Source organism: Salvia hispanica, chromosome 4 (assembly GCF_023119035.1).
Source record: "Salvia hispanica cultivar TCC Black 2014 chromosome 4, UniMelb_Shisp_WGS_1.0, whole genome shotgun sequence".
In the NCBI taxonomy this organism is placed as follows: domain Eukaryota; kingdom Viridiplantae; phylum Streptophyta; class Magnoliopsida; order Lamiales; family Lamiaceae; genus Salvia; species Salvia hispanica.
In genome coordinates, this window is record NC_062968.1 from 44979353 (window position 1) to 45050537 (window position 71185).

The 71185-nt window shown below is 35.1% G+C and overlaps 7 protein-coding genes across 14 annotated transcripts in view; 5 read left to right on the forward strand and 2 right to left on the reverse strand.

Moving 5' to 3' along the window:
- Nucleotides 1-6998: 6998 nt before the first annotated feature.
- LOC125185654 lies at nt 6999-11480 on the forward strand. The gene is made up of 4 exons (XM_048082215.1): nt 6999-7633; nt 7712-7827; nt 9744-9987; nt 10073-11480. Exons 1-4 carry the CDS (start codon nt 7298-7300, stop codon nt 11336-11338), a joined length of 1962 nt encoding a protein of 653 aa, XP_047938172.1. The 5' UTR covers nt 6999-7297; the 3' UTR covers nt 11339-11480.
- A 10858-nt stretch (nt 11481-22338) lies between these two features.
- LOC125222439 (coronatine-insensitive protein 1-like) lies at nt 22339-26310 on the forward strand. 3 transcript variants are annotated; one of them, XM_048125058.1, is made up of 4 exons: nt 22339-23004; nt 24017-24524; nt 25221-25402; nt 25493-26310. In XM_048125058.1, the coding sequence occupies exons 1-4, from the start codon at nt 22511-22513 to the stop codon at nt 26019-26021; spliced, it is 1713 nt and encodes a 570-aa protein (XP_047981015.1). In that variant the 5' UTR covers nt 22339-22510; the 3' UTR covers nt 26022-26310. The 3 variants fall into 3 exon arrangements, with proteins under 3 accessions (XP_047981015.1, XP_047981016.1, XP_047981014.1); XM_048125059.1 differs by having other exon boundaries at nt 24017-24337; nt 24434-24524; nt 25221-26310; XM_048125057.1 differs by having other exon boundaries at nt 25221-26310.
- A 2303-nt stretch (nt 26311-28613) lies between these two features.
- On the forward strand, nt 28614-30239 carry LOC125218568 (transcription factor DIVARICATA-like). Its single transcript, XM_048120253.1, has 2 exons — nt 28614-29319; nt 29794-30239. Exons 1-2 carry the CDS (start codon nt 28937-28939, stop codon nt 30152-30154), a joined length of 744 nt encoding a protein of 247 aa, XP_047976210.1. The 5' UTR covers nt 28614-28936; the 3' UTR covers nt 30155-30239.
- A 7387-nt stretch (nt 30240-37626) lies between these two features.
- Nucleotides 37627-41252, forward strand: LOC125219570 (uncharacterized protein At2g39920). Of its 5 annotated transcripts, none has more exons than XM_048121586.1 (5): nt 37627-37813; nt 38402-38553; nt 38839-39286; nt 39601-39801; nt 40887-41061. In XM_048121586.1, exons 2-5 carry the CDS (start codon nt 38484-38486, stop codon nt 40915-40917), a joined length of 750 nt encoding a protein of 249 aa, XP_047977543.1. In that variant the 5' UTR covers nt 37627-37813; nt 38402-38483; the 3' UTR covers nt 40918-41061. The 5 variants fall into 5 exon arrangements, with proteins under 5 accessions (XP_047977543.1, XP_047977542.1, XP_047977539.1 ...); XM_048121585.1 differs by having other exon boundaries at nt 37632-37813; nt 38839-39262; nt 40895-41252; XM_048121582.1 differs by having other exon boundaries at nt 37633-37813; nt 40895-41252.
- A 397-nt stretch (nt 41253-41649) lies between these two features.
- On the forward strand, nt 41650-43786 carry LOC125219572 (LIM domain-containing protein WLIM2b-like). The gene is made up of 6 exons (XM_048121588.1): nt 41650-41775; nt 41879-42076; nt 42678-42777; nt 42857-42891; nt 42992-43081; nt 43268-43786. The coding sequence occupies exons 2-6, from the start codon at nt 41942-41944 to the stop codon at nt 43475-43477; spliced, it is 570 nt and encodes a 189-aa protein (XP_047977545.1). The 5' UTR covers nt 41650-41775; nt 41879-41941; the 3' UTR covers nt 43478-43786.
- Nucleotides 43787-45267: 1481 nt separating this feature from the next.
- LOC125219571 (probable sugar phosphate/phosphate translocator At3g11320) lies at nt 45268-47856 on the reverse strand. The gene is made up of 4 exons (XM_048121587.1): nt 47108-47856; nt 46725-46828; nt 46410-46638; nt 45268-45756 (listed from the first exon to the last, which is right to left on the reverse strand). The coding sequence occupies exons 1-4, from the start codon at nt 47546-47548 to the stop codon at nt 45610-45612; spliced, it is 921 nt and encodes a 306-aa protein (XP_047977544.1). The 5' UTR covers nt 47549-47856; the 3' UTR covers nt 45268-45609.
- Nucleotides 47857-69784: 21928 nt separating this feature from the next.
- The window catches only part of LOC125218466 (proline transporter 2-like), a 2900-nt gene continuing 1499 nt past the window's right edge, over nt 69785-71185 (reverse strand). For both annotated transcript variants that reach the window (XM_048120137.1, XM_048120136.1), the window contains 4 exons: nt 71045-71185; nt 70772-70896; nt 70407-70622; nt 69785-70332 (listed from right to left, as the gene is read on the reverse strand). The exon at nt 71045-71185 is cut by the window's right edge and continues 49 nt beyond it. In XM_048120137.1, coding sequence (XP_047976094.1) covers nt 69955-70332; nt 70407-70622; nt 70772-70896; nt 71045-71185 — 860 coding nt within the window. In that variant the 3' untranslated portion in view covers nt 69785-69954. The remainder of the gene's footprint in view (nt 70333-70406; nt 70623-70771; nt 70897-71044) is intronic.

Consider the following 71185-nt stretch of genomic DNA (forward strand, 5'->3'; position numbering starts at 1 on the left):
TGAGAATGATTTCCTTGGTGCCCTGCTCCCTCACAAAACAAAAGGTAGGATGAAATTCAAAAATTACTCCATTGTCTTTAGCAAATTGGGAGACACTAAGAAGATTTCTAGATATTTGGGGAACATGAAGCAAATTATTAATAAAAAGAGATTTGGATAAAGGGTTAGAGTTTGACTTGAAAATAGAATTACCAACATGTTTAATCTTAATGCATTTACCATCACCAAGATGAAGAAGTTTACCTCCATTGTACTCAGAGGCTGAGTTGAGATTTCCAAAATCATTAGAGATATGATTAGTTGCCCCAGAATCCGGGTACCAAGATGTGGATGAGGAGGCATCAACATTATATTCTGATGGAGCATACTGAGGTGGAGCAGTGTGTTGAACAACATTCTGGTTCCTGGCTTGGACAACATTAGCAGTAGGATTCATCTGATTGAACCATCCTTGGCCTTGCAAACTTGGATTTCTCATTTGAGGAGGAGTTGGCACAAGTTTTGCTCAAAACGATGCCAACATTTGTCAGCACCATGGCCTGGCTTTTGGCATAGTTGGCAGATGATTTTGCCACCAGATCTTCCTCCTCTACCACCTGATCTGCCACCTCTTCCCCTGAAGTTGAAGGATCTGCCTCCATCTCCTCTATAGTTGTTTGAGTTGGTCCTCTGATTTCCAGCTTGTGCAAGATTAGCAGTTGGGATGGAGCCTTCTGTGTTGATTGAGCTAGTCTTCACAGCTGAATCTAGCCTTGTCTCAAAGCTCGTCAAAAGTGCATAAACTTCTCGCACAGTTAGTTCTTCTAACTTTGAAGTGATTGTGACTACAACCTAGTTGTAGTCAGCTCCCAATCCAGCAAGAATGTGCAAGATTTGATCTCCTTCGGAAACTTTGCAGCATGCTGCTCCCAACAAATCACAACAACTTTTTACTTTGTTCAAGTATGCTCTCAATGAGAGTGATTCCTTTCTTATGGATTGAAGCTGCAGCCGATACTGCATCACTTTGGCCTTTGATTGATGGGCAAAACTCGTTTCTATGGCCTCCCATATCTCCTGGCTAGTGCTTAGTCCCACAACCAAAATCATGATACTTTCTGAAAGTGAAGATTGGATCCAGTAAGCTAACCTCTGGTCCTGTATATTCCAGTTTAAATAATCTAGATTCACTCTTTCTTGAGTGGAGTTTGTTGAGGTAATGACTCGTGGTGGAGGGATCTGCTCTCCTGTCAGGAACCCTTCAAGGCCATACCCTCTCACAGCTGACAAAACATGATGTTTCCATATGAGATAGTTATCCTTAGTGAGCTTGATAGAGACTGATGTATTTTGTGGGAAAGTTTGATTTGCAAATAGGCTATAATTTGGTGAAGCAGAGAATTCATTATCATGCTCACTTGAGCTATGGGATTCAGCCATTGATATGAAGAAGCAGAAGCAAAGATAAGAAAAAGGGGGCCTAGGATCAGAGCCTAGGCTCTGATACCATGATAAGAATGGCCAAAAAACAGAATTTGCAACAAGATGTAAAAGAAGACATTGCAACTTGAGGAAGAAAAGAGTTTTTGCATTAATCTTTCATTGAAAATCAATGCGGCTGTTACAACTTTGTCTCTATATATACTATGCTAGAGAACAACCTAGAACATTAGTCAAACCCTAAATCTCTAACAAAACAAGCTGTAAAATCTGAACTACAAGACAATGTTCATTAAGAGAAATAAGGTGTGGTCCATCCTTTTTCAGGTGCTGAGATAAAGCCTGTACCTGGACCAATCAGCCGATTCCACCAAGCAGCACTTCCTTCCATGTAGGAGCAGCTAGCATTGACTCCAACGTGGCACAACTAGATATTATCTTTGACATTGGATATGTAGCATCACAAATCCTCTTAGCTGGCTTCTCTTTAGGAACTTCAGTTTGGATCACCATGTTAACAGTGAGGACAATAGATGTACGGTTTAAATTTACCCATCTTGCCTTCATTGGCTTTGTTGATTTGTCAGTTTTATTTTGTCCGTCTGCAATTCAATCTTTAGATGGACTTTGTTTCTGATGAAATATTGCTCTCCCCTTACTATAGTACAAAAAAGGCGAGAATAAAACGTAGGTAGTTAGATTTTAGGCGATTACTGTAAGCCAATCAACGAACAACAACAACCAATAAAACAACAAAACTTAAAAGTAAAGAACAAGCGAGTTACGTCGTTCGGTGTAAAACCTACATCCATAAAGAAGATGATCCACTCTTTATTCAATATGTCAAGATACAATACAAGAACTAGAATCATGAAACAGTCTTAGCAATCTATCTTGAATTATGAGCTCACGGAAAACACTGCTATGAATCTCAAAAATGATGACTCCCTCACAAAGAAATTGTTTCACTCTTTTCTCTAGGTAGTTTGTTCAGTTATGTGATACACATTGTGATACACGTGTGTGTGACAAATTTTGATGGAATGAAATTTGATGTATTTTTGTGTTTTTGAAATGGTTTTCATGCAATTTGGTGGAATATGGAGTAGATATTTTTTTGTGCATCGCCCACAATTTTTGAACTTTAGAGTATATGGTATGAAAATTTGCCCACATTTTCAATACAAGCCCTCTTTATAAAATTCATAAAAGACTAATTGTAACAAACAATGATTTTGTTTGTTTGTTCGTACTTTTATTTGCCCCATTTTCAATACAATTATTAAAATTCATAAAAGACAAATTGTAACAAATAATGAATATTGTTTGTTCGTACTTTTACGTGGATCTTAATTATCCTTTCATCAGACATTATGAGTCTCATTTGAATTCGCCACGGATTTTAAAAAATGAATAAAAGTGAGTTGAAATATTTAGTGGAATGTGACACCTACTTTTGTTATAATTTTATTTTATAATAAAATTTGAGTGGTGGAATGTGGGGCTCCCTATAATTTATAATAAAAGGGAACTCGGATTCCTATTGGCAGAGGAAGAGAGGTTTATAGAGAAATTGGATAATAGAATTAATTTTAAATATACATTAAAAAATTATTTTTATATTAATATTAATTATTGGTGTTAGGCTTAATTAATATTAGATTAGACAATTTTTTCCAGAAAATTAACTGTGATTGATCCAAAAATACGAGAGGAAGGAATGAGTCTCCGGCTGATTAAAAAGAGAAATAACAAATCAGAATTTTTTCTGTTGGATTCGAGTCCAACTTAAGCCCAACTTTTAGTCCAATTGGGTCCAAAAAATTAAACCCATAAATTTATGCGAAATGATAATAGTATATCGGGTCCATGAGCATTTCTTTTTCTTCTTCTTTTTTTTTAATGGAATCTACAGTTAGGGTATCAAACACTACTATCCCAATTTTAGATATATTCATAGTTCAACATACTCCCTTCGTCCCTGAAATTTTTCTTATTAATCCGTCCTTAAAGAGTATAAAGTTTCTAATTTAGGAATAGTTAAAAAACACATTATTTTATTTACAACTTATATCATTACAATGTGCTACTAATGATGTGTAGCTCACTCTCCACTAACACTACATACACTACTTTTTATTTCTCACTTTCTTATTTTACTGATTATATATTAAAATCCGTGTTAAACTAAATTTTATTATTTTTTTTGTAATGGAGGGAATAGTTGTTTCTTACCTTCTTTATTTATTTTGTTCCTTGGGCATAGGCAGCTCGCTTACTATTCCATAAATTTAAATAAATGGTGTGTGAATAGGGTTTCGGGTCTCTTTTAGGGGTGGCTCGGTACGGTAGAATGTCATACCTTATACCGTACTGAAAGTTACAGTATGAAAAACACCGTACCGATATCATATCGTATTTTTGGTATACCGTACTTTTGCGGTATACCGAACTGCGGTACGACATACCATTATACTTGTTATAACGGAAAAAAAATTTATAATATCCAAAATATTCAAAAAAATAATTTTAGCGTTCAACTACTTCAAAAAGTCCAAAACAACTAAACTTCATCACGATCAAATATTGTTCATACAGTCATTCTTTCTAAATTTTAGAATAAAACACTTGTTATCCATTGAATCTTGTGATCTAACGGTTAGGGTTAATAATATAACTTAGCTAATAATGTACTCCCTTCGTTTCGCCATAGTTAAGGCGAAACTTTTCGGCACGGAGTTTTAGAATAGAATATTGAGTGTGTTAAATAAATAGATAAAAAAGTAAGAGAGAGAAAAAAGTAGAGAGAATAAAGTAAGAGAGAGTAAAATAAGAAAGAGAAAAAGGTTACCATATATAGAAATGACTCAACTATGAAGAAACTTCTCGAAATGGAAAAATGACTCAACTATGAAGAAACGGATGGAGTACTACTATACTATTTTAGTAAACTAATGTAGTAGCATTTTAGTGTAATAATGTAGCTTGACTAATAATGTTAGTTAATCACAACCATCCAATCCAAGGATTCAAGGGTTGTGATATGTTTGATGTTTAACACTAAGAGACAATAGGACCCTAATACACCCCTATAATCAATCGGTATACCGAAACGTCGGTATATATCGACTATTCAGTATGCCGTGGTGTATAGCGGTATAGTAAATCTAATACTGTTACCGTACCGAATCTTTTGTTATGGTATATGGTACCGTACCCAAAACTACGCTATACCGAAAAATCGATATTTCGTTATTTTTTCAATACGGTAAGTTTGGTATTCCGGTATTTCGACATAATTCCCCACCCTAGTCTTGTTTTCGAATATAACCAAATCATTGCAAATGAATGAATTAGTGTGTACTCCCTCCGTTCCACAAAAGATGTCATACTTTCTTTTTTAGTTTGTCCTACAAAAGATGTTACATTTCTTTTTTTAGAAAAAGTTCTCCCTCACATGAATATAAAAATTATATTTTCTCTCTCTATTTAACACATAAAAACAAAACCTCCTAAAATCTCGTGCCGTTCCACAAATGTGACATCTTTTATGGAACGGAGGGAGTACAATTTTTATATTTATTCATATTTCACCTTCACGAAGAAATTCGTGGGAGATTTTGCCTATGCGGCTATCGGTATATAGGGACCATTTTTCTTCAAAATTATTCCGAATATTTTCATCTTTAGAGCATCCACTATAGGTGGACAACTTTTTTTTTTGTCCATAGCCACTTTTTATTTGTCCACAGCCACAAAAAAAAAGTGTCCGCAGCAATAGTGGACACTTTTTGGTGGACAAATTTCACTTTATTTTATTTGTTGTATATTTTAATTCAATTACAATTAAAATTATCGGACTAAAAATAATTAGAAAACGAGATAATAATAAAATTAAAAAGTGCGATGAGACCAAATATTCGTTGTATTAATGGATATCGGAAAATTACACAACGAACATTTTATAAAAAAAACATATAAAAACAAATAAAAACACCGCCACCATCTACTCGGTGGCGGAGTCGGAATCCTCTGCCTCTTCTTCGTCGCCCACTCCCCCCGGCGCCGCCGCCCCCGGCGCCCCCGGCGCCCCTGGACCAGTCAGCCCCAGATCCTCTCTGATCCTACACATGAGCTCATAGTATATCGCCTTGGTGATCGGGTCGGTGGCCGACTCGTAGAAACGGCAGTTATCTTGCAGTTGTTTCATCAACTGCACATTCAAGTTCCTATTCAAGACCACATGGGCCCCATGGTCCATGGACTGAGCTCCAGAAGGCGCCTGCGCGCTGCGCGATCCAGACCCGGGCGCCGAGTAGCGGGAGGAACCTGCAGACATTCGGGCGCTGCGGATACTGGCCTTCTGCCCCGGAGGGCGTGAACGCCTAGTGTGTGTATCAGAGAGCTCCTCCGTTTGGGCGTCGTTGAGGTCGATTGAATGTCCGCCGCTGCTGCTGCTGTAGTTCCCGACTCTGTTGCGTCTATTGCGCTTCGCCCCGTGACCTTCAGTCTCCTCTGCACAGATGGACTTGAATTTCGGGCAGTTCTCGAGAACGAGAAACTCCTCCCACTGGGTGAACTTAGGCTTATATAGCGCGTTGTATTGGGACACAGACGAGTCTTCACGTCGGCTTCGTTGCGGCCACTCTCAGCGTTGATAAGGTTGTTGCCGTAGATGCCCGCGAACTTCCTGGTGGGTGTCAGAATCCTCCCAAACTTTTTTCGGATCTGTTCCGCGTCACGCGGTTTGGCGCCTCTCGGCTTGAACTAATTGTAGGTCAACAAAACGCGCTTCCAAAAGCCAATTTCGGTCTGATCGGTGCCAACACAGGGGTCTGATGTGACGGCATCCCATGCCCTCGCCACAGCAATCGACTCGTCTTTGGTGTAGTGCCCGCCCCGACTTGTTACCGCCGACTCGCTACCGCCGCTGCCATCCCCATCGCCGTCGCCGCCGGCGCCGCCCCCCCCACCGCCGTTGCCGCCGCCCCGCCCACCACCGCCGTCGCCGGAAGATCTCGTCGGCGGGGTCTCCGGTAGGCCCGGACTCATCAGCCCCATCATCTGCTCCAGTGTGAACCTATCGAAATCAGACAAAGGAGTCTGGGTGTGCTGGAAAGAGTGAGAAGGGGTATCCGGCCGCGGATGGTTGGGCAAGTCCATAGTGGGTCGATAATCTCCAAATGCCGAACGACCTAAATTCCTCTAATGAGAAGATTGACCCCGATATTGGATTTGTTGCCATGGCGGGGATGTCGGTGACCACGACTGGAATGGAGGGGGACTGGGACTCGATCCCGGGGGGTGGGACTCGATCCCCACAGCTGAGATGGCTGGGAAGAAGGATAGTATCCGTATCCCGATTCATCCATGCCGGGTGAATCTTCGTCTCTCCCGTGCATTTGGTATAAAATTTAGGGTTGTGAAATTGGGGGTGGAGTGAAAATGGGTGTGGAGTGAAAAATAAATTGGTGGGGTATTTAAATAAGCCAAAAAAAAATAATTACAAATTCGAATTAAAAAAAAAAAATTCACAGCCGGCGACCGCCGCGGCGGTTTTGCCGCGCAATAGATAGGCGCGGCGGCCGCCGCGCTTCTCTCTCCTCTGGCCCGTCCTCGCCGCAATCGCAGCGAATGCTCGTCCGCCCCAACAAATTCGTCCGTCCCGGGGCGGACGCCTCCTCCGCTATAGCCCGCCGCGGCGTAGCCGTGAACGGGGCGGCCGGCGCGCCGCTCCTATAGTGGATGCTCTTAATAAGCTATCACACAATCATACATTAGACGATTTAATTGCTTAAGCCGGAGAATACGGTTAGGGTTTCCGTAATCTGATTTTAACCAAATTGAGTGATAATTTGTTACCATAACTGCCAGAGATATGGTTAAAACTCCGCCGGCGGCGGATCCCCGTATGGATGCGGCGGCGGATCAAAACTCCGATATCGAGGACTCCGTCGACGTATCTCCGATTGAGACTCCGGCCACTGCTAGTCCGTCATTCTCGCGGAGGTTAACGGATATATTTCTGGAGGACGGTGATGATGATCTGTTGCTACAGAGGACCGATATCGGTGATGGATTTATGCAGTGGCTTGGGGCTTTGAACATGCAGGTGATGGGGGCTTGTCGTGCGGATGAGAGGTTGAAGCCTTTGTTGAAACTTAAAATCTCCGGCGGTGAGGCTGAGGATCGCCTATTAGCGCAACTCTGTGAGGTGTGTGTATTTCGGAGTCCTTTTCTCTGTTCTCCAATATTTTTCAACTGATCTAGTAACCAATAGCTCTTGAAGCAGCATTTCGAGCCATCAGAAGTTGGTCTGCTTGCAAGGTGCTTGTGTGTTCCTCTCGTTTCTATCCGCGTCGGGAAAATTAACAAGCAAGGAGCCCTATTATGCCCTACATCTGTGAGGTAGTTTCTTATATTGCTCTATTGACGTGTTTTTTTTTGCTTATGTTTGTGAATTATTGTAGCACCCGATCTTATTTGGTTGTGTGGCGGTTTCCCCATCTTTGTTATTGGTTTCAATTTAAGTTTGAACGATACATTCCTACTGAGAGTGCTTAATTAGTTTTAGGAGGGAGGGGGTTATGGAGTAAAAATGTTCATGAAAGAAAGAAAATACAGAATTTGTTAGTTATAAGATTATGATCTGCTCTATTGTGATCATTTTTTTTGTCCACTCTATCTAGTCTGTGGTAATTTTAAGATTATGTTTATGCTCATCTTTGATTGACTATACTGCTGATCTAGTTTTGGTTTTCTGAACTTGTCTATGTTGTTTTCATTTGATGCTTTCTTATCACAATAAATTGCTGTTCTAGTTAATTATATTTTGGACATAGTTCACTCTTTACATGCTAAGAGGCTGGAGGGGGTAGTATGTTGTATTTTCATGTCTGGTTCTTGCATTTGTTTAGGTTTTGTATTTGTCTTGTACTTTAATTGCAGACATCTCTTAATCGTCTCTAGACGGAACTGCATGCTGGATCATCTTACATGCTTGCACCTTGATATGACTATTCATAAGTATGAGGTGCGTTTGTTGAATATGTTTATCATATTGGGAATAGTTTATTGTAGTGGGTTGTCTATGTGATTACTCTATGTGATGTTTGTTGACCTTTGATGTTTTATTTAACTGATTTAGCTGCCTCAGTATTATGCTGCAATAGTTATTATGCCTATTAACTTTTTGAGAAGCTTTTAGTCCATACACCTTTCACCAAAAACTTTTGCTTATTATGTAACTGATTTTTCTCTATTGAGATTATGCTCTTTATAACATATGTTGTCTCTGTTCTGAAATGACTAGTTATCTCAGGAAACTATATTTTGTTCAATAATTGTGATAATTGTTTATTTTTCCAAGTGAAAATACCATGACATGGCAGAGTGTACTGACTTCCAAAGTGTTATTTTGTTGTTGCTCACTTGCTCATCATATTAGTTTATTTGGTGATGTTTCTATTTACGTTCTGATCTGTGTTTTGAGCTTGCCTTTGATACCTATCATCTCAACTTGACCATTCTATTTTATTTCATTGGTTTTTGCTCTGGTGATATATATCGCCATCCTTCTATTATTTCAAAGTTATGTTATGTGAATGTCCGGAAGGGATCACTTGCACATGCATTCTTGTAATATGTACACAAACATATTCTCTTCCATCACTCCTGTATTTTCACTTTATGAGTATGTTCTAGAATAAATGTAAAAGTTTTTGGTGTATTATATTTGGAGACTGAAATTCGAGAATATGCTTAATCTACTAAGAAGCTCTTATAATGATTTGAATTATTTAGAACTATCATTATTGCATTTGCTTTTAGCTATAATTATGAATATGGATTTCAGGAATAGAAATACTAGTGCTTGCTGGTTGCTATACATATTATAGCTGTTTGGCCATGATGACATTTGTGACATTAATAGATAGTAATGCTTTATCACCATTATCATATTATTAATTACCTTTACTATGTCTTGCTAGAAATGATTTGTTTTGTCATCTGGATCTTAAATGTTGTTGTGGCTTTGGACCATCTTATGTTAATATGTAGAGCTGAAGATATTTTTACTGGACAAAATTTGACTGTGTAGCTAATAGCCTACTTATGTGGACAAAAAATTGGGATGAAAATGTATAGTTAATCTATATTATCTAGAGAACATTTGAATTTAAAAAATTACTGAGGTTTTCTTTAATCGAATCGCTGCTTGATTTTTTTAATGCTATAAAATAATCTTGGCTAATTATCATTGCTTTTATCTCTTATTTTTTTGGTCACTCTTTTCTGAGCCTTCCATTTGTCTACTTGGACAGAGGAAATTTGTGTCTCACACTACTACCTGCTTCTAACCTTCGGGTCTCATTTAATGGGGATGATGGTTCTATGGAGATACTGGCAACATTAAGCTCAGGGGCTCATTGCACTGGCTTAGAGATGGAAGAGATTTCTGCAGACAACTCCAGAAGATCTTTCTTACTCAGGACAGTAGATGATATGTTTTTTTACTTTTGGTGCTCCGAGAAATCTCAGTTTCTAGGGAATGAAATGCTCAGAAAGGTATGATTAGTTAAACAATATACGCCGAGCTTGTCTATGTGCAGTTGAAATTGTAGTTCACGCTTCTCGTTTCTTGTTTATATAGATGAAGGATTTGCTTGTAAGAAAACCTTCCTTGGCTGAATTAACTGGAATAAGTGATGAACGTCTCAACTCCTTTGCAACTCAGCTCAGAACTTATCTTGGTGGATCAGTAGCGAGTAATTCACAATATAGTGGTGTTCTTCCATCTAGCTGTCCTTCAGATGATGATTCATTATATTCTGCTGAGCTTCATTTTCCTCAGTCTTCAGTTACTTATGAGAAAAGCTCAGAATCCGAGCAGTACGGCCTTCGAGGGTCAGTGACAGACCTGAACCATCTTAATGGTCTCTATCCCAACTCTGATTCATCTGAAATGAGCCTGCCAAATAAATTGTCCTCTAATTACGTTACTGCTAGAGAAAAAATGATACTAGTTGGGGATAACAGTGCTTTCCCCAACAGCTTGTCTCTTGCAGCGACAATCAATGCCGAACTATCAAATTCTATCGGCTTGGCCAAAGGAAAGCTTCCTGAAGCAAATTCAGTTCACCCATTTTCTGCTCTAAATGCCGTGGATGCATTTAATAAACCTTTGGATCTCCCTCTCTGTGGCTCGAAAGTGCAGGTTCATTCGTCACGCTCATCTCATTTGTCTCCTCACTACTGCTGGTGTCCTCCCGCAGCTTCAACTCTGCACTACACTCTCAGGACCTCTCAAATGTCAACCGAATCTCTTCATTTGCCTCCACTCTCTTCTCTACTGACCTCTAAATCATCTCTAAGCTTGTCTGAAGTTCCAGCTATGGATTTTCCTAGCTTTCAGCCTGAGCCATTTATAACTAGCCTAGCAACCTCACACCAGATCCCAACATTTACACCTTTGATGTGTGATCCAATCATCCACATTCCCATCTATTCATCCGGCCCAGGATACTTAGTAAGTTCTGGCCCGGCCTTTACAAATCATGTGGATCCTCTCATCTCAAGTTCTGAATCTACTGCCGAACAAAGTTCTAGGGAAACACTTCGCATGCTCATTAATAGCACCAACAGCCAACCCAACTCAAAGCGGATGGAGATGCTGCCGCCTATGTTGAGCAGCAGCAACGTCAAGCCAAACATACTCAGTATTGGAGGAAGCAGGGGGTTTTCTCCTGTAACAAGAGGCGTACATGCTGTCTCAGATGGTCCAACGAATAATACAAGCTTCATGTTTCTAACGGAGAAATCAAAGGGAGGTGGTTTTCACAAAGTGTGTTCCAGCAGAGATGATTCAGTTGATAAGGAGAAGCCACATGAAGCTGGGGATTGGGAAATGAATAGCTAGACTGCCCAGAGTGAGTATTTTTCAGGTGGTTAATACTGTTTTTGTCAACAAATGTTTTTAGGCTAGAGAAATAGTTGTATAATGTAGCAGTAGTGTAATCCTCAACTTTTGTGAAATGAAGCATATTTGTTTCTTTGCTCTAGTTTTTTGTTTCTTGCGCTGATTTCTTCTGGTGGGGTAGTTATTTTTCAATCATCATTTATTTTTCTTCTTGATTCTATTGATTGAAGACTTTTATAATGACTGGGTACTATGTCTAGTTGAAGTAGTGTATAGGTGTGTTGAGTTATTATATTAGTAAGGTGTTTGTTGGTGGTGTGTGGCCATGGTGATTCCACAACCAAATAAGTTGAGTAAATGCAAGTGGTTGGTGCCTCCAAGTGTGAGATGATGTGATGGTATTGTTAGAGGCCACAGAAACATAGGTGGACATGAGGTCCCATCTCATGTCTAGCTCTCTACCACTATGACACTAAAATACAACATCCATGTACATAGTTACTAGGCCAGGCCCTGGGCCTAGGTACATAATTTTAAATTCCATTTTATTGTCTTTTAATCTACCTGGATGGGAGGATCTATACAAATTTATAAATTTAAAATAAAATTATTACTCTCTATTTCACCAGAGCAAATAGGACCACATTTAACATCTAGTTTTTGGTAGGCTGGAAAGATTTCCTTTCTTCTTTATCCCTTCAAATGTTAATCTTGGTCAAATCTAATAAATTTGGGGCGCCTACACGAACCACTAACAACAAATATGTGAAGCTCAATTGTTACAATTGATTAAAGTTAAAGCACTACAAGATCTCTCAACAAAAGGATCTTTTGTTAAACAGTGAACTATATAAATATTACTACCTGATTTTTTTATTCTCGCACAAAAATTGATACCTACTCTCTATTTTATACACATCATTTTTAGTACCTTATAACAAAAATAATCCTAGATATCAAACATGTGATTTTGAGGCATAGAGGGTATCTTTAGAAATTTCTACTCCCTCCATCCACAAAGATTGTCCAATTTTTCCATTTCTATTTGTCCCACAAAATTTGTCTCATTTCACTTTTTACCATTTTTTATAGTGGATCACATATTCCACTAACTCATTTCTACTCACATTTTATTATAAAACTAATATATAAAAGTAGGACCCACATTCCACTAATTTTTTCTAACTCACTTTTCATTACATTTATTAAAATGCATGTCCGGTCAAAGTGAGACAGTCTTTGTGGGACAGAGAGAGTATTAAATAGTACTCCTTACGTCCCATAGTAGATGTCACACTTTCCTTTTTAGTTTGTCACACAAAAGATGTCACATTTCCTTTTCTAGAACAAGTTCTATCTCACATTAATATAAATATACTATTTTCTCTCTACACCTAACACACAAAACAACATCTCGTAAAATCTCGTGTCATTACCCAAATATGTCATCTATTATGGGATGGAGGGAGTACAAAAAATGTGATTACTTTTTAGTTTCTATTTCATCTTCTTTCTTTTTTCTTCATTTTCTTCTTTTTTTAGTATTTTATACATACACCTAATTGACATTCATAATATAAATTAAAGATAAAATATCTAACTAAATCAATTGTTTAAACTAATTAAATCAATTGAATATTTTTAACTTAATTGTTTTATATTATTTTAGGACTAAAACACCTAACTAAATATATTCAATCGTTTTATATTTTTCTAAATATAATTTATAATTATAAATTTTATTAAGATTATATTGATCAGTTATTAATAAGATAAAATAATACTCCTATTAATAATAATTATTATTAGTAGGGGAGTGATCAATTGCTAACTAATTAGCAATCCCAAACTAAGACTAAATTTTAGCCATTAGATTAGAGCATCTCCAAGGGGAGAGGTAAATGAAGGGGTATAGTCATATAACTACCATATTTACCTTTTCTTCATGAAAAATCATTCTCCAAGGGGAAAGGTATTTGAGAAGGTATTATACCTTTTCCCATTTTGAAGAGGTATCTTTACCTCTCCATCAATGAAGAGGTAAAATCATATAACCACCATATTTACCTTCTTTTCATAAAAAATCATTCTCCAAGGGGGTAGGTATTTGAGAAGGTATTACACTTTATGTTTTTTAATGCATCTTGTACTAATATTTTATTTTTTTTAAAATGATATACCTTTCTATATACCTTTTATCCTTGGAGTTGATTGCTTTTTAGAAAGGTATATTGCACAGAGAAGGTATAAGCATGATATACCCTTTTCATTTACCTTCTTCCCTTGGAGTTGCTCTTAGAAGATCTAGTGGTTGAAATAATGTCACATGGATTATATTTTTAATTAAGAAAATTAATAAATAAAATTAGAGGGTATTAATGTCAATTCTCTCACATTAAAATCATCTTAAAACTTTAAATCTACGTAACTCTCTCGATTTAAATTATTTTATTGCAAAAAATATATCAAATTAAAGATAATTTTATAAGGATTCCAATGAGATCTCAATTGCATATGTTCCAACGACGTTCGAATGATGAAATTTGATACTCCCTCCGTCCCAAGATAAGTGACCTACTTCTTTTGGGCACGGGATTTAAGGAATGATATTTAAATAAGTTAAAGTGGAGAGAGTAAAGTATGAGAGATGGAAAAGTAGAGGAGAGAAGAGAGAATAAAGTAGGTGGAGATTAAAGTAAGAGAGATGACTTTTTGCTAAAAGTGGAAATAGGTCACTTATAGTGGGACACCCCAAAAAGGAATACAAGTCACTTATCTTGGGACGGAGGGAGTATTTTTTATTTTAGTTTTCGTAAATGTTGATAACCAGATTTTTATCAACAAATACATCAAAAAATCTCAATAAAACCATGTAAAAATCTCAATAAATATGTGTTGATATTTTGTTGTACTAGCGTTGATATTCTTATTTCATATTGTTGATATTTGTAATACACTATGTTGATATAAAAACACATTCACGAAAATCATCATATGATAACATAATGACGATATTACCCTTTTGTTGATATTTTGTCTACTATTTATTGAGATTCGTAAGATTTAATCTCATTCACTTATTTTAAAATCTAAGGATGGAGATTTAGTCTTAATTTTGGATTAGGGTGCTATAAGCATTAAAATAAGACCCATTATTAGTATTTAATATTATATGATTTATATTTTAAATAAGTGTATTATTATTTATCAATTACGAGTTATTAATATTATAATAATATAATAATAATTAAATATAGTTAAAACTATAACTATAATGAAGTATGAATCATAATTTGAATTATATTAAAAAATAAATTAATACTAATTTATAATAACATAATAATTATATTATTAATAATAATAGTATAGAAGAGACAAATAGAGAAGTTATATATATACATCATTTTAGGTCATCTTTCGTGTATGCCCAAAAATGTCCTTCATGGCAAAATTGTGAAAATGTGATTTTTAGGATGTGTTTTGGGGTAAAAATTAGCATCAGGTACTCAAAATGTGATTTTTAGGTACCAAAAACGATATAAAATAAAAATCATGTACTATTTTTGTGCGAAAGTGAAAGATTAGGTACTATTTATATAGTTCACTTATTGTTTAATTTTACGAGTATATATAGTGATATAGATATAAATTGTTCACATTATGATAAAAATTACTATAAAATTTACATGTTTGAAAATTTTGTAGTAAAATTTATACAATTTCAAAAATTGAAAGAGCTATCATTGTAAAATAGGTCCATGTATTTTTTAATTAATTCTCGAAATTAATAAACTTTTAGCAATAGTTTAGTAAACTATAAAAAGAAGCATATTTTAGTTGTATGTGGTATTTCTTGATAATAATATTATGATTGATGTATGTCCAAAATCCCACACGGCCACACCACTACAATTAGCTTCAGTTCCCCATTTTCGATAAAACAAAAATTGAAAGGTCCTCCAAAAACAGTTGACATTGCAGGAAACACAGTGATCTTTTGTTGATTTTATACTCTATATAGTATATATATTCCTATGCTAGATTAATGGAGTACTCCTTATTCATTTTGTAGTATGAAATACGTTTAGCATACATTCCGCGGACTATTTTAAAAGATAAAAGGGACGTTCACATAATAACATCCATCGCTTAAAACTAACAACATTATTATTATTATTATTATTATTATTATTATTATTATTATTATTGTTATTATTATTATTATTATTATTATTATTATTATTATTAGAATGAACTAACAAAATAGTCTTTGGACTATGTGTTTATCTTGCTATTAGTTCTTGAACTTTCAAAATATTCCCATACAACTCTGGACTAAGAGTTTATCTCGAAAATAGTCATTTTCACTATTTCGTGACGAAAATACCCTTTTGGGGGGGTTTGGGCAATTTGGTCTTTTTACATTTAAAATGTGATATTATTTCAGTGATGTACTAAATCTGATATTATTTCAAAATTATCGTTCTTCTTCCCTTTTGTCATCCTTCACTTTGTTTCTTTATTTCAATATTAGATTTAATTTTATAAAATTAAATTTTAAATTTTGATTTTTAAATATCAATAATTTTTTTAATTATTAAAATTACTATTAAATAATAAATTAATAGTTTTAATCAATATTTGATAGTGTCTAATATTTAATCAATAAGGTACGACGACACCTTAGTTTTAATCAATATTTAATAGTTTTAATCATAAATAGATCATATAACACAATTTATTCTGAAGTAAATATGCATCTAATGTAATACTAATATAGTTTTCGTTTATTAATTTGAAAACAATAAAAATTAACTACAAGATTTCAACAAAAATTCTCAAGCAATTATTACAACCGAACGAATGCTAAATAGAATAGCTCTTATTTTTCCATCACGATTAATATGTACTTCTTCAATTCAGCTGAATATTATATTAAATAACAAAAATTAATAGTTTTAATCAATATTTATAGCGTCCATGAATTAATAGTTTTAATTAAAAAAAATTATTGATATTTAAAAATTGAAATTTAAAATTTAATTTTATAAAATTAAATCTAATATTGAAATAAAGAAACAAAGTGGAGGATGACAAAAGGGAAGAAGAATGATAATTTTGAAATAATATCAGATTTAAAATGTAAAAAGACCAAATTGCCCAAATCCCTCATAACCCCCCAAAAGGGTATTTTCGTCACGAAACAGTGAAAATGGACCATTTAGATAAACGCTTAGTTCAGGGTTGTTTGGGGATATTTTAAAAGTTCAGGGACTAATGGCGAGATAAACGCAAAGTTGATAAGGAATACTACTAAAGGATATTGAGCCATCATATCATGAAGTTTCGAGTTTGTTATTTTACACCGATGAAAAATTCCGGCAAATAGTATCATGATACGGATTTTTTTTTCGTAATTTCTCGACAACTTCGAGATTTTCAACTTCTTCAATATTTGAGGAGAGGTTTTCTTGAAGCACACCTTCCAAAATTGTTCTTCAATCTATTAATGTAGCCGAAAATTTTTCATTGGTAAAAAATAACAAACTCAAGTAAAGTTCTTAATATTATTTGTCAAATTAAAAGTTCACGAGAAAGACCAAACTTTTAAAAAGTTTTATAATATTGGGGGTCAATATCCCTACTAGTACCGAACGAGAATTGTAATTTGTATGGGACTATTTGTGCTGCTTTAAATATTTGGAATCCTTGATGTTCAATAATTTGTAGACCAGATGTGATGATATGATTATAGATTTATAGTAAAATTTTAGTTTTGGATTTCAAATTTATTTCCTACACTACTTATATTTTTGGTTTAGGAGATTGAATTTGTTATCCAATTCAGTGCACTTGATATCTTTGAATAATGTATGTTTTGTTTCTAGCAAACTTTATCATGTGTTTGAATTGTGTGACGACATGTCTACCCCTAATTTTATCATAAATTATTAGTTCCCATTTTGTTCTAATTTTTTATGTTTTATTGGAAGTAATTAATAAATAGATAAACCAAAGACGTTCTAGTAGGAATTTAATAGTGTGACGACATGTAACCCTAATTTTATCATAAATTATTAGTTCCCATTTTGTTCTAATTTTTTATGTTTAATTTTATTGAAAGTAATTAATAAATACAAACCAACCCAATAAGATTATAGGGGAGTGATCAATTGCTAACTTATCATTTAATTGCTAACAACAACTAATTTAAGGCCATAGGATTTTAGAAAACGTGTGGTCTACAATTTGCCACGTGTAATTTTTGATTTTATTAATAAAATAAAAAAAGATTAAAAAAAAACGCCAAATTAGGGTTTTAGATGAAAATGTCAATATAGTGTTTCAGAAATATCAACACAATGCTTTGAGAATGTCAACACGATGTTTTAAGAATGTTAACCCATTGCTTATATTGACATTCTACATGTATTATATTGACATATTTTATACAAGTATGTTGACATTTCTGCTTTACGAAAAAATTGAAAAATTTTTGAATTTTTTTTCAAATCTTGACGTCGGAACATATGCATATATGATATCGTTGGAATCCTTATAAAATTATCTTTAATTTGATATATGTTATATGAATTTAAAGTTTTGGGATTTCTTTTAAAAGTTAGTTATAACTAAACATGTAGTTAATTGACATTAATACTCCTATTGATATTTTATGGAATTAATCCTATGGCTTTATTGACGTTTTTTGTTGATCGTATTGATATTTCTTGGTTGATGATCTAGGCCGTTAATTTGAATATCTAATGGCTATTATTTAGTTGTAGTTAGCAATTAGGTATTGAGTTAGCAATATAACACTCCCCTAAGATTATATCGATGAAATGAAAGAATAATACATTTATATAGTTGTATTAAGAGGAGTGATGAATTGCTAACTCATCATTTAATTGCTAACTACAACTAATTTAAGGTCACATGATTTTAAAAAACGTGTGGTCTACAATTTGTCACGTGTAATTTTCGTTTTTATTAATTAAATCGAAAAAAATTAAAAAAAAAACGCCAAATTAGGGTTTTGGATGAAAATGTCAATATAGTGTTTCGAAAATATCAACACAATGCTTTGAGAATGTCAACACAAATTTAGGATTGACATTGTATATGCTTTATATTGACATATTATCTTAGATGTATTGACATTAGCCTGTGTACGAAAAATACGAAAATTCTAGATTTTTTTTTTTCAAATTTTGACGTCGGAACATATGCATGTAGTATATCGTTGGAATCCTTATAAAATTATCTTTAATTTGATATATGTTATATGAATTTAAAGTTTTGAGATTTCTTTTAAAAGTTAGTTATAACTAACGTGACATTAATATCCCAATTGATTTTTATTGGAATTAATCCTATAGCTTTATTGACGTTTTTTATTAATCGTATTGACATTTTGTGGTTAATGATCTAGACCTTTAATTTGAATATCTAATGGCTATTATTGAGTTGTAGTTAACAATTAAACATTGCGTTAGCAATATAACACTCCCCGTTGTATTAATTTATATGTTAGCTTAGTTCGAGCGTGTATATAAGTTAGTCGTGACAGGTTGAAAGTTGTTTGCTCATTAATGATTCTAATTAACTGAACCCACCTCATTATTTATCTATTTCTGTAACTTTTATCATAGCTGTACGCAACCAAACAAACATTATGTTGCGCAATGTTTCGTTAAATTAATACTATGAATATTAGGTATCCATCTATATATGTAATTCAATAATCAATACACATTAATTGAACGTCAATTATCTACAGGAAATTAATAGATATTTTTTGTTACTTTATTGTTTCTTCAATAGTATATCACGAAATATTGAATAGAAGATTAGAAGTATAATAAATGTTACAAACATATTGAGATTGCAGATTATATTTTGAATACAAAGTTCGATACATTAATTACTGATTACAACTTACCATTGTATCTAATGACATTTATAGATAGCGTTCTTACCAAAGTTCTTGGAAAGTATAAATACATTTACATAATGATTGATTAATGACAAGGGGAATTTGGAGTTGCTATGACATATCCCACTAAGCCTTGCTTAGTGCGATAGTACTCCTCCGTCCCTAAAAATTTATCATTTATTTTTATTTTTGTCCGTCCTAAAAATTTGTCATCTTTCCTTTTTACCATTTTTAGCAAGGGACCTCATATTCTATTAACTCATTTTCACTCACATTTATTATAAATAATATATAAAAATATGACTCACATGTCGCTAACTTTTTCAACTCACTTTTTATTACGTTTCTTAAAACTCGTATCAGGTCAAATGATGACAAATTATCAGGGAAGAAATGTGCAATCATTATTTAAAGTTTACATCTTCAAAATATAATATAAATACACAACACAACACAACTTGTGTTGTATCTTAGACAAGATTGAAAGGCATACTCCATGAAGATAAAATCAAACCGAGAGTCTATTTCAAATCAAATTTTCAAGAATGATAACATATATATAGGTGAGAAGAATATCAAAAATGCTGATTTGAGATAAAAGTTTGTCTAATTAGAAAAATTGCAACAAAAGTTGGATGATTAACTCTTCTTTGATTCATGTGATTAAAGGAACGGTATCTTGAAGGTGAATTGAAAATTTATTGGATTTTATTTTAAGATAATTGTAATTGAAATTTTATTTATCGGATTATATTGGTTGGATGATTAACTTTTCTTAGATTCATCCGATTAACTTTTTGTTGACTTATAACCAATCCCATATTTCCTCCGTCTCTTAAATTTTGTCACACTTTGACCGGACATGAGCTTTAAGACATTAGCTTTGTCACACTATCAAAAATGATAAAAAAGTGAAATGTGATAAATTTTGTGGGACGGACAAAAATGAAAAAAATGTGACAAAATTTATTTTTTAATTTTAATCATTTCGTGATAGTTAAAATTGAAACTAATATGTGAAAACAAAATGTTGTGATTTAACAACAAAACGACTTTATTTTTAATTAAAGTATGCTAATATATTCAAATCTAATGTAGTTTTGTTATTATACTCCTTCCTACTTCCGTCACATAAAAATAAGGGTATTTTCTATTTTGGAATGTCGCATAAAACTTCTATTTTTGGTAACTTCTTTCTCTCGAATAAGGTGTGTCATATTCTTCACTAACAATACCATACTTACTTTTTCTTTTTCTCTCTGTTACTTTATCAATTGTGCATTAATTCACGTTCCAAATGTTCATTGCATTGCAGCAAAAAGGCGATTCTGTTGCCTTGGTGGCCCCCACACTCTGGTCAGACATCACGTGAGAGCAGTGGCGGAGCCAGGAATTTTGCGGTGGGGGGTCCAAGAAGAAGAAAAGTTTTAGCGCTCACTGTTAATAAATATGGGATCTCTCGATGATTTTGTTATCGAAATTAGTCGTAGGAAGACCCTTTTATGTTATGCCTTATTTCATCATTTAGAATTAGATCATCGAAATTAGTCGTAAGAAGACCCTTTTATATTTTGCCTTTTTTCATCATTTAGAATTAGAATATCTTAAAAATAAAGGAATGTTTTCAGATATTTAGTACAAAGAAATAAATGCATATCAAGAAAATTTAATCTAATCAAGAATATTGATATAATAACTTTGTGATGATCTTAAAAAAAAAATTACCTACTAATAAAATTAAGTTTTTTATAAGTAAAGCAATTGTTTAAGTGTACATATTAAATTTTTTTGATAAAACCATTAATTATATTACAATACTAATAAAAAAAAGTAGATAAAAATGTATATTACAATATTGACAAGTTATTGAACAAATAATATCCTTTCAAACTAATACTCTTCAAAAGTCATGAATTAAACACATCTCTAAAAAATTAATTGACAGTAAAAGTTATTGAATAAATATAGCACATCTCTAAGATATAAAACTGGGCGAAATTTAAAACTGGAAGGCGTGCTAGCTGAGAATCGAACCCAGTACCTCCACCTCAACTATAGTCTGTAGCTAGCTTCACTTTCCAACTACGCTAACAAGTAATATTAGTAATGCCTTTGAATATATATAATATACTTAAAACTCGAATGGCTGGGGGGCCCAAGGGCCCCCCATGCCCCAGCGTGGCTCCGCCACTGCGTGAGAGGGTTCAATAAGGGTACGCAGTAACCCTTTAAGGGGGAGACCTTAACCAACTGGCTGCTAGAACCCCATCTCCCAAGGCCTTACACTTGTGTCTGAGAGATGAAAGTCACTGCACGACAGCAGTGAGATTTGAATCCAGACTCATTGTAGCAAGATCTGCCACTCTGTTGCCAACTGCACTGCCCCTGCGCTGTTCCAAATGTTAATATTTTTATGAGACGAATGGAGCATCATATTTTGATTGTGGAAATTATGAGGCCTTTTCATATTTTTTAAAAAAAAGTTGTAATTTTATATTTCAAGTTTAAAATAATAAGATTGATTATAAGTCGATCAAAAGTTAGGATACAAATGAAAATTATACCGTCAAATTTTTTAGAATAGAGATGGTCGGTGCATGCGATGCATTGTGCTAAAAAAATGTGAAAAATTAGTACTAGTACCTTTTATTTTTTAAGAAGTTAGATGGTCGGTGCATTTGATGCGTTTTGCTGAAAAAAAAAATGAAATCGAGGTCGAATTGTGAGTCTTTTATACACTAGTTATTTGTATTTGAATCGTGGTCTATAGAAATTGGGATGAAATTTCATTTAAGGCTCGTTTGAAAATATTAGTATTTGTACAGAGATCGAAACAGAAAATTTGTACGGCGAATTTGATATACTTGATTTGATTAATTAATTAACAGTAATAAAACGAGATTAACGATACTATTCAGTATTCACTAAACACTTGAGTGCAATTATCTTAAACATAGTTTACATAATAATTAAAAAAGAATATAGTCTGTAAAGTAAAGAGGCATATACCACAAGAAGCCAGGCGTACGTAATGATTGAATTAATTTTATTATCATCATTCATTTTCATCCCCACCAATACAATAGAACCCCTACTCCCTCCCTCTCTCTCTCTCTATTCATTTCTCTCCGATCAATCTCGATTCACTATCTCTTAACTCACTATTCCTTTATTGTTTCTCTATTTACTACTACACTACTTAATACGCTCAATACTAATTAATTCCGAGAAGAATGGATGACGCCAGATCGAAGAAACCTAACGGTTTCTGCAGCAGCGGCGCCTACGACACGGTCTGGGAGTGCGTCATCCCCTACGTGCACGACCCGCGCGACCGGGACGCGGTGTCGCTCGTCTGCAAGCGATGGTACGAGATCGACGCCATCACGCGCAAGCACGTCACCATGGCGCTCTGCTACACCGCCACGCCGCACCGCCTCTCGCGCCGCTTTCCGCATCTCGAGTCGCTCAAGCTCAAGGGCAAGCCTCGCGCCGCTATGTTCAACCTCATTCCTGAGGATTGGGGCGGATTCGTCACGCCCTGGGTCCACCAAATCCTCACCTCCTACGGAAGGATGAAGGTGCTGCACTTCCGTCGGATGATTGTCAAGGATTCAGATCTCGACCTTCTCGCCACCTCTCATGGCAAGGTTTTGGAAGTTTTGCGGTTAGATAAGTGCTCCGGTTTCTCTACCGATGGACTTCTGCGTATAGCCAGATTCTGCAGGTGCTAATTTTTTTATTTGATTTCACTTTTATGATTTCATCTCTATTTGGTAATTTCTGTTATTGATATGGTTGCATATTTCATTAAGTATTTTTCAGTTGATCTATTTTTTGGAAGATATGTCAACAGTTACATCATTAATTTTTCAAATTTCTGTTGCTGGATCTGAGTGATTTGCACTCTTATTAGTAGGTGGCGTAAACATGTGGTTTGCCGATGCATATGTTTGACTTTTCATTTTCGATCAGATTTGGTGACGATTTGGAGTTCTCATGTCCAAATCAAAATCATTTTAAAATCTTGTTTTTGCAGCAAATAATAGTTCTAATTGTGAGCTCGCTGATTATGATGACACAGACATTGTGTCAACTCTATTTCATTCCAACTTTTCATCGTTACATCCAGTAATACTGTTTGTGCGCACCTCATGCTTAAATATGATATGACTAGACGAATATCGCAGGAGATATTAACTTTTTTTTTAAAACTTATGTGATCAAATCAATTCAAATGATTTTGAGGATCTGTTATTAAGTTATTAACTAATGCACGCTTTCTCAAAATATGGCATCTTAACATATGATAGAGTTATTTGTGTACATGCTTGATTTATTGGGTCTTAGAATGTGGTAGATCAATGAAAACAATAGTGGTTGCACCATTTTATGTGTGGTTCTATAGAGTGGAGCTTAGAAAAAATTCAAGCTCTTGTCTGTCCTGACAATTGTTTGTTGATTTCACTCAGAAGTCTTGTTTAGTAGAACTGTATGGTCAAGGAAGAATTGTTTATTATGTGTTTGCATTTCTATACTTAATGGATGATGTTTCTCTGTAAGCCCCAACATAATTAAGAAAGGAAAGAGAACAAATATAGAAACATCTGATAACAAATTAGATGCCTTAGCTAATATTACCAGATGATTTCCGATTACATTTTGGTCTGTGGATTGTATAACTGTGAGAAATATGAAACTCTATTTGTTCAATCTAAAACGTTTTTTCTTTGTTATAGGAATTTGAGAAACTTGCTTTTGGAAGAAAGCTCAATAATTGAGAATGATGGAGAATGGCTGAATGAGCTTGCAATGAACAATACAGTTCTTGAAAGTTTGAATTTCTATATGACTGATCTCATGAAAGTTAGACCTAGAGACCTTGAACAGATAGCAAGAAGATGCCCGAAGTTGGCCTCAATGAAAATTAGCGATTGTGATGTCTCAGACCTTATAGGTTTTTTCCGAGCAGCAGCTTCATTGGAAGAATTCTGTGGGGGATCTTTTAGTGAGCCCCCTGGACAGGTTGGTGAAGGTGTTTTTAATGAGCAACTGGAAAGGTATGCCAACGTTGTATTCCCTAGTCGGCTGTGCCGCTTGGGTCTTACTTACCTGGGGAAAGCAGAATTGCCAATTGTATATCATGTTGCTTCCAGACTTAAAAAATTGGATCTCCTTTATGCTTTGCTGGATACTGAAGGCCATTATCAGTTGCTGCAGAGATGCCCTAACCTGGAAGTTCTTGAGGTAGATTTAGAAGTCTTGCATTTGTCATTTGAGATATGCCTTATGACTAATAAAATTTGCTGGAGTATGAATTTTTTGTTAAACTACAGTGCCTATAAGTAGTTTTATTAAATAAATCTAATCTTAGATATTTACCTTTCCGGCCAGTAAACTTTCTGAGAACTTATGCATCTCTGTTCTGGTAAGTAGGTTCTTTATGCGTTTAAAACAAATAATTGAGATGAAGCTTGTGTTGAGCTCTGCTGCCTCACGAGTATAGGATTAATCGATGTCTGAATAGTATTTGACTAACAATATGAGGAACATATGAATTAATGGGAAAAATAAATTGAGTAGAGAAAGAGTTTGTCTTGTATGAGTAGAGAAATAAATTATGTATGGTAAAAAAATCCATGGCTTCTTTGTCTTGCATTGTAAGGTAACATTTTCAGCTCCACTCTGGACAGCTTATGATGCTGGTTCATGGTTCTTCTGTTATTTGGATATGGAGTTGGGTTGATTTTGAATTTTCATGGAAGACAACTTATAGCATCTCTATGTGAATTTCTTGATTTTGTTATTTTTTGCTGAACCTGGATAGTGGTCTTTCGACCTTCATGCACCTTTTGTAAACTTTGAATTTGAAGTACAGTTCAAAGTGTCAATATGCTATTCCCTAATGCTTATGGAACTGACTTTGATGACAATATGGAACAGACAAGAAACGTCATCGGAGATAGAGGAATGGAAATTCTGGGTGAGTTCTGCAAGAAAATGAAAAGACTGAGGATAGAGCGTGGAGCTGATGAGCAAGACATGGAAGATGTCGAAGGTGTGGTCTCCCAGAGAGGACTCATGGCTCTGGCGCAAGGATGTCTCGAATTGGAGTACTTGGCCGTGTATGTGTCAGATATCACAAATGCATCACTGGAGTGCATGGGAACGTACTCAAAAAACCTATGTGACTTTCGGTTGGTTTTATTGGACAGAGAGGAACGAATTACAGACCTCCCTCTTGACAATGGAGTTCGGTCACTATTAATGGGGTGCCACAAACTGAGGAGGTTTGCATTGTATCTACGGCCTGGTGGGCTGAGCGACGTGGGTCTGAGCTACATAGGGCAGTACAGCCGCAACGTGAGATGGATGCTTCTGGGTTACGTAGGACAGTCGGATGAAGGTCTGTTGGAGTTCTCAAAGGGGTGCCCGAGCCTGCAGAAGCTGGAGATGAGAGGCTGTTGCTTCAGCGAGCGTGCACTGGCAATGGCGGCCCTGCAGCTGACGTCTCTAAGGTACTTGTGGGTGCAGGGATATCGAGCATCTGCAAATGGCCGAGACCTGCTGGCAATGGTGAGGCCGAACTGGAACATCGAGCTGATACCATCGAGACAAGTCGTAGTGCAGGACACGGAAGGAGGGCCGATAGTGGCAGAGCATCCAGCGCACATACTCGCTTATTGGTCCCTCGCCGGGCCGAGAACAGATTTCCCCTCAACAGTGAGGCCCCTAGCACCTTGAATCATACTTGCTTGTTACGTATGCTTGCATATACACTTTTGTTTATTTGTTTAGTTGCATTGTTCATAAATCACGTCTTCTTCGTCCACGCCCACTCCCACTGTTGTGTGAACTTAATTTAGAATATTTAACTAATAAATTTTGCCTTGTAGAAGCAACTTCAATAATCTGATTTTCTGTAGCGCAAAAACAGGATGTTGTTGTAGGCTGTAAATACTTAATTGTTTGATTTCTTCTTTAATATTTACACAAGTAGTAATGTACTTTAACATTTACTACTACTTGCTTTTCTTGTTTTCTCTTTAAGGGGTTTTCTTCTTTGTATTGTCCCCTTGTTTTTGGAATTGCTTTAATATTTTTGCTTGTATATTTTGTGATCTGTCCGGACAAAAGAAGATGTGGGAGTGTTAAAAAAAGGTGATTGGAATTTGATATTGGAAGTGTGTAATGTGATTAATTTCGGTAAAAAGTTTAAAACTTATGAATGCATAATATTAGTGGTGACTAACTAAAATCAGTGACATAGTGAAAATCATCTTAGTAAATATGCCACTTATATCACTATAATACATCATTTTTTTGGTTCAATAGTTCTTACCGCATGCTCATCGTTGAGATATAATTTCTGAAAATAAAATAAAATAAAATAAAAATCAGAGACATATTGAAAACTATCTCAGTAAATAACATTTATCACTATTAATTGCAAATTATCTGTTGAACTTTTCACAACCAATAACACCCTAACTAATTTTCTCTCATAATTCACTAAATTCATTCTACTATGCGTCCTTCATTACCAGAATTATTAATTACGTACAAAAGAAGTACACATTTGTGAGAATTGCAAGCGATTAGTTTAAATAAGTGCATAATTCTTGATTCAGGTGTGCATGACAAATCGTGTCCCTAAGTCTATTATTTAGTTATGCATTAGAGAATGTGTAATTAAACGCACATTTGTTACGCATTCTCAGAACGCGACGTGTAACACCCATCAGCAGAATTTAAAAAAGTAACCCATTTAGGAACACAATTTTTCAAACACGAATAATTAGAAAGAAAAACATGAAACTAAAATATTTGGATTAAAGGGACATTTATGCAAAAAATAATACTCCTTTTCTTCACGATCAAAGGGACATTTTGGATTAATTAATTATCACACTTCCCATCTTCACGATCAAAATAAAGGGACACAACTCTACACACCTTTATTTTGTACTATTCTATAGTAGGCAAATAAATGTCTAAATAGTTTCCAATTAACTTCTTAACTGTTACTTAAATATAGTGGCTGATGATTCTTCCTTTTCAAAAAGAAATGTACATGATTGAGATTTGACTCCAACTTTCTTATGCACCAAAGAGTAGAAAAGCCCACCACCAAAACAAATATAAATAAAATAACTTAATAATTACCAATTTTCTTTGCTTTATGTGGCTTCTTTCCACTCGAAAATGTGCCATGTTTCTACAAATTCACGAAAATGCTTCTTTTTTTTATCATTATGTTTTCAATATTGCCATTGCCAGTCAAATCAATATTCTGTGGAGCAATACATCTTGTCCTATATAGGAGTGTTTTCATTTTTACCACTCTAACTAAATCAATAGAGAAGAATTATATTGACTCAAGAAAAAATAGAAATGTTTTATCGTTAAAAGATTTAATTTTTGTTATATTGAGTCAAGAAAAAAATAGAAATATTATAGAAATATATGCAGTCAGCTCACACAAAACTCCTTTATAATAAATACATAAATTAATAATTTTAATTAAATTAATATATTGTTATTAATAAATTTAAAGTTTAAATTTAATTTTATAAATTAAATCTAATATTAAAATAATAAAAAAACAAAATGAAGGATGTCAACGAGAAGAAGATAATTTTAAAATAATATCAGATTTATTACATCATTGAAATAATATCATATTGAAACAGTTAAAAATGTGAATGAGATGAAATCATCCAACAGTCCAAAAGGGCAATTTCTGGTGAAAAAGTGGCAAAAAGACCGATTTTGAAATAAACCTTAGTTCATGGACTATTATAGGTATATTTTAAGTCCATTAACTATTGGTGAGATAAACCTATAGTTCAGGGACCATTTTTATAATCGACTCTATATAATAATAATAATAATAATAATAATAATAATAATAATAATAATAATAATAATAATAATAATAATGAAAACAACCATAATCGTTACGAAACTACGATCTAGAACAATCTAAGATGGAATATTAAATCACAGATCAAGTGTATGATCACTTTGTAAAAGTAGTGGCTGAGATCAAACAGTGGGTCAATATACCAAAATGATTATCAAGTAATTTTTCTTTCCTAAACCATATCCAAACAAAAAAATATAATAGTATGAAAGTAGTAATAGTAATATAAAAATGGTTAAAAAGTAGCATGACAATATTACAAAATCTCCTTTATTAACTTGGTGTATATGTCTGTGTGTGTTTGCTGACACAAAAAAGTTGGTTTTAATGGGTAATCCAAAAAACTTGACAGCAGCCACACCAAACAAGACCCATCACTACTATAATATAAACCATAACCTATGTTACCATAACAAAACCAACCATTTTTATTTCCTTTTAATCCTACATTAATACAATCCCATTTTAAAGCATCTCACCACACACACATGTTTTCATGTCTCCTTTCCTCTTTCTAATTCTCCTCTCTTTTGGATTCATTCATTCACACCCTTATTTCTTCATCAACTCATGCATGATTTGATTTGATTTAATTTGATTAAATTAAATCCATATTTCAAAGATTCCAAAATAAAAAAGTAGCTAGATTCCCAGTAAAATGATTCTAGTTTGTTTGCTTTAAGTTTAAGAGATCAGTCTAATATTTGTGAAGGAAGTTACTAAAGTGGAGGTGATGGAGACCTTGTGTCCTAGTTCAGCGGTGTGGAATTCGAGTTGGGTGCAGAGCAGTGGCGGCAGCGCGTGGACGAAAGAGGAGAACAAGCGGTTCGAGAGCGCTCTGGCGATATTCGACGACAAGACTCCCAACAGGTGGTTTAAGGTTGCAGAGATGATACCTGGGAAATCTGTTTATGATGTAATAAATCAGTACAGAGAGTTGGTTGCAGATGTTACTGATATCGAGGCTGGTTTGGTCCCAATCCCAGGCTACTTGGCTTCTTCTTTTACATTGGAATTAGCCGATGATCATCTCTTTAGGAAGAGGCCTAGGAACACTACCACTACTTGTGATCAAGAGCGAAAAAAGGGGGTCCCATGGACTGAAGAAGAGCACAGGTACTATAATGTTAATTTTTATCTGATTTTCCCGTCAATCAAGATTATTCTGGCTAGACTTCATGCTGCCATAGAGAAAAACCTGACATACTCATAATTAATTGAGTTATGATTTAGCCTCCCAAGAAAGATTATATATGGCATGTTTTTCTCCGTGTATACATCATGTCTAGCCAGAATCTCGATTGACGGGAAAATCAGATCAAATAAAAATTCAGTAATCAACATACATACATCATTGAGTTGAAAGTTCAATAATTTATTAATAGTAGTATAGTAAAATTAAAAGGGAAAACCTAGCATACTCGGTCTAGAAAGAGTATTTCAGGTTTTTCTCCGCATCAAAATTACAACAAATCAATAATTCAGTGATTATTTATCACCATACACAATATCATTGAGTAACTTCACATAATTTGATGAAAATTCAATAGTTTAAAGAATATTGAAGTTGTGTGATTGAGAAAATTGTAGGAGGTTTCTACTGGGGCTGGAGAAGCATGGGAAAGGGGATTGGAGAAACATATCAAGAAACTTCGTGGTGTCGAAAACGCCAACGCAAGTAGCGAGCCACGCGCAGAAGTACTACCTGCGGCAGCTCTCGGGCGGGAAGGACAAGAGGCGGCCGAGCATCCACGACATCACAACAGTGCACCTCATCGCCGAGAAGCAGCCGCTGCAGAAATCTAGCCATGATCTTATTTCCAACACCACCGATGGCATAGTGATGGATTGGAACACCAAAAATGAGGATTCTTTCACTACTCATTGCATCTTCAACATTGGTGCCTCTACCCCTTCCTTCTATATCAAATCGCCTAGATTTTATGGTTGAAAAAAATTGAAAATGAGATGTAATGTTACATGTTAATGTACCTATCCGAAAATGACCATCTCAATTATTCCATGTTGATGTTTCAGTCTCATTTTAATTATCATATTATTACCTTGCTTCTTACCTCGATAAATTTACCATGCCACTAATTTTTTTTGTCTTTTTTTTTCCTCGCACAATAACCAAATCAGTTTAATTAAATTTAACTAATGAATTTTGATATCTTGATGTTGTGGATTATCACTTTATTAATGCAAGTTGGCATTTTGGGTTGGCCTTTAATTTCCGCCAAAGATGTAGGTTGGCCTTTCGATCTAAATAGTAATAATAAAAATTAAAGCATACAATTTGGCCAATATTGCTTTAAGATTGATCACATCACAGATTGTCTAGTCTGAGTGTGAATTCCACTAAATTGAAGCATCTTTTGCTTTATTAATCGTCATAAAAATTATGGATCCACATAATATCAATATTGTGGTTGTACAATTTTTAATTTTTTTTTTTATTTTTTCACATATATTGCTTCTTGTTGATTGGAAAGCTTGTATTTTTTGTAGGGATATTGCAATCTCTTTTCATATTTATTGGTCAATGGTGGCATATTCCACATGGTGTGCAGCTGCTTTCTAAAGTCTCAATACATATCATTGTTCTCTAGATTCTTATATTTCTCTCTTTTCCAAAGCTAAATACTATATATAGTAGGATTTGATATGATATAATGCTCTTGAATAATACTACTACTATGTACTAGTAATTATTATTCTCATAATGTCCACACGGAGGGGTGTCTTGTTACTTTACCAGGAGTACTAAATATTAAATATTTATTACAGTAATTAGTATTGTATGCTTGAACTTGTAGAAATCATGATATTATAAATGAATCAAGTCAATATATACATCAAAATTATAAAATTAAACTCATTATAGATCCGAGATTTCTGTGACTTAAATTTTCAAAAGTTTACTATATGCCGTAATCTTCATGAAAATTTAAAAAGTTTAAAATATGTAGTAATCTTCACTAACTTTTTCAACTTACTTTTCTTCACATTTATTAAAACTCGTGTCGAATTAAACATGGACAATATTTTGCAGACGGAGGGAGTAATTTTTATGTATCTGTAAACCTATGGTACATTGCTATATATACTGCCCTCGGTTAATGTCTATAACGACATAAGTTCGATGTATATAATGCCCAAAAAATTGTAATCGGTAAATGTATTTTCAAATTAGAAAAATATGTACTTTCAAATTGTATATGTATATTAAATACAATTTTCAGTAGGGTTATTTTAAGCCCAAATGCTATATTCACGTGTATATAATGAGCATGGATAACTTAGATCTATATCATCTATTTTTAATCTAATGAGTCACACTTGACCTTAGTATTGATATAAAAATGCAAGCAAAAGCTCCTAGATTCATGGAGATATAGAACAGCATATAAGTTATCATGCTTGCATATCCATTATTTGAGTCTCCAACAATTATTCCAATAATTACATATCCAATTTGACCTATGGACGAATATGCAAGTTTTTTTATTTAAAAGTGATTTTTTATATTAAATTTTGATTTTTTTTTTTAAAAATGCCACGGGCTAAGCCGGTGGCCAATTGCAGTCTGCCACGTCAGCCTGCTCAGCCGTACAGACGTGCTCTTATTTAAGAACACCGCTCTGCCGCTGGCATGGACGGACAACGTGCAGCAGTGAGCAGCGGTCGCCTTGCCAGCGGCACGGATGGCGTCCGTCGGCAAGGACGACCGCTGCGGATGCTCTAACAGTGACCAAACTGGGACGCATAATTTGAAAATCTAGTAGATGAGGGAATGCCACGTGTCAACCGCGGATTCTTTTCTCACAAATCTAAAATACGTCAAAATATTAAATTTGTCATAACTTTTTTGATTTAGATTTGTTTAACAATCTACATAGACATTATGCACTTTTTATTAGCATTAACAATTATTGCAAGGACACATATATCTAGCATAGCTAAAGATTACTAGATAAGAATAAAATTGCAAATTGACTACCACGTACTCTGTCTCATATACTAATTGGAGAAACATTAGTTTGTGATTTTTATTTACTAGAATTAAACAATTAAACAGATTAAAGTAACGAAAAATAAGTAAACATTTGCTGAAAATCAAAGAAGACACGAGAATTCCAGGGATATGATTTAACTACTTCAGTTTATTCAAAACACAATTAAGATATCCAAACAACAATTATAGGGTTAATAGGGCGAGTCACTTAATCCATTTTGATTTAAGAGGTTTTTATACTCTTCATCTTTAATTTAGTTGGATTTATTTAACGGATTTAGAATTTAATTAACTTTTCTTGTGTTAATTAAATTTATTTATTTGTTTTAATATTTATTTTGAAATTAATTCAATTCCAATATTGACACAAGAATCATTTGGAAAATGAAAAGTTTATTAATACTGCCCGCTATCAACTTATAAGTTTTTCATCTTCTAATAATTTTTTAGCTGATAATGCAACTGAGTTAATTTTAAAATAAATAAGAGAAAGAATAAATAAATAATTTAAATTTTAAATCCATTAGATAAAGATCCAATCAAATAAAAATATAGAAACTTCTTAAATCAAAATGTTTTAGTATAAGGACCTATATGAATAAAAAATTATAAATGAATATAATGCAACAAATTCAGTTAGGCATAGTTTGGTAGCTCTGGCAATGATAGATTAGATTAATTAATCTATATTATTGATCATTTGGTAGCATAAACTATTTATGTTTAAGCCTTTGATTAAAAATGGGCCCGATACAATAATCTCCCATATTATAGACTATATTATCTGATCATTATGGTCGGATTATTTTATCTGGATCAATTTTAATATTAAAAAAATATTTCTTTTTATTATTTCTCTACAACCGTTCCATCTAAAAAAAACTACACATCTCAACTGCATGTCTTGTCTTTCGCCCCATATCACTACCACCTGCGGAACCTTCAGCCATGCCTAACCAACAAAGAACAGATATATTAATACAAGTTCGGGAATGAAATTACAAAAGCTACAAATTTTGTATACCTCCTGCAATTTTTGTTGAACTGTTATTAAGCAAATGGGGGAGTTCTATTTATACAAAATTTGGAGGAAATCGATGGAGTGGAGAGAGTGGGATTAAAATGGGTGAGAAGTGGAGTGATGGAATGAATAATGGAGAGTTGAGAGAGTGGAGTAATGGAGAAGAAGCTGCCGTAACAATGGATGTTATCTTTTTCTATAATTAACCTTAATTTATAAAATTAATTAAATAATAATATTGTCATTATCTATTTTATCTATTATTTTAGAAACTCTATCAAACAACATAAAAAATAAAATTGATATTTCTTAATGTCTACCAAACGTGTAGAATAGATTAGTAATCACATTTATTAAGATAATTTATATGGATATAATTTAACTTAGGATTATTTTATAAAGCTACCAAACTATGCCTTAGTATAAGAACCTAATAAACCAAAATTTAATAGAAAGATCTAATAAAATAATATATATGACCTCTCAATGTGTTCCACCTTATAGATATATTGGATAGTGCTACATATGAGTTATGATCAATTTTAATCACACTATCAGGTATGCTCATATATATTATCCCTTAATGTGTGGCTGAAGTATTTATGATAACAATAATTTTAAGAGATCGGGAATATGCATCATCCTTTTGTTTGCATCCTGCAATTTGATTTAGATGTCTATCTTTTGTCTCGATAATGAAATGTATTTTGTATATTTTGATGAAATGTGATATTGGGCCATGTATATTGATTAATCGCAATATGCTTGAATTTCAATTCCAAATAATATTGCACGGGTAAATATTAACTGTTCCACGTTAATTTTAATTCCAATTGTTAGTACATAGTATCATTACATTTTTATTGTTTAATCCATTGGTTTTTAATTTGCTTTGTTTTCACGTATGTGTTTCGTTTTAGTGAAATTTATTTCTTCTTTTTTTTGGTAAAAAAAAAATTATTCTAAATAAGCATCCCATTTCATATTTTTATGGTGAAATGATGTCAACGTTTTCATTTTTACCCTTTATTAGTTTGAAAGGGATCACCTCATACAAAGCATACAACATTTTATAATACACTACTAAATATTTGACAAGTGAATCCCATTTTATGGTAAAAAAGTTATTTCTAAAAATTTTCCTTCACTTTCTCATTACTACAGTAAATCAAAATAGTTTTGTTATTTCATGCAATTTTGCTTATTATATGTAATCATATTACGTAACTGTTGTTAAAAATATTTAATAAGTCAAATTTTATTTACTTCAAATTTATATAAAAAGATTAAATTTTTATGTATTCTAAAAAATTTAAAAAAAATTATTTTTAATTTCTTTTTCTAATTTTATTGAGATTGTTTAATTTTTAATATCTGTAAAAGATGTCGATCTTATATAAAAATGTACTTAACTAGAATTTGACCAAATTTCATATTTTATATAGCTATTATCAATAAACAAAATAATATACAAAATATAGTACTCCATAAAAATAATTGCAAAATTTTAATTTAATTAAAAAAAAGTTTGACATAATTAGTTGATTCTATTATAATGAGACCGGGTTTTAAAAAATAATAGTCAACTAATTATGCCAACTTTTTTAACTTAATAAAATTTTATAATTATTTTTATAGAATATATATAATAAAAAAAAATTGTATTTATATTGAGATAATAACTACATAAAACATAAAATTTGGTCAAAGCTTTAGTTTATCTTATATAAGAGAGACGTTGATTTTATATAAATCTTTTTTAAAAGTAAAATTTAACCTATGATATTATTTTAACAAGAGTTAACAAAATTATTTTAATTAAATATGGTATGTAAGAAAGTGAAGGAAATAATTTGTAGAATAACTTTTTTAATCATAAAATAAGATCCATTTGTCAACTATTTAATGGTGTATTATAAAATGTAGTATGCAAATGTATGAGGTGATCCCTTCCGTTATTAGTGATGCAAATCTCTTCTTATTCTTCAATTTTCTACTCCATATTAACTAAGAGCATCCGCAGCGGTGCTCGTCCGTCGCCTTGTCCGTCCGTGCCGCTGGACAGAGCTCGTCCGTCCGCCGCTGAAGCTCGTCCGTCCGTGCCAGCGGCACGGCGCTGCTCTTAGCTAAGAGCACGTCCGTGCTGCTGAGCAGCCATACGTGGCGTGTTTTTATTGGCCAACGGCCGTTGGCAAATTCAATTTTTAATTTTTTTTAAAAAAATTCATAATTAATTCAAAATAATACCAAAAAATAAAAAAAAATATTTTTGGATTCCCAAAAAAATAGAGCCGTTTATAGACGTTTTTTTTGGATTTTTGTGAATTTTTTTTTTTAATCCCAAAATCATCTATAAATACACACATTCATCATCCACTTTTCACATCAAATTATCTCTCATTCATACTTTTTCATACTAAATCATCTACATCTTCGGCAACGAGTAGTGTATTTTTTAATTTTTAGGATTTTATTTGTGTAATTTTTAATTTTTAGGATTTTAATTATGTAATTTTTAATTATTTTGTAATTTGTAATAGTATTTCGGATATTTTAATGCATTTTAATATTGTGAAAATGTTTTTATTTAAATTGAATAATAGAATGGTGGGACCCTTGAGCTTGTCCTTAGCTAAGAGCACGGATGTGGGTGTTGTGCTCTTAGCTAAGGACAAGCAGTAAAATTGGATCCGGGCCCACTTCCGTGCTCTTAGCTAAGAGCACGGAGGGGGATGCTCTAAGATTAGGAAAGTAAATTGGCTCACTTCAGTTTACTGTACAAGTTTCAACTATTGTATACAATCTATGACTTCATCATTACTAAGGTACGGTTATTCGAATAAGACTACAAACAGGAAATAAAAATGAAATAAAATCTATCTTCTCTTCATTTCTTCATTTCCTTTATTGGAATTATGCTCCTTTTAGCCCATGGTTTTACCAATTCTATGCCCCAGAGTACTATCTACCAAAACGTGCCTCACAAACAAAACAGGACTAAAAGACGTAAACTGAAACACAAGAAAGAGTGCAAAACTTTGGCTCATCAAAATTAGGTCTAATTTGTCACATAATAATAAAATGGATACAGAGGCAGAGGCATGTGCATATGTTCACAAATTTGTTTAAAATATTAATATCTTATTATTAATTTGTATTGATTAATGAATATGTTGATTGAGTGTATATATTATTGGCTAAAACCATATATTTTTATTATTTTTAGCGTAAACTTAAAAAGCAAGGTTTATAAATATTATGTTGTGGCTCATGTAAACTGGTCTAACATATTTTGAGTAAATTTTAAATTACTTTTATTGACGACTCTGATTTCATGTTTGACAGCTTTCACATTTTAGCAACCTTCTTATCCTCATCATTTTTTATATGTGTATAACTAATCTATTGGTAAGAGGATCCCACCATGATCTAGAATATTTGTAAGAGTATATGATTAATATTTACTTTTGAAATTATAACATTAAGGTGATTTTGTATTGGATATGTGACTACTTTACTTATAATATTTGTTTATTATAATTATACAAGTACTCCATATGTTAGAGGATTTGGGATGTGATAGACTGCAACATTGGTAATAGAAAATTGATTTAATGTATAGCATGACAATATATAAGGAGAAGTAGAAAATCGTTTTAATGTATAGCATGACAATATATAAGGAGAAGTAGAAAATCGTTTTAATGTATAGCATGACAATATATAAGGAGAAGTAGAAAATCAATGATGAAAATTCTAGATTTGTGTAATAATATTGATGTACAGTACTTTATTCTTGTTTTTTATGATGTCTTAAAAGATCAAACACCATGTATTAGTCAATTTGTGAATAGCCAGTATCGTAATAGGACATATTATCCCACTGATGTCATATATTTTTCACGGGCTACATTTGTCAAATTACTTCTCCACGTATCCTAAAGCACAAGTTGTTTTCTCAGCACTAAATTTTTTTTGAAAACGGTATTGAGCGGATATTTGAAATCCTCAAAGTGTAATTCACAATTTTTTGAATATAATATCTTGTATCAATATAATTGCATAAGATAATGTGGCACATATCAGAAAAAAATTGATCTTACCAAATTTTGTTAGAATACACATAAGAATATAAAAAGGAAACGTTGAGCTTTTTTTTTTAACAATAGAAAAGCTCAACCATGATTTGAATTATCTTTCTAATTTTATATTCTTAGTTTATAATTTGGCTTGATTGTTGTACTTAATTTTTATAATTTTGCATAAATTTAGTGTTCTACTTGAGTTACGTGTGCTGATGTGCATAATATTTATATAAATTTCAAAATGTACATAATTTTTATTTTTGAATATATTTAGACAAGTCAGTTTATGAGTATTTGGGATAAAGCAAAATTTATCTGGATTGAAATGGAAGTGTAACCGAGGAATTTGGTTTGACAATCCAATCCGATTCACCACATCACAGCCAGCAAGCTCAATAATGGCAGAAAGGAATCAAATCTGTTCAATTAATGCCAGAAAATGGCGAATTCTCAATCTCTTTCATTGATCCCACTCCTCTATTTCAGGTATGTATAATCACTTTCATCCTCATCACTTGTTCAACTATTATTTTCAATTCGAATTTTGATTTCAACTCATCGGCTCTTGAAGCTTCTCCGTTTCTACCTAATTAGAAACGTTCCGAATATGTGGAGTTAGTTCAATCTTTGGAGATCGTTTATTTATTTATTGGCAGTGTGGTTTATTTATCAATGGCTTATGTTGGATGATGATTCTGAAATTTGGGGATTAGCAGTTTGTATACTCGAAAAAAGGTTACATAAATACTGACTGTCCATAGTTTTGGAATATGTTACATCAAGAGGTTAGATAATATCGGTTTAAAGGTCTGAAAGTGAAGCTGTCACTGAAATTGTGAAAAAAATGTCTGCCCAAAAGCAAAACTAAGATTACTTGTATCCAGATAATCTCTATCCTAAAGCACTTTTTACAAGATTTGCCAAACCAAGCCAGACTTTCCAAGATATGTCATATTCCAAGCTTGTTGGTTGTTTTGAAGTTACTTCCAAGTTCTATTGTGTCTAAACTATGCTATATGCTTGTTTAATGTCATGCATGTGAGTTAAGTGTGTTTTCTTCTTACATCGATGCAGATGAGCTATGTATTCTCAAGAAATGAGCAAAATTTGATGAACTAAACTTGTTCTACAAATTGAAAGAGAGCAATCACAAGGAATGTCTGCTTATGGACATCAAATGGAGCGGGAATACTCTGCTCAAAGTATATTGGCTGGGGAGGGATCAGGTGTTAATCTTTGTCATTGTCATATTTTCTAATAGCCTGCCTAATGCAAATAGCAATGTGTTTATTAATCTAAGACCATTCATGTTATGGAATTTTATGAGCATGATGAGGCTTAGTAAATTCTTGTTGTAAAATATAGTACTATAGGATAAAGTTGAAGTTTTAGTTGTTACTTTGAAGTGTTTATTAGATTAAAGCTTCTCAGTAATACCTATATTTACCTAGTGACATCTTTAGTCTTTACATAAATGATCTTCTAATCAGTATACGACTGGGTTGTCACAGAAACAGGAAGCCATTACACCAGTGAGGCAGGAATTTACATGTCATCTTTTGCAGCTGCTGTTTTTGTTTCTGGACTTGTTACAGTTGGGATATCACTCTTCTCATTATTGGTAGCATTGACTGTGATGTTAAATTCGTGTGAACGTCAGAATTCTGGAGTTGTAGAGATGAACAGAAAAACACCCAGTTATGATTATTGCCGGAATTTGGCTCTTCATGCAGAGCTGAACAGCTTAAGTGAGGATATTTTTCCAGAAATTTGCCATGATATTAATGCACAGTATGTCAAGGAAGGTCAATACAAGAAAGATTTAAATATTGTAGTTACAATTGCTGAGGAGTTCTTTAGTAGCATTAGACCACAAGGTGATGGTCGCGATGTTGTATTAATGGATGCAGATGATTTCTTGACTTCAGAAACTATGTATGTTAATCAGTTTATGTACTGGTAATTCCTTCTAGCTCATTGTTCTGTTATAGTTTATTTAGTTAATGCAATCATAAGTTCCCATTTAGTTCTGCTTTCTGGATCTTTCTCAGTAGTCGCTGGCCACATTTTGGTTATCAGAATTAAATAAAAAATTTGTGTTTATTGGTTGTGATACTGCATAGATGCGATATTAACTTGTTCTAGTATTAAGGGGCACTATACAGGTGCTACAAGTAGAAATACAGCTTAGGTGAAATAAATAGCCAGATGTGTCATGCAGACTATTATTGCAGGATAAGAATTACTCAATTACTTTTCTCTTTGTGACACAGGATCAACAAAGATGTCTTGCATGACAGCAGTAGAGATGCAAAATATTGGAGACACTTTTTTGCCCTGAAGTTGTACCTTAAACTTCAAGCTGGGCAGTGGCCATTGATTTTGTTATCACGTAAACCTCAGAAACTGCGAAATGATACTGTGGAGTATCTTACGTCTGTGGGATGTCATGGTTGGTCATCACTCGTCATGAGGTAACTAAGTCTTAATTACATGCAAATAACTTGATATGTTTTGTAAATAAAGTAGTCATATGCATTAAGGACCACATGAACTAAGTTCAACTATAAAAACTTTGAAGAAATACTGTTTTTTTATCTCTTGAAGAAAATCAGTTTATTATGAAGAATCTTCGCAGATAGTACTAGTTCACAGCAAAAAAGAAGATGAAAACAACACCTAGCCCTCCATTCATTAGAATCAGATAATTTATCAGTGGTCCTATATCATATTCTACTAATTGATCTTTATTTCCAGCAAACATAGTGTGCCATCATCGTACACTTTATTGCACCTATGTCATTCAGAGTCCAGAGTGTTGTTAGCTGGTTTAACTAAGTTACATTAATTAGCTTTCTCTCTCTATATGTATAACTAGTTCTTAATGCATAACTAAATATCAAATCTCAACCATTAGATCAAACTATGGAAGGATAAGATTGGATGGATTTTGAAAACACAGTGTTCACTATAATGGTGTTTTGGTTCACTCCATATTTTCAAATCTGTGTTATGAACTAAACGCCTTTATAGTAAACAAAAACTCTCTTATAGTGAACTAAACCCTAAACCCTTCACTATAATGGCATTTTGGTTCACTCCGTGTTTTGGTCTCTAGTTATGCATTTAAGTGGTGGTCAAGAAAATCTGGGCACAAGCATATCCTATCAAAGCTAAAGCATGCATGTATGTCTAGTACATTGTGCTGTAAGATGATGAAAGGCCTCTGCTGGAATCAGAAGTAAACTATAGAACATCTGAATTAAGCAGTGTGTGAGAGAGCATGTAGTTCAGTTGCTGGATAACGTTGCTCATATGAAATTTATACCACGTAGGGCCAGATACTAAGTAGAAAGTTTTACAAGTGGTCAACTATTGCCATTATAGTATCATAAAACTAATTTTCTACAAACAGGGTGGTTAAACACAAGCATACATGACTGCTCTGCTCTGCCAATTTGATGCTTTATATTGCTGATATATTATTGCCTAGCATATCTGTGCTATTTTATGCGGAAAGAATTTATATGGCTGATCCTGAAATCTGTTTTGATTCCGGGCTAGCAGAAAGGATAATGAAATGCACATAGATTATGAAGAGTTTTTATCAAGAGAGCGGAGGAAGCTGCAAGAAGAGGGGTTCCGAGTGAAAGGTGTGATTAGCAGCCAGATGGATAGTCTTCGGGGCCCTTGTTTGGGAGATCGCATATTCAAACTTCCATATCCTATTTTGGGACATGGTGCCAAAGCTCATGCTGAAAATCAGAAGTAGGCAAAATAAATACCATTTCTTCATATCAATAGCGTATATACGTATATAATATTGTTCATATAATTCATTGAGGATACACAAATACTTATGTTGTTGAGCATTACTGCTATTTTTCACCTGTGAGGTATGCATCTGTTTTGAAGAGTGTTGCCAGAAATATCTTGTGCTTTGAATGAGCTGGAAGAGTGGTTCCAAGAACTATCATGTTTAATTGAAGCAATCAAATATTCGAGAAACAGTATAATCATGTCATGAAGGATTAAAGAATTACTATGTACAAGCAAGCTTCACCAAAGTTCAAGACCATTTCGAGAAACTAAATTAAAGGTGGAAAGAGTGAAACAATAGGTCGAGGCGTCGAGCTGCCATCCGATCAGCTGACTCATATTTTGCGAGATAATAATCTTGACTTTTTTTGCAACCCCACAACATATTAACCAACCCAATACATCAATTTATTAATAATAATTTATATCAATATGGTCCACCACTTTCTTAGCTCATTATCACTAATAACACTAATCATTATCCAAATCAATACCAATATAGTACTATGGATATTTACTCTCCCTGTCTCTATTCACTATTCTTCATCATCCGATCTCGTGTTGCTGCATAAATAAATACAGATTCAACCTCTTATCCACCAATTTTACACTTTTCGTCTCTTTTTGAGGTATAATTATATGTAATTGCTTTCTTACATTCACTCCATTGTCATCTATTTCTTTTACTTCAACTTGTAGATTTATGACTGCTTGATTTTGGGGTTTTGGCAGTTAATTATTGGGATTGGCAAGTTGTGAGCTTGTGATCCCTCAGATCTATTGATTGAAAGAGCAATGTCTTTTATTGGAACACAGCAGAAATGCAAGGCGTGTGATAAGACTGTGTATCCAGTGGAATTGCTGTCTGCTGATGGAGTTAGTTATCATAAATCTTGCTTCAAATGCTCCCATTGCAAGGGAACCCTCAAGGTTGCAAATATCCCTTCTTTGCTGATTTGGTTGTGGAAGAAGTTGTACTATAAGAAGATCTACATCCATGCCATCCTTTTTCTATATTTAGATTTTTAATTGATGAGATATCTTGTTGGTTCATGATTGCTTGTTGAGTGGAGAATAATGTGGATATCTTTTGTTTTAATCCATTTATCATATTTGTATTTGGATTATCTGCTAACAAGTAGTCTCTTATAATGATGGGGTTAAGCCTCTTTTCTTGTTCATGAATATGTTTGTTGTATATTTGTATTGCCATATGGGAGTTCTATTGTGATTTCTTGAATTTGTTGTTTTCTGATTTATCAGTGTAAGTGGTTTGTTGTATGCTTGCATATAAACTACTGCATCTCATTATACCTAATTGTTTAATTGAATTGTTCCCATTGTTTTCAGTTGCAATGGAATGTGCAAGGCAATAGGCACATTTTCATTTAAAGTGTGCCCTTTGCTTTCTAATGAAATTTCTTAAAAGATAATAGTATGTGGTCCTTTTAAAAGGGATGAACCTTGTGTTCTTCTAAGGTCTCTTAATGTTCGTTAATCATGTATACTGATATCCGTGTATAAACCCCAGCTGAGCAGTTATTCGTCGATGGAGGGTGTTCTCTATTGCAAGCCCCACTATGAGCAACTTTTCAAGGAGACTGGCAGTTTCACCAAGAACTTTCAATCACGTAAGCCTTCAATTCCTCCGTATCTGTTAAAGATATTTGTTTTGATTTGTTTAATCAGTCCCATTGTAAATATCTGCAGCTGCAAAGTCAGCTGAGAAGTTAACAGCAGAGATGGTAAATTTCCTAAACATGGGCTTCAATCTTTTTTACTATGCTTTTAAGAACTGAAGAAGTGATCTGATGATGCTTTTTCCACTTTTTTCTGAAATTCCAGACAAGATCACCTAGCAAGGCTGCAGGCATGTTCTCTGGAACACAAGAGAAATGTGCAACGTGCGGCAAAACAGCTTACCCACTTGAGAAGGTATGGATACCGATTAAACATCTGTTACAGTGACATCTGAGGCAAAATCGAAGATGAAAAGTTTATATGTGGCTAAATCTTTTACTTCTATTCTAGTTCACATTTGAGGCCCTGAGATATTCTTGTTGCATCTGTATTCAACTCTTTTTTTATAATACAATACGTTCATTTCACCGATTCTTACAGGTGACCGTGGAAAGCCTGAGTTATCACAAGTCATGTTTCAAGTGTTCTCATGGTGGATGCTCTCTAACTCCGTCAAACTATGCTGCCCTAGACGGCATCCTATACTGCAAACCCCATTTTTCACAGCTCTTCAAAGAAAAAGGGAGCTATAACCATTTGATCAAGTCTGCATCAATGAAACACCCGACTGTTGCGGTTCCTGACTCTTGAACACAAGGCACGTTCAGTTTTTTTACTACTCTGGAATGAGCTTGCCTTTGTGGGTGTGTTTTTCGACATATTTCTGTTTGATTTCGAGTCCTGCAAACGTGGAGGTAACTATCACCACAACTGAGTGTAATGCATTCATTGCTGGTGCTGTCGACACAATTGAGGGGAACTTTATATTTCCCATCACTGTTCTTAATGCCATGCAACATGTTTAAGTTTCATACACAATGGCTTCATTTTCTTCTCTGTTGAGAGTTTGTTTGCAACTTGCAAGGTTTGATTTGGATCAAGATATTGTTTAATACAGTTTATGCTGTGGTTTATAACTTTTCAATCAGTGATATATAAATTGAATTTTCTATGAAAAACAACTTTGGTGTGATCAGTTTGGAAATTTAACCTGAAATATTTGCTCTAGAAAACTGTTCGTGTGTATTCAAACGTTGGGTATACTCATGTTAATTAAATTCAAAATTTCTTTAATTAGTGTGACTTATTTATAACCAAAGTTTATTAATTATAGTAATTAACAGGAATATAATTTGATTAGTTGGCGTAATGGATCTCAGACCATCTCCAATGATACACTAAAATCTATAATAAGATTTTATAATAAGGCAGACAATTAACTCCAATGGTACTCCAAAATAAAATACCAATATTTAAGTTTACACTAAGATAAAATATTTTTTTTTTCAAATTTTGTGAGTAAAATATGCATAATATAGAAAATATTTTTTTAAGTTTGAGTTAAAAGTAAATGGTTAAGATAACATAATACTCCCTTCGTCCTGCTACAAATGAGGCGCTTCAAATCGGACATTTTTTGCAAAAATGATACTCCCTCCGTCCCATTAAATATACAACATTTGGGAATCGGCACATATTTTTATTTAGTGTTGTTTTATGAGTTAATGAAGAGAGATGAAAAAATAGAGATAGAGATGTTTCCATTTTTAGAAACGTTTCATTTTAATGGGACAAACTAAAAAGGAAAACGTTTCATTTCTAATGAGACAGAGGGAGTAATAAATAGTTAGAGTAGATATAAAGTAATGTAATTAAGATAATAATATATATACGACTCTCTTCTATATTATTATCTCTATTAATTTACTTTCTCTCCACTTTAACTATTTATTATCATCTTAGCAAAACAACGGCCAAAAAGAAATTGCCTTTGGACAAAAGGAGTATTTGATACTCTCTCTGTCCCACAAGAATATGCACTTTCTAATTTTAGAAACTCTTCTATCTTTCATAAGATGAGACCCTTTTGTCACTAACCATGCTTTAATTACTTTCTTCTCTCTATCTCTTTATTATTTTATCAATTTTGCATTAAAACTCGTGCCAAACTCAAAGTGAATAATCTTTGGAGACAGAGAGAGTATGACATATAAATTAAAATGAGTTTGAATTTAGTATAAATAGTGTGAAAAAGCTCTTTCACTTCTTTTCGGAAGTAGACCGACCACATGCTATGCACAGCCCTAAACTACTCTATACTTTATCAGTCTAATTATTGCCCATGTGAAATAACTTTTCAAATTTTAACTTTGAATAATAACAATAATGAATGCTCGTTTAATTGTTTCTTCCCTTTCTAAAATGCCAGATTAGCGATTTTAATATTGTTCTCGTTTAACCGCCGATGTGAAATCGGAATCCGCAGCAGGCAGTTAAAATAACAGTCACAGAGCAGTATAGCTCAAGGTCACAAAAATAGGAAAATAAAGTAGAATTGCCAATTGAGTCATTGAGGCAAAGGCACGGTACACGAACAAAACTGGCTAATAATCTTTTCATATATCACTTGATGAAGGATGGCCGAATTGATAATCTCTGTGTGTATATTGTTAATTGACATTGTAAAAAATTATAATCACAGGCTATGTAAATGGATCCAATCTTTCCCAAAAAGAATAAGGTAAAAGTAAGCTTACTTTGAGTTGCCAAAATTGGGAAGTAAGACATTTGAGTCACTTATTCGAACTTCTACTCCACCACTCAGATTGCTGGTATGTGTCAAACCCTCTCGCCCCCTACCATCCTTGGCTATTTGGGCAAAAATACGTGTTCCCGTGGCCAAGCTCTGTCAAATTACTTTGTTGATGGTCGTACATTCGCCTTCATTTGCTACGCTTCTTGGCTTCACTATAGAGGACAACACCAAGGACAGTAAGGGAGTATCCAAGCATCCCTGTTATAGAGACGGGGTTCTTAAAGATTAATATGGAAACTACAACTGCTACGGCCCCTTTTGCATTTCCGAGCACCTGATATTCATCATGGAAACAACTGGTCAGTTTTAGCTGGAGGGTCTGCGAACAATTATTTCACATTCACATAGCCATGCTATTGTGCATAATATCATGATTCTCCAACATAAGATAATTTGGATCCATTTTAGCACAATCAGAAAATTGATAGCTTCCAAAACAAAATCGAGTAGAGCAAAACTATGATAGTGGTATGTGAAATGGAAGAGATATTAAGCAAGGGTATCACAAGATGGAATGATATGAGGACGCCTTACTCAGAAAATACAGACTTCATTTACTTGAAACCACTGAACTGCTCTCCATATGTCAGTATAATCGTGAAGTAACTTAAGAATGACACACACTCACTGACTAATATGAACCAGGATTATGTATTCCCAACACCAGTGTCAAAAGTTTAAAACTTTCATCAAACATAATATCAGTAGTTAACCCTGAAAAGCTTTTTGGATTGGATGCAATAATTTAGCAACCAAATGATCTACATATAGGTAAAAACTTTGCCATTCACATTTTAAGAAAAATGAGAGAAAAAACTTTGCTACTTTTCACCAAAAATTTAAAATTATTAAAAACTGATAACAAGAATACAATGCAATAGTAACAGTTCAGTGAAAGGGTACCATGAAACAGGAAGCAAAAAATACCTGAAGAGTTAGAGCACTAGTGTGTTTTGTGACCAGAAAGTTGGTCAAATTTACAAAATATGCCAGCGCAGAGTTGAATAACAGCAACCAAATAATTTTGATGTCTTCTTTACCTAAGGCTATTGTAATACCAACAACGTTTTCCTCCATAAAAAGTGTAGCCGGAAGTAGTAACACAACAGCTATAGGAGCCATGTACAGTAGCAGGTTCATGGAATTCAATTTTTCCCTTCAATGAAAAAAGAAAAAAAACTTCAGAATCCACATAAACGGTGCGATCTCTTCAGAGATAAAAACAAACACGAGGAAGCTTACCCTTCAGAGGAAAGCAAAATTCCTTGAACTACTGATTTCAGTGCCCTTGCAGCTGTAGCTCCGATACACATGAGAAAACCAAACAAATGGAAACTCGGTTCACCCTAACAGAAACAAATCGAACCAAAATCAGATAATACACGATTTACTAATCAGAAGTGTTTGATTTCAATTTTCACAAGATTACATTATTAGAAGTTACTAGAACTAACACAAGAGCGCCCATTCAAATTGCATTTAAACCGCTTCTTTTTAACAGATAAACCCCACAAAACTCATTTTCCATTATATGAATCCAACAATTAACGATATCACCAATACAAAATCAAAATTGCAAGCAAAGAAATGAAACAATAAAAAGGAGAAAGGCGATGATATGATACCCCACTGGCGACGATGACTCCCGTGACCACAGGAATCAAAGTGACGTAAGTCAACCAGGCCTCCCTCTTGAAAGTCATGATGTAGGCGAAGACGGCGGTGAAGAAGGGGGTGGTGGCGCCGATAGCCTGATTGAAGCTGACGGGCAAGTACTTGAGGGAAATGTTGCCGCTAACAACGGAGGTGCAGAAAATGAAGCTGAGAGCAGAGATCTTCATGAACTGAACCCTAGATCTTATGGTCTGCATCGGCACAACCTTCATCCACGCAATGGCGATGTAGCTGAGCAGCGCGCAGGCCGTCATGTGGCACATGGTGAGGAAAATCGGGTACCGAAAGCCGTAATTGCTCAACAGATACTTGTTGAGCAGCAAAACCCCAATGTTGGAGGAGTACCACGACGTGACCAGCCCGATCGTGAAGAATCGGCCCGAGGATTTCATAACGGGGGATTGGGATTGAGATTGGATTAGTCGTTAATTTAAGAATTGATTTGGCGTTGATTTTTGAATTGATTGGATCAATTAGGGTTGAAAAGGGGTTGATTGCATTTGCTGAATTCAGCGGGATCTAAATTGACAGAAAAGTCAGAAAAAGATCCTAATTTGAGACTATGGTGTAGGGATTGAGAGGCATTGCGATGCAAAGGAGTCAGCGTCAACGAGAGAATGTGTGCTCACTGCTCACTGTAAGAGCTATGACGAAGAATTGTTTGCAGAGACACAGAGAGAATAGGTTTGAAATTAAGATCGATTATAAATTGATATTCGATTTGTGTATAAATTGTGTTAAAAATTTTCCATTTTGTTGTGAAGTTGACTTTTATTTTGTTTTTATAAAAAGTTAGTGACGGAGTTAGATTTTAATAAAGAGTAAACTGCATCAAACACCCGTTGTTACGTCAGTGACCTCTAATAAAAAAAATTAGTACTAGAGGGGTCTAATAAAACATATAATCACAAACGAGGTTTTTTCGGACGATAACACCCTCAGACCCTTAAAGGGCATTCTTGTCAAATTACCTACAATGATAACGTTGTGCTGCAGCATGTACTGTGTGACTGTCACGTCAACAAATGATGTGACTTAAAAATGTTCTTTTCTCCGTATTCCATGGCTAAAAATGTTCTTTACTCTCTATTCTACTTATTTCGCAATCTTGGAGCTTGAGGATGATTCAATTAATTTTTCTTTTTATTTTATTTGATTTAAATCAATGGTAAAGTTGTATTGGAAGTTTGCCGAGGAGGGGAAAACAAGAGCTTCAAAGCTATGGAGGATTTAGCTCTGGTCTAGAAGCTAGGGGAAAACAACCGATATGTATGCATTTAGTCGGAAAAAAAAACTGGTTGCATACCCTAAGAGTATTCCCGTATCGCCTACTTCCCGTGTAGCTGCTACCACTCATACCACGTCCAGGAAAGATAAATGAATAAGAGCTGCCACCAACCTAATATTCATATGGAGCGCTACATGAAAAAATTATACATTCGACACTTCACAATAATACATGATGAAAAGGAAAAAAAAAAATCACATAATTAAGCTCGACACTTCAAAACATAAACCACTTTCATCATAAAGACCTGCACAGAGAACAACATAAACAACACGGAGAAGAATTTGAAAAGGCCGTGCATGCAAAGAGGGCCACCCCGTCTGCTACAAAGTACGAAATTATTTGTTCTTTCTCTAGCATCTCTAGTACTCAAAACTGTATTTGCGAGCATGGCAGAAGAGTATAAATTGTAACCCTCCAATCTTGAACTCCTGCATCATTATAAAGCATGAAACATATTTAAGAGTTAGAAAACCAATCAGGTTTTATTTTCAAGTCTTGCTTTTCTTCGGCTATATGTTGTTGTGCAACATTACCACTCACTAAACCACTAATCCATTAACTATGGAAATTAAATAACCAACTAACACTTAATCGCATATTTTATATATTTGTAATTCATTTAATATCTATTTTAAATGGCCATTTCCATAAATACCCCTAAAATTCCTCTTATTTCTCTAAACACCCCCAAAACTCCCCTTTTATATATTGTATAGATCATTATACAAATGAGAGGAAGACAATTTGAAAGCCTTGTAAATAGTACTCCCTCCATTCCGGATAATTCGTCTCACTTTGATCGAACACGAGTTTTAAAAATGTAATGAAAAATGAGTTGAAAATGTTAATGAAATGTGGGTTCAGTGGCGGAGCCACGCTGAGGCTTGGGGGGGCCTTGGGCCACTCAGCCATTTTGAATTTGCCTATATATAATATATGTATAAAGCTATAACCAAGGATATTTCTAGCTGAATTTGCCTATATATAATATATGTATAGAGCTATAACCAAGGATATTTCTAGCTCAGTTGCCTCTCTGTTTGGTCTAGCATCTAAATGCTCCCATGTTCGAAACTCCTTAGGCGTAGATTTTGATATTTTTATTTATTGCTTTTATATTTCTCTTTTATATATCCTATTATGTTATTATATTATATATTTATATGTATTCTCTTTCATTTCGAAATTTAAAATCACACATATATAAGAATAAAATATTATTCTCTAACCTCATAAATATATAAAATAACATATGGTATCATTATTAGTTTGAAACTTTAATCTATAAATCTCTATAAATAAAAATTATTCTATTGTCCCATAAATATGTAATTACTGCTATAATACTAGCATCGTTAATTATTATTTATAAGTTTTGTTGATTTTCTCACAATTGGTAATTTTATGTGAATTTCACACACTAATATTTATTATCTTTACAATTTAAGAAAATAAATTAATTCACATTGACTTTGTCCATGTGATTATAGGTTCCATTGTCCATGTTTTATTTATTTTCACTATATATAATTATATATGTTCTTCTCCACGATCCCTCTTATTGCTTATGCGGTTATGCCTCATTGGTTTTGGACAATATATACTAAGAATATTGAACAATTATCAATAAAAAATTTGGACCTCCCACTGATAAATTCCTGGCTCTGCCACTGTGTGAATTCTACTTTTATATATTAGTTTTATAATAAAATGTGAGTAAAAATAAGTTAGTGGAATATGCGATCTACTACCAAAAATGATAAAAAGTTAAATGAGACAAACTATGTGGGACGGACCGAAATAAAAAAAATGAGACAAATTATCTGGAACGAAGGGAGTAACAAATATAGATTCTCTATCAGTTGCTTAATTTTTCATATTTTGTAAGATCAGAATCTGATTATTTGTTCCATGGTACAATATTATATCCTTTATTTTATTTTTAAAAAGCAGCTTTTAAAATAGCAAAATTTTTAATTTATAATTGATAAAGTGATAGAGATAGAAACAAAAAATAGTTGAAATGTTGTTAGTGAAAAATGGATTAATTATACTCATAAAAAGAAAAACATTTTCCAAAATAAAAAACTTTAATGAACAAACCAAAATGAAAACCTTTGCTAATTTTAAAAGACGGAAGGTATTACAGTAATATATTTGTTTTACGATAAAATTTTACTCCATTTATATTGCGATAACATAATATAGTCCCTCCGTCCTAGGAAAAATGACCTATTTATAGGACAATGTGAGATTTTATGCATTTTTATTTTAAAGAGTTTAGGTTGAGATCAAAAAAAGGGTTGTTTGGTTTGTAAAGGGAGTAGGAAAGATGAATTGAGAAACAAAGAGAAAAGACTATTAGATGTTTTAAAATAGGAGAGAGAAAGAGAAAAAGGTAGTAACTGAATATTTTAATTATTTCCTAAATAGGTAAGGAGTCATTTCTGAAGAAAAAAATAAAGTGGATCATCTTCAATAGAACATGGAAGTAATAGTTCTTTCTTTTGCTCTTATGGAAATTATGTTATTATGGATGCATAATAATTTTGTCATGAGTGCGTCAAGGTGGATTCTAACCTAAAACCTTTGATCTCATGCATTCCACCCTACCACTTACACAACACAAGCTTGTTTCTTTCTAACTAGGACCCGAGGTCACTCAAGAAGTAGGCGTTGAGCCTCAAAGTCAAATCCATGTGCTCAAATAATTACTCCATCCGTCCATCAATAGTTGGCTTACTTTAAATGAGTATAAATTTTAAGAAATATAACGAATATTGAATGAGAAAAGATAGTCAAAGGCGTCATACTTTTATATTAGTTTTAGGGTAAATTGCCTCTAAACTCATGAACTTTCACAAAAGTCTGGAATTTACCGTGAACTTTAAAAGTTGCGTGAAAAATCACGAACTTTGTCGGGTTGTGCAAATTTCCTGAATGACCCGACCCTGAAATTTTCCGGCATAAACTTATCTTATGTGGCAGCCGGAACACAAAACATCGTTTTGTGTTATGCTAAAAAAAATTTGTTAAAAAAACTCAGCTTTCTATCCGAACTAAATCACGCTAATCTCTCCCTTTGGTGGAAAAAAAATTAAAATTTATATCCGAGAGAAAATCGCCATCCGAACTACTCCCTCCGTCCCTGAAAATTTGTCACCTATTTCCTTTTTCGTCCGTCCATAAAAAATTGTCACCTTTCACTTTTACCATTTTTGGTAGTGGACCTAATATTCCACTAACTCATTCCCACTCACATTTTATTATAAAACTAATATATAATAGTAGAACCCACATGCCACTAACTTTTTCAACCCATTTTCTATTACATTTCTTAAAACCCGTGCCGGGTCAAATGGTGACAAATTATGAGGGACGGAGGGAGTAAATCAAACATCACCATCCAGACAATCATCGACAAAAACGAGGTTAAATTTCTTGAAAGTCAGATTCGATTTTGGGTTGTTTTCGAATTGCATTGATTCGATTTAGGGTTTATTTCAAATTGCATTGACTTTTATGGAAATCGATTTAGGGTTCTATTTCGAATTGTGGGTTCAAATCGATATAGGACTCTATTCGAATTGTGAGCTCAAATCGATTTAGGGTTCTATTTAATTTGTCACCTGACTGAAATCGATGTAAGGTTCTATTCGATTTTTATGTTTATTCTTGTTCTTGCATTTATTTAGGGGGAAATTTTCAAAAAAAATTTTGCTGTGAAATTTTTAGTTCTATCTATAAAGTTGCTATAAGTTTGATAAGTTGCTCTGAATCATTTTAGTTCTGTGCTGGTTAAGCTTGTACTGTACGATAGGCACTTGAAAATGAAACAATAGTCATTTAGTTTAGGAGCAACTATACCAATAGTCTGTATTTTTTTCAATAATTTTTCAGGCTAAAGCTGAAACATTAGATGATGGAAGCATATGTATAAGATGTAATCTGAAATGAAAGTAGTTAGCTGATCTTAGCTAAGCACGTACTGTCTGATTTATTGAGCTTGAGAATCATTTTTTCTGTCTCTTGTTTGTGTTTTGTGTTTATCAATTGTGCGTGTGTAGGATGTCCACATCGTCATGTAAAATGAGCCATGGGAGTTGGCCAAGGCCAGAAGTCGTGGTTTGTAATCATGGAATTGAAGCTCAAGTTGTAACATCGAAGACGAATGCAAATCCTGGACGATGTTTCTATTGGTGCTATATTTGGAAGGAGGACGACTGCAAGTTCTTCCGCTGAATTGATCCATCTTTGTCACCGAATCAAGAGAACTATATGCAAAAATTGAAGGTGGAGAAGGACAACATGCAAAAAGCATTGCAAGCGAGAGTTGATATGCATGATATGCTAACAGAGAAAGTCCGTTCCAAAGAGGTTGAATTGGAATCACTCCAAATCGTGGCTGAAAATTTGCATCGACAGAACCGGAACTTGAAGTATGCTATTTTGCGTTTATGTGTTGTGATCTGGCTTCTTATCTAGACTATAATAGTCCAGATTATGCAATAGTCTAATGTATGTCACCTATGTCTAGGATTTTACATTGAAGTTCTAATGTATCCTCAACTTTATCTTCGTTGTAGACTTTATGAAATTTTCAATGCAGATGCAGTGTTAACTCAATTCTTTTATCCTTCTTGTTCATGTGTTCTTTATTAATTCACTGCTCAACAAATTAGATTTATCTTTGTCTAAACTGTATAATCTAATGGTGTTGTAAGAAATATGAATATCTATGGGAACATTATTTGAAATTAAAATTTTGAAATCATATTCCTTTTGTTACTACATTTTCAGTTATATATTTCAAAACAAACCAAATGGTTCAGGTACATGAATCATACCCATTGGCAGCTGATTTATTTCTCCTTCGACCGCATTCTCATGGTTATTTTCTACATGCCTATCAGATGACTTGTGTAAATCATGGAACAAGAACACCGGCATAGTCTGATTTTCCATTGGGTATAAATATTTTGAAAGTGGTAGACATTGTAATACAGAATTTGATACAAATCTACCAACGAAAACTTGCCACTATCAATAGGCCATCAAAATGCTCTATAGCCAAAAATAAATCCTACCGACCCCTGCAAACTTCAGATAACGAAAAAAAGGTGTAAGTGATTATTTTCAAAACAATCTCAAGAACACAAAACATTGAGATCATTAAAAAGGGAACAGAGACTCCGTAAGGATCCCAAATGGAGTTTGTAGAGGCAATGCACAAGCAATAGCAGAATTGCATAAGAAAATTAATAGCTGAGCGAATTCGACTGCAATTCACACAGACAAGTGCACTAAAGAACATCTATTAGAAGAAAAATGTCAAAAAAAAAATAAAAAAAAAATACATAAAGTGCCCAATTAGAAAGGTCCCACTTAAGAGTGGGAGTTAGGGAGTATAAATTCGACACTTTGTACTCGCTGAGTTACTACTTTACTTCTCTAGCTCAAGTTTCAATTTCAAGGTCGTTTTGAAAATGCCGTTCAGTCTCTACGATTTAGGTTTAAAATTCGAGTTCGTCCCACGCCCAAAGATCACCGAGAGGTTAGAGGAGAAGGTGTACACCAGTGTTGAGGAGCTGGAGTTCCATCTCCGCCATGAGGGGAAGGCGCCGCCAACTTCGACGGGAGGGTTGGACGTGAAGGTGGGGTTTCTGACTGAAATAGCCGATAAGGCTATTTCACTTCTCGGCGAGCGTGCGTCTTAGGACGTTGCAACCTCATTTGCGCCCGCGTTGCGGCGAAGGCCAAGAAGGCCTTGGCCGATGTGCTTGCGAGCGCCGCCGAGAGGGACGACGGCGACATCCTCCCTCACGCCAGCGGGCTCCTGGAGGAGTTTGCGGATCTGAAGTCGAAGTCCGGCGATGTGGTGGGAGAGCTTGAGAGGGAGCGACAAGAGCTTCGTCGTTACAGAGGGAACGACAAGAGCTTCATCGCCTCTGTTTTTATCATACTACCTTTTGCTGATCACTAATAATAGTAATTCCAACTCATTCACCCAAGTTCAGATCTTGCACTAGAATGTTAATGAACCAAGTCCAACAAACCTCGTTCTCAAATTCAACTATTGCCCAAGCTATAAGATACATTTGATTATTCCCATCAGTTCCCACTGTAGATAACAAAATGCCACCTAGGTAAGTCTTCAAGAAAGCCCCATCTAGTCCAATCACCCTCCTACACCCTTCCTTGAACCTCTTCGCAACCCACTAATCCAATGTACATTGCCTTGAACACAACACCTACTTCCACATGTAGCTCAAACCTACCTCTTTGTCAGCTCTACTCAACTCAAGTACATAGCTCCTCAACTTGGCATAATGATCTTCCACAGATCCCCTCAACAGATCAATAGCTTTTTGTCTTGAATGGTATAGCTTCCACCTTGTAGCATCAACAACATAACTCTGCATCAAATGCCTACCTAAATCTTTACAACTCATATTTGGTTTAAGCTTAAAGACATAAAGTATTTTCTAGCAATCCAATTTGATGTAGCAATTTTATTCCTCATAGCCCTAGGACAAGTGTGAACCCCTTCCTGATTTTTTATTAAAAATATACTACTTGTCCTCACTCGACTCCCAGATTTCATTCTGATGCACTTTTTATTAGCACTAAATAAAGCTGCAAGTATACAGAGTATATATAGTATAGCTAAAGGTTAGTACCGGATATCGAACACGGGGAAGACGAACACAAAGTGTCTATCCTCTACTAAGACTCAATACTATCTGGAAAAACAAGTGGGTTTTGAAAACTTTTGGAAAACTAAAAACAATATGAAGCATAGACCAACTAAAAGCGAATAAAACACGGAGAAAGACGATAGAGATAAGGGAATCCCAGGGATGTGTGTTCACAGTTATGGTTATACAAAATTCCAACAACAATACCCTAGCACAATTATTACTTTGATAGAACGAGTCACCTAGCTTATGCTAATGCGATACAAACGTTGATTACAAGATTAGGGTTGTCAATCCTAACACGTAACTCCAAAAAGCTCCTAAGACCCTTGAAAAGTCCTCACTCTCAATTAACAGTGCCATTTTAAGGGAAGCTAACTGTAGCGTCTACTAAGTGAATCTAACTCGCTAGAACTCTGTCACAGTTATGAAGCAAGTTATATTAAATCATACACAATTGTGTCACTCAATCATGCAACATCAAAATTACTTAGGGAAGAAACAAAGTAAAAACAAAACGGATATTAAATAGAAAAAGGAGTTTGTATAACCAAAGTCGTTACTAACACATCCCTAGAATCCTATGAGTTTAGTTACACATAAATGAATAAGCTAAAAACATAGATTGAAGGGAAGACAATTTGAACATAAAACTAAAGCAAATAAAACCCGTAGGTTGAATCCTTGTCGTTCTTGATGTTCTTGAAATCCTTCTCCAACTCCTTGCACCAATGAAGTACTCTAGGTCTTGATCTCTATGAAGTATTTTGCAAGTAGAAGTTCTCTATTTTTGATGAAGCTTGAGGTCTTATTTATAGGTGAAAGCCATTCCTTGTTGTAGAAGGAAAAGATCTCCAAAATATGGTAAATCTGGGCGCAAATCTAGGGCTTCTCGATTCGCCGCCTTTCTCCGCGGGCCGCCGCACCTTGGCCGGCGGTCGCCGCGTTGGAGTCCAGAGAGTCTGTTCCCTCGGCAGCGGACCGCCGCACGTCTTCCGGCGGTCGCCGGACGAGACTTCTCTTCCAAGCACATTTTTCCGAGGTGGACCGCTGCATTGATCCGCCCGCCGGGCGCCGGCGGTCGCCGCACACATCCGCGCGGCTGTCGCCGTCTAACTCCAGATTTCCAAACTTGGTGTTTTGGCTCCCTTTTTCGGCTCGATTATGCACATTTCTCACAAAACACGTCAAAATACCAAAATAGACAAAATATGCAAATAATGGACATGTAGAGTGACTTTGACATTAAAAATGGACCAAATAATGGCCTTAAAACAGTGCAAAATCCGAGCGTATCTCATTCATTCACAAGGACTCCGACAACCTGCTTTAAGTTCCAGCTTAGTTGCTCTTTTAAAATGAATTTGCCATCCATTCAACACTGCATTATCTGTTAATGCGTCTCTAGCCTGGTGTTCATCAATAAATCCCATACCAGCACAAAATGTAAGAAGCTTATGATCACACTTTGGATCATACATCACTTTAGCATGTTGTTGTCTAGATCGTCTCCCTTCATCTTCAAAGTCAGTGGTGTCATAATAAATATCATCCTCTTCAGAATTTTCATATTCAGACACATACTCACTCTTTTGTCCTCCATTGACTATCCCCTAGAACATCTCATAAGTTATTACAAATGGCTTCTTTCTCTCTTTCATCTTCCTTCTGTATTCCTCATACTCTTCATCCTCAGACACTAGTTCATCGGCTTCTATTTCATCATCGGTCTCCTCATCACTTGATGGTATATAACTGCCATCACATGAACTTTCATACTCACCTTCCCCAAAAACCTCATTAGCTGATCCAACTCCCTCAATAGACTTAACCACCCTCTGACTATCTTGCTTCTCAGTAGACTTAACCACCCTCTCACTGCCACTTCTACCAAAAGATATAGCAACATTCTTACTAACATTTTCAACAACCCTCTTATCCACTGATTGAACCACATTTTTCTCCATATGTTTTCAATCACACTCTTACCCTTGCTCATAGAAGTGGAATTTCTAATTTTTGTGGCAGACTCAAAGTTGCTCTTTTCAACCACACTCTTGCTATTATTCACACTTTCAACCTTTCTCACCACCTTCTCTTCCACATGTTCACTACCCATGCCTTTAGTAGACTTCCTCCCATCAACAACATAGATACTACACATTCTGTTAAAACTATCTCTTAGAGTAGCAGATACCATCTCCATCACTTCCTTATCACTTTTTATATCCACGTGGGTTGCTGACATAGGATTCACAAAGGTGAGTCTAACCCATATGTCAATTCCTATTTTATTTAATTCCTCAACTAAGTCAAAATACCCAAATCGGTCTGGGTCTAGATCACTTGTCTGTGCCATTCCACCACCAATATATTTCTGAAACTTTCCATTTGGAATGAAATGTCCTCCATGTTGAATATAGAGGCCAAAAACGTCGTCCCTGATGCACTTTTTATTAGCACTAAATAAACCTGCAAGTATACAGAGTATATATAGTATAGCTAAAGTGAAAGGACGAGTCACCTAGCTTATGCTCTCGGATTTGATGCACGATTTTAAGGCCATTATTTGGCCCGTTTTTAAGGTCAAAGTTGCATTACATGTCTATTTTTTGCATATTTTATCTATTTTGGTATTTTGACATATTTGGTGAGAAATGTGCATATTTGAGCCAAAAAATGTAGTAAAAACGCGAAGTAGGGAATCTGGAGCTTCTCCGGCGACCGCCGGGAAGTGCGTGGCGACCGCCACAAGGAGTCAGAAGCTACTGGACTGCGCGCGGCGACCGCCGGCCAAGGTGCGGCGGCCCGCCACAGAAACGCGGCGCGCGACAGCTGTCTTCAAACTCAATATTCCGGCGATCCTGAAGTCCGATCGGAGCTTTCTACACACCATTATCTTCGTCTTGAAAAGGGCTTCAATATGGTTCAAGAATCAAATCAATCGGAGTTCTATGCAGAGAGTTATGGCCGTTCTACCAAAGTCGCGCAAAGCTGTCAGCTGCAGTCTATGCGGGAATTTGAAGAAGGAAAGAAGATCTTACCTTGTGAAGCCAAATCTTTTCCTTCTACTATGGGGAACGAAAATTACATATTTTCTAATGCTTGGAGGACACTTATTACCAAATTTAAATCCTTCTAAAGCCTATATATACCCATAACCTCATTCATAGAATTCAACCCTTCCTTAGCCCCCAAAAGGGGAGCTTTCATAGCTCCTCCTCCAACCCTAATCTTTCATCATCTTTTTGCCAATTACTTCCATAGCATAAATTTGAGAGTTCTTCATTGTGCAAGGGGTTGGAGAAAGAAGCAAGAACATCAAGAACGACAAGGATTCAACCTACGGGTTTTATTTGCTTTAGTTTTATGTTCCAATTGTTTTCACTCCAATCTATGTTTTTAGCTTATTCAATTATGTCTAACTAAATTCATAGGATTCTTTGGATGTGTTAGTAACTTTTATTGGTTTATACAATTCCTTTTTCTATTTAATATCCGTTTTGTTTTTACTTTGTTTCTTCCCTAAGTAGTTTTGATGCTGCATGATTGAGTGACACAATCGTGTATGATTTAATATAACTTGCTTCATAACTGTGACAGAGTTCTAGCGAGTTAGATTCACTTAGTAGACACTACAGTTAGCTTCCCTTAAAACGGCACTGTTAATTGAGAGTGAGGACTTTTCAAGGGTCTTAGGAGCTTTTTGGAGTTACGTGTTAGGATTGACAACCCTAATCTTGTAATCAACGTTTGTATCGCATGAGCATAAGCTAGGTGACTCGTTCTATCAAAGTAATAACTGTGCTAGGGTATTGTAGTTTGGAATTTGTATAACCATAACTGTGAACGCACATCCATGGAATTCTCTTATCTCTCATATTTTATCTTTGTGATTTAATTGCATTTAGTTGTTTGATTGCTTTTAATTGTTTTTACTTTCAAAAACCCAAAACTTCTCTTGTTTCTCTAGATAGTATTTGACGCTTAGTACATAATAGCCAGTTGCAACTATATTCCCCGTGTTCGATATCCGGTACTTTGACCTTTAGCTATACTAGATCTACTCTGTATACTTGCAGGTTTTTTAGTGCTAATAAAAAGTGCATCAAGTTTTTGGCGCCGTTGCCGGGGAATATTTTTGCTTTAAGCTGATATTGTAGAAAGGTTGATTATACTAATTTAGAGTGTAATATTATTTAATTTTATTTTTCTTTTGATTTTTTTTGAGGTACTTGAGGAGAGCAAGGAGCGCAACAATGGATGCGTTTCAATATTGGAGACAGCCGACATGGGCATACACCACCAATGATGAATCCGAGCAAAGGTGCCGTGGACTTGAATTCATAGTACAAGAACTTGAAAGACATAGAGAGGAGAGTTTACAACAAGGAATTAGAATGGAAAACACGATGAAGTCCATGGAAAAGAAATGCAAAGAGATCAATGAAGGACTTGAAAACATTAGCAAGAGGATCACTGAGGCGATACTTCCATATTTTGAAGAAAAATCAATCATTGAAGAAGAAAAGGAGGAACAGCCCCGCACCAATTGGGAGGAACGGTTAGAAATTTGCATCATCGAGGTACAAGAAAATAGGAAGGTGACCAATCAGAGGTTGATGAATTTGGAAAGAAACACCGACCTTTTAGAGCAAGGATTCGCAAGTCTTGTCGCACAAGTGGGGGAATTGGAATACAATGTGGGGAATCTGGCCACTGCAATAGGGAGTAAAGAAAAAGAGAAGGAACAAACTGACCCCTCGCCCGCCGTTGATCATCCTCAGCGGCCCGCTGCACATCTTCACAGCGGTCCGCCGGGAACTTCACAGCCATCCGAGGCCGATTCGGACATAGATGCAGAGCAGCCGCCGGCGGCCGCTGCACCACTTTGCGGCGGTCTACCGCCTGAAAGTCAGTCCCCAGAGTCGCAGGTTCCTAACGCTGACACCATGACCATGCCTTCCCATGAGGTTGAAGAAGATGAGACAAATAAAACTGTGGTTAATTCTTTCAAACCCTCTCTCTCTATAATGTTAATTCCTTTTATTGCTGACAAAGCTGATTTTGGTGAAGATTCACAATTAAGTCATGCATGGAGGAAAAGTTGGAGCAAAACCGAAAAATCCAAGTTCAAGCTAAGAAGTTGTCCGAAATATCTGAGGTACGATTTGTGTGGGTTCAATCTTTTGTGTCCATTGTCACATTCTGTGTTTGCACAATCTTCTGCTGCAGCACTTGATAAGCTCCGTAGAGCATGGGTGAGGTATAAAGTCCAATGTTGATAGCTTTCTTGTTTTTAGTAGTTTCTAGTTTTATTTTTATTTTCGCTTTGTTTTAAAATTTTTGTTTTATTTTATTATTTTTCATTAAAAAAAAAAAATTTTCTTTAAGTTTATTTTCGTTTTTCTCTAAACAAAAAAAATAAAAATAATAAAATAAAAATTCTGGAGCAGGGTTGGCGGTCGCTGCGCTAGTTGCGGCGGCCGCCGAAAGAAGAACAGTAAGGACAGACCATCCACGGCGGTCCGCTGAACTGCAGTCAGCGACCGCCGCAGCGTGTTAGACGCGAGATTCTCACATAAGGTATGTTTCTTCTTTCCTTCTTTTATTCTTTTTCTTTCTAACCCTAGCATCCACTTTCTCCCCTCTCTTTAAATTCTATTTCTCCACATTATTCACACACCCACACTCCAAATTCACATCACTCAATTATGTTCTTTGGATTCTACCGAATTGTTCTTGTGCTCAATTGTCAACCAACGCAAGCTACGTTCTTCTTATAAGTCCTGAGCTTTGATCTTAAATACTTTCATTAGATGACTTTGTTGTTGGTATATATTTTGGTAGTTTACCATGGAGTTTGATGGGGGATGATATACTTTTGATACTTTGTTGGTGAATTTGTGAGTTGGATTTATTGGAATTGATTATTGTTGGGTGTGCTTGAATTAACTTCTTGTTGTGGATGAAATTTGAATTCCCCGTTGATTTGATTGTTGATACGCATAGTTCATGTTCATAGCATTGTGAGGCTATTTTATCTTGCATGACTCTTGTATATTCTTGAGCTTATATTGTTTTCCATGATCTTGGTCTATTGTGGAAAACTCTTGCAAATTTGTGGGGGATAGAGATCTTGATGGGGGATGATTTTTGAATCAAGGTGAATTACTTGGTCTTGCATGTGATTATCTTACACCTTAATTTGGTTCAAGTTTGGGGGATTGCCAAATACTATGTGTTGTATCCTACTATAATTTTTTTATTCTATGCTCACATTGTGAATCTGTAGGTACAAAGGCATCCCAAAGAAATTCCCACGATGGGGGATAACATGAGCTTCAAAGAACGTCAAGCTAAAGACGAAAAATAAGCGCTTGTTGGGAGGCAACCCAACCATTTATTTCCAGTTTTTGAGTATCTTTTGGTTTTTGTTTCGTTTTCTGCTTTGAAAATTTTTCGCAGGTTCTGACTCTTACTGGCGACCGCCACAAGCGTTGCGGCGGTCCGCCACCTACTCGCTGGAAGTTTCTGTTGACGTGCGGCGACCGCCGGACAGGCCGCGGCGGCCCGCCACCTGGGCACAGTATCCAGCGCGATTTTTCGAATTTTTTGAATTTTCGTCCCGTTAAGCCTCTACGCAAAATATTTCAAGGCGTGTTTTCTTTTTAGTAGTTCACTCACGTCCCTACCGACTCTACAAACTTATGTTACACTTTGTTGTAAATAAGTTTGGGGGGATGAAGTGGTGGACCGTGAGTTTAGGTTTTTGTTTTAAAGTTTTTTTTGCTTTTGTTTTTCAAAACCCCGTAGGAGAATCTTATTGTTTAAAATGTTTTCTTGAATTCATGTCGTGAACTTAACATGAAGAACTTAGAAACACGCATGCTTAGGGACACACTTTAGATCGAGTTGCCAATGATATTACATTTCATCTATGTTTAGGTATGACTTAACGTTTTGATTTGATGGTTTGGTAAAAAGGTGCATAATTAGTGAATTGCTTGTTCGCCTTGAATCATGCTTATACCTTGTGAGGATTTGAGCCAAAAATTTATTCTTGTGTGATTTATCTGCATTCATGTTTATGTTTCTAGAACTTGCTCCTAGTCTTGCCTAAGTTTACATAGTGTTTAAGTTGATTTAGGAGGATGATTGACCATCTTTTCTTAGCCTACTTTTGTCCAAAATATTGACCTTCTCAAAATTTCAAAATTTTTCCCTTTGGAGCCAATTTTGAGCCTTTAAGCCTATTCTTTGGAAGCCAAAATAATGGGGACAATTCCTTGGGTTAGTTAGTTTTTGCTATCTTATTTTGTAAAGGAATTGGAGAGATAAGGAGGAAAGTATAAAAAGTAGTGTGCTTAATATAAAGAAAGTACAAGTTGTGAAATTGAGAAAAATTCCAAATGTGTGCTTGATTTTAGAAAAGAAAAGAATGGTTGTGTAAGAAAGAAAAAGAAGAAAAAAAAGAGAAAAGAAAAAGTGTGAAAGGTTGTGAAAAGAAAAAAAAAATCGAAGGATTGGAAAGTGAGTTGAAGGAGATAAATGAAGTGTTAAAAGTACCTTGGGTTTAGAAAAGTGGAGTTATCTTTACTCTACTTGGGATATTTTTATTTTTAGCCAAATATTCCTCACCTACCAAATAGCCTACATTACAACCAAAGATAAAGACCTTTCGGAGTTTTGAAGCTTAATCACATTTAGTAGATGAGGAAGTAGACTTTGAGCAAGCCTATGGTAAACTTTGCATGATACATGATTTGAATGCTTATATACACATTACCTTTATACACTTTGAGAGTGAGAGAACACTTCCCATCTTCAGAAGTTTGCCACATGTGAGGGCTTGAATTCAAGGTGTTCCACGGGTTAGTAATGAAAGTGCACTAATAAGCCTTGCTTGATTTGATTGCGTTAATACATGTTTAAACTATTTTTCCATCTTTTGAGGCAATTATGACGTCTAGTCCTTATGCATTCCGTGCGTCTATTTTGTGTCTTTATTGTTTTGTTTGAGGACAAACAAAAATGTAAGTTTGGGGGAGTTGATACGCTCGGATTTTGCACGATTTTAAGGCCATTATTTGGCCCTTTTTAAGGTCAAAGTTGCATTACATGTCCATTTTTTGCATATTTTATCTATTTTGGTATTTTGACATGTTTTGTGAGAAATGTGCATATTTGAGCCAAAAAAGGGAGTAAAAACGCGAAGTAGGGAATTTGGAGCTTCTCCGGCGACCGTTGCAACACTTCCGGCGACCGCCGGCACTTAGCGGAGACAAAGACACGCCCGGCGACCGCCGGGAAGTGAGTGGCGACCGCCACAAGGAGTCAGAAGCTACTGGACTGCGCGCGGCGACCGCCGGCCAAGGTGCGGCGGCCCGCCACAAAAACGCGGCGCGCGACAGCTGTCTTCAAACTCAATTTTCCGGCGATCCTGAAGTAATATCGGGGCTTTCTACACACCATTCTCTTTGTCTTGAAAAGGGCTTCAAGATGGTTCAAGAATCAACTCAATCGGAGTTCTATGGAGAGAGTTATGGCCGTACTACCAAAGTCACGCAAAGCTGTCAGCTGCAGTCTATGCGGGAAATTGAAGAAGGTAAGAAGATCATAATGCTTGGAGGACACTTATTACCAAATTTAAATCCTTCTAAAGCCAATATATACCCATAACCTCATTCATAGAATTCAACCCTTCCTTAGCCCCCAAAAGGGGAGCTTTCATAGCTCCTCCTCCAACCCTAATCTTTCATCATCTTTTTGCCAATTACTTCCATAGCATAAATTTGAGAGTTCTTCATTGTGCAAGGGGTTGGAGAAAGAAGCAAGAACATCAAGAACGACAAGGATTCAACCTACGGGTTTTATTTGCTTTAGTTTTATGTTCCAATTGTGTTCACTCCAATCTATGTTTTTAGCTTATTCAATTATGTCTAACTAAATTCATAGGATTCTTTGGATGTGTTTGTAACTTTTATTGGTTTATACAATTCCTTTTTCTATTTAATATCCGTTTTGTTTTTACTTTGTTTCTTCCTTAAGTAGTTTTGATGTTGCATGATTGAGTGACACAATCGTGTATGATTTAATATAACTTGCTTCATAACTGTGACAGAGTTCTAGCGAGTTAGATTCACTTAGTAGACACTACAGTTAGCTTCCCTTAAAACGACACTGTTAATTGAGAGTAAAGACTTTTCAAGGGTCTTAGTTATGAAGCAAGTTATATTAAATCATACACGATTGTGTCACTCAATCATGCAGTTTCAAAACTACTTAGGGAAGAAACAAAGTAAAAACAAAACAGATATTAAATAGAAAAAGGAATTTGTATAACCAAAGTCGTTACTAACACATCCCTAGAATCCTATAAGTTTAGTTACACATAATTGAATAAGCTAAAAACATAGATTGAAGGAAAGACAATTTGAACATAAAACTAAAGCAAATAAAACCCGTGGGTTGAATCCTTGTCGTTCTTGATGTTCTTGAAATCCTTCTCCAACTCCTTACACCAATGAAGTACTCTAGGTATTGATCTCTATGAAGTATTTTGCAATTAGAAGTTCTCTCTTTTTGATGAAGCTTGGGGCCTTATTTATAGGGAAAAGCCATGCCTTGTTGTAGAAGGAAAAAATCTCCAAAATATGGTAAAATTGGGCGCAAATCTAGGGCTTCTCGGATTCGCCACCTTTTTCCGGCGGGCCGCCGCATCTTGGCCGGCGGTCGCCGCGTTGGAGTCCAGAGAGTCTGTTCTCTCGGCGGCGGACCGCCGCACATCTTCTGGCGGTCGCCGGACGAGACTTCTCTTCCAAGCACATTTTTTCGATGCGGACCGCTGCATTGATCTGCTTGCCGGGCGCCGGCGGTCGCCGCACACATCCGCGGCGGTCGCCGGTCGCCGTCTGACTCCAGATTCCCATACTTGGCGTTTTGACTCCCTTTTTCGGTTCATTTATGCACATTTCTCACAAAACGCATCAAAATACCAAAATAGACAAAATATGCAAATAATGGACGTGTAGAGTGACTTTGACATAAAAAATGGACCAAATAATGGCCTTAAAACAGTGCAAAATCCGGTATCAGTCCCTGAACAAATTCAAATTGTAGATTTAGAAAATGTACACAAACTACACTTATCAAAAAATTTAACAAAACTTGAAATACTGTCTCAAATAAGTTAACTTGAAAATGTACACATATCGGAACTTATCAAACTTTGTTCACATATCAGAAACACCACAACAATATTCTGTCTATCAGAAACAACTTTGTTCACATATCAGAATGCTTCAACTACATTCTGTCTAATCCTTTAATAAACTATGAATATACTAATTAGAGTTGAATAAGGTGAATGAAAACATTAAAGAAAGTTTAGAACTTGAAAATTGCATGCATTATTTCTCTCTGTGGCCTTATGTCTTCTTATATTACAAGCTACGGTTTGGAACTTGAAAATTGGACAACTCTTTATAACTTTTGCAGTAAAAACACTCAAAATTCCTTTAATAAACTCTATAGCATATCAGAAACACCAAAACAAGCATATAAAGCGGGAATGCTTCAACTATATTTTGTCTCGAGCATATAAAGTGGGAATACTTTAATAAAAAACACAAATTGTCCACTGAGACTCTAATCTCATATCATCCATTCACAAGCTGTGCGAAAATGGCAGCGGAGGTTACGGAGGTTACAACTGAGTAGCGGAGGTTACGGAGTCGGCGGCGCCATCGGATGTTGCAGTCGCCGTCGCTGTAGCTGTCGGGGTCGAGGTCGCATGCCGCTGCTGAGAAGAAGAAAGAGCTAAGATTTTTTGTGTTTATTTCTATGTTAGGGTTAGACGTTTATGGACTTCAATTTGGGGGTTTTTTCTATTAAAATCTGATTTTAAAAATATAAAATTTAAATCCATATTATTGCACACATCAACGTCCACAACATCATCCACATCAGACACTTACACACGTCAGCACTCTACTTAGCCGGAATACCCGACTCGGGAAATTTGCACACGGGAGCAAAGTTTATAATTTTTCACGCAACTTTTAAAGTTCACTGGAAATTCTTAACTATTGTGAAAGTTCATGATTTTAGAGGTAGTTTACCCTTAATTTTATAATAAAATGTGAATGATATAAACTTAGTGGAGTGGAGTGTGGTTCCATAACCAAAAGTTACAAAAAATAAATGAAATATTTATTGGTGGATGGACGAAAATAGTAAAATGGTACTCCCTCTGTCCCAAGGAAGATGACCCATTCCTTAGGTAGCACGAGATTTTATTCAGCTTTATTTTGTGTGTTAAGTGGAGAGAGTAAAGTAAGAGAGAGAATAAAATAGAGATAAATGTGTTTTCAATTTTAATGATGTGTTATCTTGATTGAGACAAACCAAAAAGGAAAGTGAGTCATCTTCAATGGGACGAATGGAGTACTATAATTCCCGTGTGGGAGCATTTCGATGCCTGGTTTCCATCCTCGCACACACCGATTCATACGAGCACTAATATTGTACTTAAACTTGGTCACTGGCGTAGGTCCTTCACTAGGGTCTCCAATATTAGTTTTATAGTTCCTTGTTTGATAGTTTGGTTTCTTTGGAAGGAGAGGAACGCCGCAAGCTTGGTGGTCGTCATTTCCATCACTCTCATGTTATTTCGTAGGTTACTCACCATTTGCACACCATTGTGCTGGCCTACAGGCTCACCCTGATTCACTGGAGAGGATGCTCGCCATCGGTTGACTTCATGCCTTCATCTCCCAGACAGCGTGTTCTACGTTCCCTATTGATCTTTTGGCATCCTCCTGATGCCCCTTGGGGGTGAAGTTGAACATTGATGGAGCCTTCTCTACATCGACACTGGAGGTAGGTGGTGAAGGTTTGATTCGTGGGTCTGATGGAGGTCTTTTGCGGGCCTTCTGTGTGCTCCTGTTGCTGCATTGTCGAGCTTCGAGGCCGAGCTTTTGGTTATCATTAGAGGTTTTTTGATGACCATAGAGTATTCTACACATATCTGAATAGGGGTCTGGACAGCTTGGCTCTGCGGATCTTAGACATCATTTGGCTTTGATTCGAGCATGACTTCTCAGCGGTAGGTTCAATACTCACACACCAGATGTGGATTGATTTTGCTATTATGGTAGTTTTTGGTATTTCGCAGTTATTTCTTCCACTTGTACATTTTGTTTCTAGCTCAGTTGCGATAGCATGGAGGTACCCGACTTGTGGGACCTTCAGTTCGTTTGCTCTTGTTCTTGCCTTGGATCCTAGTCATTTTTGGGTTTGGATCATGTTTTGAAATGTTATATTTTGATTCTATTTACCGGTTGGGGTCTGCCTAAACCCCCGCCCACAATGGGTCTTTGATTAAAAAGGGCCGGGAGGGGGGGGGGGGATAATTATCTTCAAACTTCTAAGGGGCTTCTTTGTATGATGGAATGGAATGAGGAGGGAATGGAATGAAGATGAGAATGAAATGAAGGTTGGAATTGAATTGTCATTCCATCCCATTCTTGTGCTTGGTAAGCACAAGGAATGCAATAGGAATGAAATTGTTATTCCTTGATTGATTTCATTCCTATATTTGATAACTATACATTAATATAGAAATGGAATGAAATGAAATATTAATAATAAATATGTTGATTCTACCAAAAAAAATTATTTAAGGGTGCATTCGGTACCATGGAATTGAGGGCTTGGAATTGGAATTGGAGCCTCCAATTCCAAATTCGTTGTTCGATATCACAAAAATATTTGGATTTGGAATTGAATTCCAAATCTTCCAATTGTACATTTTGAATTCCATATCAAAAGTAGAAAATTGTAATTCCAAAATCCAAATAGTCATAAAATTTCACTATATACACACTACACATACTACACACATTTCACACACTACACACACTACACACTCTTCACACACTACACACTACACACATTTCACACAGTTTACACACTACACGAACTTCACACATTTCACACACTACACACACTTCACACTACACACATTTCACACACTACATACACTACACACAGTTCACACACTACACACATTTCACACACTACACCCACCACACATTTAACACACTACATACACTACACATTTTACACACTACACATTTCACACACTACAAACACTACTCACATTTCACACATTTCAACCATCCTATTTTTGAATTTTTTTCAGCTTTTTAGATTTTTTTTATTGATTCAAACTTAACCAAATCAAAAAACTGAAATTTTTCAAAAGTTTAAACTGAATCAAACTGAAAAACTGAACTAAATTTGAAATTTTAGTTTGTGTGAAGTGTGTGTGTAGTGGATGTATTTCGTGTAAAATTTGTAAGTGTGTGTAATGTGTAGACAATGTGTATATTTTGTGTATAGTGTATGTGGTGTGTTTATTTTGTGTGCAATGTGTGTATATAGTGTGTGTAGTATGTGAAGTGTGTGAAATGTGTGTAGTGTGTGAAGTGCGTGTAGTATGTGAAGTGTGTGAAATGTGTGAAGTGCGTGTAGTGTGTGAAATGTGTGTGAAGTGTGTGTAGTGTGTGAAGTGTGTGAAATGTGTGTAGTGCGTATAGTGTGTGAAGTGTGTATAGTGTGTGAAATGTGTGCAGTGTGTGAACTGTATGAAATGTGTTAAATGTGTGTAGTGTGTGTAGTGTGTGCAGTGTGTGAAATGTATGTATTGTGTGAAATGTGTGTAGTGTATGTAGAGTGTAAAGTGCGTGTAGTGTGTGAAGTGCGTGTAGTGTTTGAAATGTGTGTAATGTGTGTAGTGTGTGAACTGTGCGAAGTGTGTGTAGTGTGTGAAATGTGTGAAGTGTGTGTAGTGTATGAAATGTGTGTATACATGTAGTATGTGTAGTGTGTGAAATGTGTGAAGTGTGTCTAGTGCGTGAAATGTGTGAAGTGTGTCTAGTGTGTGAATTGTGTGTGTGGATTTTTCAATTTTTAATAATTTTATTATAAAATTGTGATGATATTAAATTTAAATATAATATAAAATAATATTTTTATAATTTTATTAAAATTTTGCAATGGAATGACCATTCCTTAGCTAAATGGATGAAATGACTATTTCCATGTGGAATGATATGATCATTTCAAATGGAATGGTGATTCCTAAGAAAAAAATTTACTAAGAAAAAGAATAGAATGGAGATAGGAATGTCATTCCATATCATATCAAGTAGGGCCCAAGTATAATTAAATTATTCCATATCATACCAAGTAGGGCCCAAGTGTAATTAAATAGTATTAGTACTTATACTAGTAATTAAATCTACTTATAGTCTTATCTATTTTAAATTAAGAATTTTAGATAGGGGTAGCGTTGCCAAGTGTTAAAAGAGTGAGATGCCCAACCTCAGTATGCAACTAAATTAACAATGAAGTTCAAGTTACTTGATAAGAAATAAAATGTGACATATTATATACAGTATGTTCTAAGAAACATACTTGAAAGAAATATAATGGGTAGTGCATCATACGGTTGAGATATTAGTTAGTGAGATACTAGTTAAAACTAATAACTAAAGATAAAATCTTGACAGTTATATTGCCTCTTCCGAAATCCAAATATACGATTATTGTTATTAAGACGAAGACAAGAATTAAATCAAATGACACTGTTTTTCTATATGATATATATATGGCTTCTCCATTAATATAGTACTCCGCATTTACAATGAATTGACTACATGCAAAAAAATGAAATGGACATTTGAATTGCAATGAAAAAAATGGAGGGGGCTAAAAAATACCCTTGAACAAATAAAAACACCTATAGATCAGCAAAGAAATGGTAATTATTTGAATCAACAATAATGAGCCTCATCGCAGCAATCGCGGCTACAAGAGACATGCATCCAAAGAAGACAACATTGAGCCAATGCCAATTCTTCTGCATCGACGTCAGCTTGTGTTTCCGGGCCACCAGATACATGTGGTTTGCCAGAATGAACGTGAGGGGGAACGTGCTCAGCGCCCCCGTGAGGCTCATGAAATTGCCCAAGAATGGCAGCAGTGCTGAGACGAAGGTCGTTATTCCCAAGTAGCCGCCTCTTACCACAATTCTGAAAGACAGGTTGCGTGCTGCTAGGGCGCTTCCTTTCAGCTCATACTTTGTATCCAAATATTCGTACATTGGACTTGCAAAGATCTGTATGGAATATGAATCAGGCAAAAGTAAACGAACCTCAGCGGATACATGAGGATGTGAGGATTAGGGATTACGTGCAAAGCAATGATAGTGTGCAGGAAAGCTGAGATATTTGCTGCGGCCTTCAACCAGACTGGGCCGTGAACATTGTGCAGCAAGTAGGCCGATGCCTCTGATCCATACGCCCAGTAACCAATGAAAGTGACAGCATACATCGGAATAACTCCAGCTGTGAACTGGAAATACAGAGCTTTCAACATGTTGTCAACAACAGGCTGCCTCACGGTTGCCTGTCAAGAAGGTGAGTTGATCTGATCAGCAAGCAAAGATTTGACTTAAAAGCTATGAGACCAACTGCGCCACCACACTAATTGTTGAAAAAAAAGAAGACAGCATGATGAACAAAGCTCGTCTCAAGAATTTAAGGTTTCTGTTGGACCTGTATTTCTGGAAGCATTCCAGTATTGAAAGCAAAAACGAGGTTAGCTGATGCACCGATTATGGTGAAAATTTTGTTTGTAGTTGTTCCATGAATGCTGTAGTCTCGAGGAGGAGCTTCAATGCCTGTAAAAAAATTACTTACTCAGCATCTGAATTCGATATTCCAAAATGACAATATCCACAAAGAAACAGTTCTTTCTTGGAACCCAGCTTTACTATATAAAAAGGACACGGACAAGATGAAGCAGCCGAGGAAAAGAGATGGCTATACCATCTTTTAGAGCCAGAACACAAGCTGTTAGAATGTACACCAGACTTAAAATTGTCGAAAATACCAGCCATGCTTGTAGTGCTGATAAATGGGGTACGGCAATTGCAAAAAGGATACATGCGAAGCCAGAAATTGCAATGC

Bases quoted from the DNA above. Each gene is read 5' to 3' on its own strand.
- LOC125185654 (XM_048082215.1), top strand. From the start codon at position 7,298: ATGGTTAAAACTCCGCCGGCGGCGGATCCCCGTATGGATGCGGCGGCG. The intron at 7,634-7,711 runs GTGTGTGTATTT...CTCTTGAAGCAG, and splicing joins TATTAGCGCAACTCTGTGAG to CATTTCGAGCCATCAGAAGT. The intron at 7,828-9,743 runs GTAGTTTCTTAT...CTACTTGGACAG, and splicing joins TTATGCCCTACATCTGTGAG to AGGAAATTTGTGTCTCACAC.
- LOC125222439 (XM_048125057.1), top strand. From the start codon at position 22,511: ATGGATGACGCCAGATCGAAGAAACCTAACGGTTTCTGCAGCAGCGGC. The intron at 23,005-24,016 runs GTGCTAATTTTT...TCTTTGTTATAG, and splicing joins CGTATAGCCAGATTCTGCAG to GAATTTGAGAAACTTGCTTT. The intron at 24,525-25,220 runs GTAGATTTAGAA...AATATGGAACAG, and splicing joins CTAACCTGGAAGTTCTTGAG to ACAAGAAACGTCATCGGAGA.
- LOC125218568 (XM_048120253.1), top strand. From the start codon at position 28,937: ATGGAGACCTTGTGTCCTAGTTCAGCGGTGTGGAATTCGAGTTGGGTG. The intron at 29,320-29,793 runs GTACTATAATGT...AGAAAATTGTAG, and splicing joins TGGACTGAAGAAGAGCACAG to GAGGTTTCTACTGGGGCTGG.
- LOC125219570 (XM_048121582.1), top strand. From the start codon at position 38,484: ATGTCTGCTTATGGACATCAAATGGAGCGGGAATACTCTGCTCAAAGT. The intron at 38,554-38,838 runs GTGTTAATCTTT...GGGTTGTCACAG, and splicing joins ATTGGCTGGGGAGGGATCAG to AAACAGGAAGCCATTACACC. The intron at 39,802-40,894 runs GTAACTAAGTCT...CCGGGCTAGCAG, and splicing joins TGGTCATCACTCGTCATGAG to AAAGGATAATGAAATGCACA.
- LOC125219572 (XM_048121588.1), top strand. From the start codon at position 41,942: ATGTCTTTTATTGGAACACAGCAGAAATGCAAGGCGTGTGATAAGACT. The intron at 42,892-42,991 runs GTAAATTTCCTA...CTGAAATTCCAG, and splicing joins AGAAGTTAACAGCAGAGATG to ACAAGATCACCTAGCAAGGC. The intron at 43,082-43,267 runs GTATGGATACCG...CGATTCTTACAG, and splicing joins CAGCTTACCCACTTGAGAAG to GTGACCGTGGAAAGCCTGAG.
- LOC125219571 (XM_048121587.1), bottom strand. From the start codon at position 47,548: ATGAAATCCTCGGGCCGATTCTTCACGATCGGGCTGGTCACGTCGTGG. The intron at 46,829-47,107 runs GTATCATATCAT...TGTTTCTGTTAG, and splicing joins GAGTCATCGTCGCCAGTGGG to GGTGAACCGAGTTTCCATTT. The intron at 46,639-46,724 runs GTAAGCTTCCTC...TTTTCATTGAAG, and splicing joins ATTTTGCTTTCCTCTGAAGG to GGAAAAATTGAATTCCATGA.